The sequence below is a fragment of the Taudactylus pleione genome, unplaced genomic scaffold (assembly GCF_031769625.1).
Source record: "Taudactylus pleione unplaced genomic scaffold, aTauple2 ptg000627l, whole genome shotgun sequence".
NCBI classification, from domain to species: Eukaryota; Metazoa; Chordata; class Amphibia; order Anura; family Myobatrachidae; genus Taudactylus; species Taudactylus pleione.
This window is the reverse complement of record NW_028285029.1, coordinates 4,280,528-4,352,616: the sequence shown is the minus strand read 5'-3', so window position 1 is coordinate 4,352,616 and position 72,089 is coordinate 4,280,528. Positions and strand designations below refer to the sequence as shown.

The 72,089-nt window shown below is 39.9% G+C and overlaps 1 protein-coding gene across 1 annotated transcript; it reads left to right on the top strand.

Annotated features, from left to right (window-relative positions):
- Window positions 1-31,319: 31,319 nt before the first annotated feature.
- On the top strand, window positions 31,320-66,049 carry LOC148479273 (vomeronasal type-2 receptor 26-like). Its single transcript, XM_088454689.1, has 3 exons — window positions 31,320-31,328; window positions 32,560-32,683; window positions 65,169-66,049. Exons 1-3 carry the CDS (start codon window positions 31,320-31,322, stop codon window positions 66,047-66,049), a joined length of 1,014 nt encoding a protein of 337 aa, XP_088310815.1.
- Window positions 66,050-72,089: the final 6,040 nt, after the last annotated feature.

Sequence of the window (72,089 nt, the reverse complement as noted above, 5' to 3'; positions counted from 1 at the left end):
GATACTAGGTGATATCTAGTAGCACCTGCAATACAGTGATGCAGACAGGCTGATGTATATGTTTGTTAAAGTGGATAAACTGTTGTTTTTAACAAGGATATCTATCTACACTGCAGTATATATAATAAATAGTCATTTATGTACGAGGGCAGAGACAGTGTGAGTTCAAGATTATTTGTCCAATAAATGTGCTGGTACTAAGTAGATGCATAATTTAGGTTTTTTTGGAGCCCAGGACAAAATGAAAAATTGTGCCCCCCAATAAAAAAAATCTATAAAAGATCTATATAAATTGTATATAGACACATATAGGTAGAAGAAATAGGGAGGATATTATTTTATTTCTCTTTTTAATATGTATTTCTTGTATAGCACTTACACTATTGCAAACCACTGTTTATTAATTTCTTCATGCAAACAAAACAGGAATAGAGTGAAAACATTGCATAATAACAATCAAGATGCATTCTTGGTAAAATAATTGACATATATGTAAATTAGACTTGACTACTGAGTGTCTCAACACAATGATTCGAATCATTCATATGTTTAAGTGATTTGGTGTGTCGAGACACCCACCTCTCTAGCCTCACTATCAGTGGCAGCTCTGGCCCCTACACTGCTGATCCAACCTGATCATACTTCTGCACTGAGTCAGTGTAGAATTGTGATCAAGTCGGATCAGCAGTGTAGAAGGCTGAGCTGTCAACGACTCACTCGGAGTCACGCTGCTACAGCCAGGGATTGAGGGTGTGCTGTGCACTGACTCAGGAGAGTCAGTGCAGAAGCATGAATAATCTGCAGTGCTGGACTGCAGGGAGCGGAGCTGTCAGCATCTTACTCATAGGCACTCCTGCTGCCTACAGCTCTAAAGAGCCTTGTCCCGAGACATTTTCTCGAGATACTCTACTAAGTTGAGCCATGTGGCTCACCTCAGTACACTGAATCGCTCTGCCCATCCCTAATGCAAATTATGCTACCAATAGAGCATTATGCTCTTAACAACTGATTCCATAGTTGCACTCCACCATGTCATTCACTGTCATCACATTTGTGTAATGAGCTTTACAGGGAAGACAGCCCAAAAGGGACATGTACATTCCCCCACATTACAGTGAAGACAGCCCATAAGGAACATGTCCAAAACAACAACACAGAAAATGGGGACTTCAATAACAAACAAAATACATTGGGGGGAAAATGATTTACATATATGTAAATTATGCACCACGTTTTTAACAACTGATGCTATAGTTATATTCCACAATGTCATTGACTGTCATCACATCTGTATAATGATCTTTAGATTGATGACAGCACAAATGGGTCATGTCCAATCTCCCACATTAGAGTGATGACAGCCCAAAAGTGTAATGTCAAATCACCACATTGGGGAAAAGATAAAAACACCAATCTTACACTGGGGGTAGTTTAATTCATACACCTTTAGATATATGGAGACAATTTTTTAAATTATATTAATATGTATATATTTTTTTCAGTTTTAACACTTACTATATGCAAAGCACTGTTTATTAATTTCTGTATGTCAACAATACAGGAAACAACATGCAAATTGCCTTGTGAATAGTGCATTGTGATTGATGTGGTGCTTGCACTCTTTTCCTGCATGGTTGACATATGGGAATCAGTGGTTGGTGATTGGTATGTGGTGGGTATTGTGGGGGAAGAGATATATTAGAAAAAAATATATATTCAATCTCTCTAATTTGAAATGTTTCTAATATAAAGGGACATATAAGAAGCCTGATATGAATTAGCAAATTATTGGAGTAGGCTGGTAAGAGCAGAGGAGAGATAAGGAGATGAGAGATAATTTGCTATTGATGGTCAGAGCAGGAGGCTAGGAAATAGAAGCAAATTGTACAGCAGCGGTGGCTGATGGCGCCTCCCTCTATTGGTCCTGTAATGGTGCTCAAGACACGTGCCTTGCTCAACCCCCCTACAGAAGTATATGCCACTGTTCCTAAGTGAACCTGCATTATAAAGACTTCTTCTACTGTAATAAAATAATAACAATTAAAAAAAATTTCTGGTGTCTAAAAAAAAATACTTTTTTATAATTAAATTAAAATTGTATTTTTTATGAATTTTTTGTGTTGAATCATGATGGCTATGTTAGTATTAGATCTGCATCCAATAACTGCCTGCAATGCATATGGTTTTAGATGATTAAATGAGGTCACGTGTCAACACTACAACATTTTATATCAATTATATTTTACCAGAACAGCTAATTCTCATCTATACCAGGACATTAAACAAAAAAATATATTTTTCCTACAAAGGCCATTGTACTGACTACCCTCTATACTACAGATAATTTATGCAAATGATTCTGTTCATACTAAAGATTACTTGACTATGACAGACAACTGGGTGAAGTATCACCTTTTGCAACTGCAATATCTAACACACAATGCCAGCTCATTCATATGCAGGCTACTCTCAGTATCACTAGCTTCACTAAGAGGCATATCAAAACTCAGGGATGTGATATCAAAATGGCTACCCCACTAAGACCATTCTTTGGATTTGTAATTTCTGATAACAAATAACATTGTTTGAGCCTTACAAATGAGTGAATATCAACACAAGCCATGTTTTACACACACAATGAACTTAATGTTTGAGATGTTCTTCAAAAGTGACAAGTTCATGCAGTAGATGTTGCTTGTGGCCCATAAAATTCGGAGCATTTTTGCCATTCAAAAAGTTAATTTAAGAGATTGCTGCAGCTACAAAAACAGTTCAATTTGCCATGCCACCAACTGAAGCAAGAGGTAGTAACCAGGTGGAATTCCACCCTTTATATGCTTCAGTGACTTGAAGAACTGCAATAAGCCATCCAAATGTACACATCAAGCTAGGAGATATGGAGGAGTGGGACATATTATCTTACTGCAGTGCACTGGAGAATAGGCTAGGTTTTATGCAAGTAATAGAAACCATATAAAATTGTAACTAATGAAGTTAGTTCAGACACTGCCAGTAAGCTCCAGGTCGTACCCTTAATTAAATACTGGAAAAGAAGCTAGAGATGCTAAAGGTGGATATAAAAATAAGTGATTCCAATAAGTATTTTGCACTATTAGACTAACAATTTATTGGCTTTACAAGGACCTAAGGGCTTTATTCAGACCTGGTCACTAGATGCAGACGCTCGCTCGCAGCATATGCAAACTTAGCCAAGTGACGTCAAAGCAGGTGATCCCATGGCAAGGCATAAGCATGCCCATTATGTCTTGGCATGCATTCACTTTGTGTATGCAGACGCCCACCAGCCTGTCTTTAGCCACCAACTAGTGCACATCATCTCCAGGAAGTGTATGCAACCATCAGTACATCGGGTTACATCAGAAGTGATGCAGTGGTTGACTGCACCCTACCACAAGCACAGCGAGCACTTTGGTATATAATTCAACCAGGTAACATGTAGTATGATGCTGCCTGTTAATTATGGATGCCTCTGAAATGGCATTAAGATGCTCAGGCATGACTGCATTCACACTTCCACTCCCCCATTTCCAGTGGCCTGCCCCTGTTACCACCCACAAATGGCTTGTCCTGTCACTCATTCAGCTGGGCTGTCTCTGCTGGCCGAGTGATTACTTTCTGATTGCTCAGACTAATTCGCACACGTGCACTGTGATGCATATGCATGCGCACTTTGCAAAACATAGCTCGCTCCAAGCAATCGCTTGCTAGCGAATGGGTCTGACTAAAGCCCTAAGTGTTGCATTTTAATAATTTTATCTTGGCAACTATGCTAGATTCTAGGTTTAAGTAACTTGTAATGTATTTATTTTAAATTTACATAGATTAAGAGATACAAAAAGCTACTTGTGAGCAAGTTGTCAGCTTATGTGGCACATGACATGATCTCTCCTGCTTTAACTTCTCCTGCAAATACTGTTGCAAGGAAACAAAATTACTTTTTCAAGAGATGCACTGGTGAAGATGATGAGTCAACTCAGTGCACTAGGGTGAACCATTATGACATCTGGTCAGGCTTACAAGATTTCCCTGAAATATTCACACTTCTACCGTTACTCAATCTGATACAGTAAACATTAATAGAATGGTGAAGGATTGCTTTAATAATAATGTACAAATTAGGATCTCACATAGTGCCTTTGAATTCTGTAAGGAAAACTATGTAGAGTTACATGTACAAACTAGCTATGGTTTACTTAATCTGCTAACTACCAAGTGTGTAATGGAAAGCCTGTTTAGCACAACTGGAAACCTTCTGAGCAATTTCATAGGAGCCTACTTTAATTTTTTTTTTTAAACTGATGTTCATTAAAATGAACCTCAAATTCTTTGAAGACCTTTGCCACCAATTAAACAAATATATAATTATGTAACTGTGAATTCCATTGGGGATGAGCCAATTTAGTTTGAAGATCATATTAACAAATTATAATCATGATGTTGTTGACATCTTCCACACTTAGTGACCACCTCCAATCACTTGTATTGGGCCGAGATTTGTGATTTGCTGTTTGGAGAAGTTGTTCTACTTATCCTTAACTATCAATTTCTACTATGTATTTTCATACTTCTACTTTCTAAAATTATCTATTTCAATTTTCTCTTGACTTGAGGCCTCTGAATTTGCTGTTTGGAGAACAGTATTAGTAATACATTATATTTTCTACTAGACTTTTACTTTTAGGCTATTAACTCTTCATTAATGAAATTATATTATAGGGTCATATAGTTTATTAAACTTCCAACTTGTCTGCCACTGCTATTCCAACTATGTTTTATAGATGTGCTATACCCTTTTAAACTGCCATGTGTATGTGCCGCTGCTCTGTCACTTAGTTTAGTTTATTGAAGAAAACTTTATTGTAAGCTGTGGTGTGATCAAAATTGATGAGGAATGACTGGAAATTAGTGTTGTTGATGTTAATGATATTGTAGGGACAACAACAGGTACAAATTACAAAGATTTTAGCTATTTAACAAATAAATAAATAAATTCAACACCAAAACCAAGCAATATAGGATGATTTTACCAAAAACAAACCAATGTTATTGATATTAAAACTAATGTTCTTGATGTTAATAATATTGTAGGACAAACACAGGACCAAATGGCAAGATTATAGTTGTGCTTTATTAATTTTTAAATAATTTCAAGACCAAAACAAAACAATAGAGAATGATTTTGCCAAAACACAGAGATATTTTTTAAACCAAAAACAAAACATGGTGGTCTTTGAACATCTCTACATCTTAAACACTGAAAGGGAAACTAAGAGATATTTGCTTTCAACATTATTAAATTATTAATTTTCTGCATATATATATATATATATATATATGCTTGTGTGTATCATATTACAAACTACATTATTATTATTAAGCTCCATACTGTCATTTAATTCTAGTGTTATTGTTATCTGTATTTGAAAAATCAAATATTTCTTTCATTTACAGAGGTGGTGAAATGTGTCCCCTATCCTAATAGTAATTTTGACCTATTCCCCTTTTTGACAATCAAAAACATATCTTCACATGAGCATCATGTCTGGGCTGGCATGCTGGGACCTATAATCCAACTGTAAAAAGCAATATTATATTAAATTTATTGATACTTCTACTTCTTCACCAAATGTCCTGGGGTGAGGAGAAGATTTCAAACCAGGGATGTTTTTTTCTGGGGAGAGGGATTTAACTTTTGTGGGTTTCCCACTTTCCAAGGATATTTCCAGTCCTGGGTTGACTATCAAGGGCTGGTTGTCATTATGGCAATGGGACCCTACATTGTGTGCACAACCATAACTAGACCTCTTGGTGCCCTGGGCCAAAAAGGGCATTGTTGCCCACTGACCCTAATTTTCAAATTAATACATAAAATGCACACCTGGAAAAAAGATGTGGCCTAATTAAGAAGGGAATGACATATCTGATTTGTGCTGTCTGATGATGAAGGGGTATCAATCCCTTTCTACCACTGTTATCCAGGTGTCACTGCCAAATACAGTGTACATCCAAAAGCTGCAGTGATGATGCACATTAATTATGCAGTATGATTCACCAGCTCTAGATGTAGGAGACTGGGGACACCTGCAGTAAAATTTATCAAATAGAACTGCCATGCACAAGCCTGGAGTCAGCAGTGTAGATCACCAACTGAAGGTATAGAGAGAGTACTATGTGTAGTGTATATGCAGCAAATATCAACGGTGGTGTGGATATCCATGGAAGTAACTTTCATCAGCAGCTGTACTCATGGACAGAATTTGTGGGACAGATATCTCCATTTGTAGGGTGTCTGACTGCTATACAAGAGGTGATAGGTTTGAATCCCGGGTATGACAGTATTTTAAAATGTGAGTGTTAAATAAAAAAGGACATGACTGAAGGCGTTTGGGGAGTGATCAAGTTAAGAAATAGTCATGCAGTCAGTATATGCTGGGAAAAAAAGTGGAAGATACAATTGAAAATATTTACAAACAGAAAATTAACAGGCCTGAACAACACCCACCCCATGCGGTTCCCTGTGCCATGGCACATATTGCACCTAGTAATCACCCTAGTTTAGGCCATAGTTGTGTATCCTACTGCTATAGCATCAGCTGTCTTGGCTGGTTTAGCCTAGAGCTGTTTGTTGGAAAATAGAAGGGACCCCAGGCAGTTTCTTCAAATCTTTTTTCAATATCAGCATAGGCCTAGAGGCTGGTAGCTTGTTAATGATTTTTGGGGACCTCAATCCAGTTTTAAAAAAATATATTTTTACTGTTACATTTTTCAAGCAAACACAGTTCATAGTAATCTTTGAAATACCTTAAATTGAATGCAAGTTGATGGTAGATTGTTGTCATATTTGCAGGGGAATAGAGGGTTGAAATTTGATAGGTATTGACAGCTGGTGAAAATTAACTGTCAAAAATCAATGTGTAGTAAATGCATTCGGCTTGATTTACTGCCGGCCGCAGCCCGAAAGAGGATGAAATCCCAATCGCCCTAAAGGTAAATGTAAACTAACCTAATTTTACCCCCTAACCCCCCTTAGGGTACCTAACCCTAACCTTCCCCCCTATGCCTAACCCTAATCTTCCCTTCCCCGCAGCCTAAACCTAAGTCCCACTAGGGGGTGCCTAACCCTAAGTCCTCCCCCTCTGCCGCTGTCTATGCCCGGCATCCTTCAATCAGGATGCCGGGTGCATGTCTCTTGGCATCAGTAAAATGACAGGTGTCTAGATTTAGACACCTGTCATTTAACCCTCACCAGGATAAAGCAGTCTGGAAGCCGGCGGTCGGCATTGCACCCGCCGGCTTCATAAACGTATACCGTAGTAAATATTGGTTTTTAGACTACAATCCACCTTTGATACCTGTCTGTTTCAAATTGAAACCAAAAATGATACTTAGTAAATTTACTCCGAGTGTGAGATAAGGACATTCTTGAATTATGTCAATCTGTTTTTTTACAAAAGTTAAAATAACTTGGATATCATCATGAGTCAAAGTGGAAGGATATTTAGCTGCAGCCACAGAAAAGTTGGAATCCTACTATAACAGTACTTGGGAGGAAGGAGTTGCTTCAGTATCTGAGCCAGGGGTCACAGAAGAACCCATGTATGGCTGTGGTTTAGGAGCATTCATTGTGGTGTACTCCAATTTTGACATGTGATTTTTATGCAAGAAACTATCTATAGCCTAAAGAAGTTTTAAGCAACCAGGAAAAAAGCATCAGCATTAATATTGATCATTATTAACTATAGTTGTTTGAACTTAACAAAATTTACATTAAATGTTTATTTATTCTCCTTATATATAAAAGCTAACTACTCTTTGAAGTGGAAGATTAAGCATACTACAAACTAGAATACTGCAAACACCATTGATCACATAATTTCAATTATTGGACTAAGTATCACTATATTATATTTACTGCATTTCATATATTTGTGTGGTACTAAACTGAGCGCCAACACCTCTTATGTTTTTGTTGTATTGGTATTTATAGAGAATTAGGTGATTCTCTTCTTACAGTTGGCTGCATAAGGAATTGTTGCACCTTGGGACATTTGCTTCGTTCTTTTGTTAGCATGGCAATGGGTGTTTGTAGAAAAACCTGAGTCCACAGCGTGCTGCAGTGCAACACCTTCCAGACCCCTGAGAATGGGTACAATGAAATTGTGGTACAGTTCTTAAAAAGGAGGGACTGCCCCACCAAATGTGGGATAGTTGGGATACCTGTGTTAGAAGATAGAAGATTAACATATTTTTCAAAAAAAGAATAAGAATACCTAGCTTCTTTCATTTGTTTTATATTGTGCTATAATAGCTGATGAGTAATAAAATACTTTTCAGCATAAATAAGATGTATATAAGGCTGCCCCAACACTGATGCATCTACAGTATGTTTACAATTGTTTTTTATGTTAGTCAGCTCAACTCTGAATTTGTGAATATATTATATCCATGCATTCTTTTCAAAATACACCAAGTGCTTGCATTTGCCTGATTAAATACACATTTTCACATGGCCACGTAAGTATGGCAGTATGCCACATTTATATTCAGTTTTACCATGCAAAAGATGCATTCTATTTTTTGTGCAGCTCTGAATAGTTGGAGGGCTGATCTAATCTAGCATAAAGTGTGATCTAAATCTGGGTACACACTAAATAGATATATCTGCAGATGATGGTTGTTCATACACACTAAACAACCATCATCTGTGTTCTACGTGTTGGAGAGGGGGGGTACTGCTGGCCGAAGGGGTGTCACACCCCCCTCCCCATGGCTGCCACTGCACATGTACAAGCGGGGGGCTGACCACCCGTACACACAGCATGATGCCCCAATATATCTGAAGATATATTGGGCATCGTCTGTGCAGCACAGCCAACACGATATGTCTGTGAACAATGTAATTCACAGACGTGAGGTAGTTATGAGACCACTAGCCTCATTCCCGACAGCGGTATCCTGCGAACGAATTTAACATAGGCATCGAAATACCAATGCCTATGTTAATCCCAATGCTGGAATGCAGAGGATGCCAGCCCATACGAAGGTAAATCCGGGGCGCCCTTAGTGTTAGCAGCGGGGGAGAAGAGTTAAGATTAGGGAGTATAGTGGGGTTAGGGTTAGGATTGGGGGGATAAGATGTAGGCCCCCCTAGGGGGCAGGTTTTGGATCAGGCACCCCCAGGGAGATATTATATGTCTTCCCTCAGGGAGACACCCCCCCGGGAGATTTAGGTTTAGGTAGCGGTAAGAGGGAGTTAGGGTTAGGCACCCCTAGGGGGACTTCATCCATCAAGCATATGCTGATAGACTTTCAATCCTTTTCCTTCATAGACATATGACTGGTACACATTGGCTGACAGGCACCCAAAATATTGGCTTATCAGTTGATCGGCCAATATATCTGCCAGTGTGTACCCAGTTTAAGACAATCTTTGACTGTTATTAATCTGCACTGAACTGGAAAATGGCTCTGAGGTGACAGAAGAGTTTAGGTACATCTGCAAACATTGTTGATTTTTCCCTGTATTGTAAAGTTTTCATTTTATGAAATGTATCCAAATATTTCAGTATTTCACAGTTCAAGTCATGATTCCTGAATAGTAAATATCTAATGAAACTGAATTAAAGTTGAATCTTTATGCTAATATGTATTTAGTGTTTTTCTACAAAGCTTTGACCTTGCTGTGTCTTAAAACTAACAGTAAAATTTCATTACAAATGTAAAATAAATACAAGATGGGCAGACAAATAGATATAACATCACCCAAATTCTATATATTTGTCTAGTTTTTTTCACACTTGTTTTTTCTTGGAAAGCTTCACAGATACATACAAAAGGTTCATTATAGAGATGCATATGGTAAGGAAATATTTTATAATGAAAATGGTGAATTCACTTCTCCGTTACACCTTACAAATTGGATATATGGTAATTCAGGAGAAAGAAGTTTTTTTCAATATAACTATGTGGGATCATTTGATGAATCAGTTCAAGCAGCTAAGCAGCTGCAAATTGAGCAAATGAAAATACGTTGGCTGGATGGAAGGGTATGTTATTTGCTGATTTCTATATATCAATTGAAACATAGCTTTAACATTTACCTTCAATGTAATGATACTGTGAAGATATTTACTGTAATCAAGCAATACATTGACCCTGAAATGGTTTATTTACTGTGTGTCTATTATCCTTCACTGCGTTGTTAGTCTGGCCATGAACTGAGGTACAATGTACAATATTCCTCATGTGCTAAATGTTATAATAACCTAGAGGTTGCAATCAGTATTATTAATGAGTAAAGAAACATTCCATTGTAAACCATTTATTAAGATGTGATTAAGATTTTGACACATTGGAATGACAAATCATTTAAAAATATATCCAAATTGTGGGTGTCCTCTCATGATCATGATGCAGATGCGCATACCCATGTGTTGTTAATTCCATCTTCAGATCTTGCTTACAGCAGGCAAGATTTGTCACTCTTATACTTGAAGATTATTTGTATTTTGGCACAAACGATCTATCGAACGATATATCATCTAATCCGCGATACTTGACTGACATATCCCTGGACACACCCAGTCTACATATTGTGCAGCATTGTACCTTGAAGGAGATAGACACAATTGCAGCAGCTGGCACACCTGAATGCACGGTCCCTATGTTTTGGTAAGTATAACGATAGTGTTGCTGAGTACCAATGTATTCACTGACCACCAATGTAGTGCAAACCCTATCAAAATTTTTTTTTTTTAAATGCATGACGCACTGTCCACCAATGTGCATTAAATGCATCACCACCTGTCCACCAATGTGCATTAAATGCATGACCCAATGACCAGTAATGTTGATTAAATTCTTCACCCTCCCACTGACCATCACTGTGTCCCCTCCCCTATCACTAATGTGTATTCAATGCATGACCCAACCACTGACCACCAATGTGTATAAATGCATGACCCACTGATGACCAATGTTGATTAATTGCATGACCCACCCACTGACCACCAATGTGTCCCTTCCCCTGTCCACCAATGTGTATTAAATACATTACACACCCACTGACCATCAATGTTGATTACAAGCATGACCCACCCACTGACCACCACAGTGTCCCTTTTTCTGTCCACCAGTGTGTATTAAATGCATGACCTACCCACTGACCTCCAATGTGTATAAATGCATGACCCGCTGTCCACAATTCTGTGCCTAGCCCTACTGTATGTATATTATATATATATAACAGTATAATTAAAATTATGAACATAATAAAATAATAATAATTAAATTATTCTAAGTAAAACTTAATTGAAAAATGCAAAAATTAAAAAATAATTACAACACTAAAACATTGTAACAGTAAAACAACATAACAAAACTAGAGATGTGCATTTTTGGTTATGCTTAGATTTACTCGGATATGTCCCGATCTGAAAACGGCATCTTATTGGCTATTGGCTATCATGTGTTTTGGATAGCCTATAAAATAAATCAGAACTAATCTGAACTTGCGATAAGTTTAGCTAAAAGAACCAAGTAAAATTGAACCCACACATCTCTACTTAAAACATTAAACATTTTATAACTATAAACAATATTAAAGACAATATATGGCAACATTAAAATCATGTAAAAATTCAAACTATATAAAATCAGTAAAAAAAAAAATTGTCAAATGTCCATCTCATTTATTTTTTTGTTCGTTTTCCTATAGAAATATCTTTGGAATAAAGAATGCAAATTTACAAATGTATTCCTGGAGATTTTAGAAGCCAAAGAGTGTTTCTGGAGCATCACTTGTTGTGACTATGCCAAAAACTCCAAAAACTTTTGGCATTGGAGGAGTTGGTCCAATATTGCAGTCAATACTACAGTGATTCAACAGTTTCATGGGTGAGGAGGATGATCCTGAATCACAGGACAGTTTTTGTGTAAGAGCATAAGAAGGTGGAAGAGTCCAAAAGTTCTGGAGCCTTTACTGATGATGTGTACCACTCCACCTTGTGGTATTACAAATTAATCTCCTTTCTTCTGGAGCAAGAACCTCAGCGAGTGTTGGTTGTACTGATGGCCGATTGAGACAGAGAAGAGGAGGTGGACAAAGTAGTCAGCATGGCATCTGAGGAAGGTTTAATAAGTAGAGACACAGTGCTTACATGCCATATTTTTTTATTACTTTCTTTCCTTTCCCAAAATATCCACTCCATTTTTTTGATCTGAGACAGACCTCCTGCCATGGCACTGCCCCATTCCATTAAAATAGGCCATGTATTCCTCCCTTATTTGTTTTGCCCATGCTGTTTCCGTGTATTGCAGTCCATGTGTTGCCATAGTTGACAATCTCCTCAGGCTGGTCAGGGTTCTCTGGCATAGCTGTGGCTGATGCCCTTTGTTGGGTTGTTTTGCACAGTAGAAAGTTATGCAGGACACAACATGCCAAGATGACCCAGTCAATTTTGTCCACATGCAGGTTTATTGAGGTGTGGAAAATGCGTAAGTGGTTGCTGAGAAATCTAAATGCATTTTCAACAATTCTGCATGCCCTGGAATGCCTGAAATTGTAGATCTGCTTCTCGCTGGTCAGACCCCTTTGTGTATATGACTTCATGGTATTCTCAAGTAGTTTGAAAGCCTTGTCAGCTACAAAGACAAAGTTTAGGCCATGCTTTGTTTCTTCCACTTTTGGAAAGTTGAGGGTCTTGGAGTTGAGCGTCTGGTAGAATGTCATCTGTTTGAAGGACCCACCATCTAAAGCATGGCCATTGTCACCAACATCTACAAATATGAATACATAATTGGCATTCACCACCATTATGAGAACAATATTGAAGTACCCCTTATAATTATAATTGAAGGATCCACTGTTGGGGGATGCATTCTGGAAGCTGATGGTCAAAATGCTGGCTTCCCGGCTGTCTAATTCCAGCAGGGGTCTAATGGCAGGCATCAAAATCCTAACACCTATCATTATTCCTATGCGAGGAGCCCAATGCCCGGCATACTGAATGAAGGAAAGCCGGGTGTTGGGCATGGACAGCTATGGAGGGAGGGTTAGGTTAGGGGCTCCCAGGGGGGACTTAGGGTTAGGCACCCCCCTGGAGGGTTAGTGTTAGGCTAGGGTAAGGGTGGGTTAGGATTAGGCACCCTCGTGGACAGGTTAGGGTTAGGCACCCCCCTGGAGATGTAGGTTTAGGCAGCGGGGAAGGGGGGCTAGGTTTAGGCACTTACAGGAGGGTTAGACACTTGGGGGGATGATTAGAGTTAGGCACCCCTAAGGGAGGGAAAGGGTTAGAGGGGGTTGGATTAGTAATAGTGAAAATACTTACCTGTTGGGATCTTCTAATGCCAGTCTTCCAGTGTCGGGATTTAAACCAGTGGACATACATCCGGCGGTATTTCATACCAATCCCACTATTGGTATGTGGGGTGATACAGATATGTTTCCCATTCAATGTCTTTCACACAGATAGGGAAATTCCAATGCCTTCCAAATTCTTCAGCGATGGTTTTCCACTCATCCACAGTTGTAGGAAACTAGAAAAAATCAAAATATTGGTTAAAACATGAATATTGGCCCTCATTCAGACCCACTCGCGAGTGGCTGTCCGCTCGCAAGTGGGTTGATGGTCTGCACTGCGCATGCACACAACGGAGGGAGCTCCGTCATGTGCATGCGCGAGACACGATGAGTGAAGGACTTTCCTTCGCTCTGAGTGTCTCATCAAAGGGGGCGTGCTGTCGATGTTGACTGAGAGCACGTCCCCTTTGGTGGGCGTGCCGGGGGCATGCTGCCAGACGGAGGCGTTCCCAATGGAATGCCTCAACTCAACCGAAGGATTAGGCTCACAGTTCCGATGGTCGCGATGGTCTAGACCATCGCGACCATCATCCTGCACACTCATATATGCTGTGGGTGGTGACCCACAGCTGTACGAGCATCCAGGAGGACGCTCCATTTTAATGGAGGTGGGCCCTGATTCAGAGCGAGCGCTCTGGTCAGAGCATCCGGTTCTGAATCAGGGCCATTATTTTTTTAGGATGTTCTCTCTATAGACTACCACCCAAGAAATGGATGTATGACTTTCTCCATGCTCACCAGCAACTGCTAGCAAGAAAAGAAGATGTCTGCAGGGAAGAAAGAAGCTGCAGACCATGCAGCCAGCAGTTGACTTCTTGAGACAGGCTAAACAGGTCTTAAAACAGCTCCCTGACCACTTTGATCATCTTCATACTCACAAAAGTAGCTCCATGAGGCCAATGAGGCCTGACATGCAGCTTGAATTTCAGTGTCTGCTGTATGATTTGGTGATCAGGGCACTTAGAAATAAATTGTCTCCTCACACCAACATATCTTACCCTCATCCCTACCCATCTGCACCTCCCGCTTCTATGATGCCTCACACCCAGTCACAGCCTACTCCTGACCCACTAACCCATCTACCTCAAGCCAGGCTATTTATAGTGCCCTTTTGTAATCTGAGGAGGAGATTCCTTGGTTTTACAAACTTTAAAAGTTTTTTTTTTTTTTTGTACAATTACTAACAAATTTTATCTCTCACAATAGCTACTCTATGGTATATGGTGGAGATAATGCTGATTGGATATGGTCACTAAACAAATGGCATAAGGACAGATTGTTGTTAGCCAGGGCCACAATCTGTACTTTTGCCATGTGTTTCTTGACCTATTAAAATCAGTGTCAGACCCACCATATATCATATTTTTGATAATTACCTTTTTCAATTATATACAGTCAGGTGCATAAATATTGGGCCTCCATTCACCACCACAATGGCTTTGAAATGAAACAAACAAGATGTGCATTAACTGCAGACTTTCAGATTTAATTTGAGGGTAATTGCATCCAAATCAGGTGAACGGTGTAGGAATTACAACGGATTCTATATCTGCCTCCCACTTTTTAAGGGGCCAAAAGTAATGGGACTATCAACTCAAAAACTATATCATGGACAGGTGTGGGCTATTTCCTCATTATTTCATTATCAATTAAGCAGGTAAAATGTCTGGAGTTGATTCTAGGTGTGACATTTGCATTTGGAATCAGTTGCTGTCGACTCTCAATATGAGATCCAAAGAGCTGTCACTATCAGTGAAGCAAGCCATCATTAGGCTGAAAAATCAAAACAAACCCATCAGAGAGATAGCAAAAACATTAGGTGTGGCCAAATCAACTGTTTGGAACATTCTTAAAAAGAAAGAATGCACCGGAGAGCTCAGCAACACCAAAAGACCCGGAAGACCACGGAAAACAACTGTGGTGGATGACAGAAGAATTATTTCCCTGGTGAAGAAAAACCCCTTCACAACAGTTGGCCAAATCAAGAACACTCTCCATGAGGTAGGTGTATATGTGTCAAAGTCAACAATCAAGAGAAGACTTCACAAGAGTGAATATAGAGGGTTCACCACAAGATGTAAACCATTGGTGAGCCACCAAAACAGGAAGACCAGATTAGAGTTTGCCAAACAACATCTAAAAAAGCCATTACAGTTCTGGAACAACATCCTATGGACAGATGAGACAAAGATCAACTTGTACCAGAGTGATGGGAAGAGCAGAGTATGGAGAAGGAAAGGAACTGCTCATGATCCAAAGCATACAACCTCATCAGTGTAGCATGGTGGTGGTAGTGTCATGGAGTGAGCATGTATGGCTGCCAATGGAACTGGTTCCCTTGTATTTATTGATGATGTGACTGCTGACAAAAGCATCAGAATGAATTCTGAAGTGTTTCGGGCAATATTATATGCTCATATTCAGTCAAATGCTTCAGAACTCACTGGACGGCGCTTCACAGTGCAGATGGACAATGACCAAAAGCATACTGCAAAAGCAACCATAGAGTTTTTTTAAGGCTAAAAAGTGGAATGTTATGCAATGGCCAAGTCAATCCCCTGACCTGAATCCGATTGAGCATACATTTCACTTTATGAAGACAAAACTGAAGGGAAAATGCCCCAAGAACAAGCAGGAACTGAAGACATTTGCAGTAGAGGCCTGGCAGAGCATCACCAGGGATGAAACCCAGCATCTGGTGATGTCTATGCGTTCCAGACTTCAGGCTGTAATTGCCTGCAAAGAATTTGCAACAAAGTATTAAAAAGTGAAAGTTAGATTTAGGATTGTTTAGTTTGTCCCATTACTTTTGACTCCTTAAAAAGTGGGAGGCACATATAGAAACCGTTGTAATTCCTACACCAAAATATGAAAATTCTGTCAATGTCCCAATATTTATGGACCTGACTGTGTATATATATATATATTATCCATTTCTGACATATTTAATATTTTGACATTGCCTGAACCAAATTTTATGTTGTAAATAAAGGTTTATTTCTAAGCAGGGGGAGACCCCCAGCTGTTTGCTGTTGACACCTTGTCTGGTAGCTTGTGACAGGCCCCTCTCCACTTAATTATAGTATAGGTGTCAGTTCCTATGAACCAAAACAACACCGAACAAAAAGGTATACAATTGTTAATGATCTGCAGGTTCCTGACAATGATTCCCAACTTTGCATTTAGAACCCTTCTCTGATCATATCACTATCTACGTTACATTTGAATTATTTTTTACAGGCATATTGTATGCAGAGTTTCTCAAAACATATGCAAACACTCACAGACATACACATTAAACCTGTTTTCCACACTCTGACTAAACCTTGTACTAATATAAATATATATTTGTGCATATCGGAATTGCGCTGATGCAGAGTAGCGTCTAAGCCATTCATCATCAGACCATAGATGACTAAATCGTCAGATAATAATTGCAAGTAATCATATCCAATTATCTGACTTCGACACACCAGATGCAGTGAATCCTGGAAGATGGCATCATCCATGCTCAGGAAGTTGCAGTTGTCATCCAGATTGTTCTCTGGATTCTCTATCAGTAGAGACATGTGAGAGCGAGTATCCCTCTGCAGCAGCCACTGCTTTGTCCAGCATTCTCTCCTTCTTTGCTGGGCCCTCTACCTCATCAATTTATCTCTAGCATAGGCTCACAGAACAGTAAAGCAATAGTGAACTATCACCACAGAATACAGGATACAATGCAGCAAAAACACACTTTTTTAAGCCAGGCAAAACAAAGCACAGCACAATAGCAATATACAGCATTCAGCAGATACAATCCAAGAATCACTAGTCACAGAGCAGAAGTGCACAGACCTAAAATGGTGCCTGCTTCATATACCCCCTAGATAGGCCTGCCATTATTTAAATTTTGCTGAAATCTTGAAGATCATCGTCGGGTGTTTGGTATGCTAATGATGTATAGTGTATGATCTAACTGTTAATTGTTAATGACACATGAAATATAGTTAGATCATTGGTCAGATTGGACACTTTTTAGCACCATATCATGTCCTGGAGTGCAAGGGAGCTGCCAGGGAGAGTTCAAGGGAAATTGCTTATTATATCGCATCGTGAGCACATCATCTATTGTGTACTGTGGGCCTTATTCAGACCCGGTCACAAGTGCTGAGTGCTTGCAACCGGATTGATGGTGGCCCACAGCGCATGTGCACGACAGAGCCAGCTCCATCGTGTGCATGCGCGAGACCTGGCTAGTGACAGGCAATCCATCGCTCTGGGTCTCGCACCAAAGGGGGCGAGCTGTCTATGTTGAGTGACAGCTCACCCCCTTTGGTGGGCAGGCCAGGGGGTTGCTGCCCAAATGGAGGCATTCCCATGAGAACACCTGCCATTTGGGGGCGGCCCCACTGACATCACTTGTGATGTCAGTGGAGAGCTTCCGGCTGTTTGAGCCAAAAGCTCTCTGGGGCTTACGAAAAATGAGACCCTACCACATAGGTCTCATCGCAAGCCCGATGGTCACGATGGTCTTGACCATCGCGACCATCATCATGGCTGCTCGCTATAGCTGTGGGTGTTCACCCATAGCTATGCGAGCAGCCAATAGGCAACTCCAAAAATAAAAAAGCCAGGCTCTGATTCAGAGCGAGTGCTCTGTCAAAGCGAGCAGCTCTGAATCAGGCCCTGTATACACCTTAAGTTTTGAATAGTAAAAATTAAAACTGCAAGAAAATTGTCAAGATATATTGTCATGGTATATAGCATGTTTGAGAAATATACAAGGAAATACACCCAGCCTATAATAATTACCTTACTATGATTATTTTAAAGTAATTTAAAAATTTACAGAAATCTTATTAATGAATCATCATTTTGGCTTTAGTTTTTCTATGTTAAGTTTTTTCTTTAAATACAGTTTCCCCTTTTTACAATTTATTACGAACATTTATATACATAATTCCTGCATTTCAAGAAGAGATTAACAATTGGGATCTAACGCAGTAATAAAACAAGACTGAATAGACAACATGGTGTTAATAGAACCTTGCTTGCAAAATTTAAATCTATATGAAAATAAAAGTTTTGAAAAATACTGTAGGGAGTATTCATGAAAGCTTAGACAGAGATAAAATTGTGTCAGATAAAGTACCAACCAATTGGCTCCTAACTGTAATTTCTCAAAAACAGCCTGTAAAGTGACAGGAACAGATTGGTTGGTACTTTATCTCTCACGAATGTATCTCTATCCAAGCTTTCATGAATACTCCCTTAATCTTAAATGTCACATAGTGCATTGTGATAGTCTTGTTTCTATAAGGGTGTGAACACTTGTTGTACAAGGGAGGAAATCCCAAAGAATGGATACAGATTGAAAACAACACTATAACCAGGAATGGCAGTAGACAGATTTTTTTTTAAGGGAAATACTTTATATCTTGGTAAGATATGTATGTTGTATGTGAGAAGGTTTGTTAAGGAACTTGAAATATACAGAAGTAAAGATTTTTTTCATTTAAATTAATAAAAAATATTCAACCAATGTAGGATGAGACAAAGCAGATTAGCAAAAGAAATTAAGAGGAAACATAAAATAACTGTAGCAATAAAAATAAACTGTAGCAGTAAGAATCAAGCAGACAGTAAATAGATAATTTCAATAGTCTGTGCAACATGAATATATGAATTAAAGTTTTTAGATTTTTATTTTTATGTATTGTATAAGTATGTAGCATATTTAATTTAAAAATAAATGTGGATAATTAATTTCCTGATTGAAATATGACATCTATGCAGCGAGATTCAGCTGTAGTGTTATTATAATCTTGTTATATATTAAAATCAAATTTTGTTGGCTAGACAAAATATCATTAGCTCATCTTTTAAGATATTTGGAACTGATGAAAGGAAATCCAATAGGAGATGGCAGAAAAACATTCCATAATTTAAAGCAAAAAAAATATTTGGTAGAGGGACTAGGAGGAAAATTTACCAAGAATCGAGTCTGGGAGAGTTTGCTTTTTTTTCAACTCGATTAGCTTCACCTAAACTCGGGTGATTTAAAGCTCCTGAGACCCGCAAATTTACAAAGAAGTGAGTTTAGCTGAGATTGAGATGGCCAATGGTGAAGCAGAACAAGATTATTCTCCCAAGCAGCAGGTTTTGCAGGAGATTTCACCCCCGAGTAGCAGGTTTTGCAGGAGATGACTCACCCGAGATTGCAGCATCACATATCAGTGAAATATGTAAAGGCTGCCTGTATTGTACGTGTAAAAAAACAGGTTAAAAGTTTTTTTTTTAAATGACATAGGGCCCCCCCCTAAAGCTCAACCATCCCTGGACTTGCCAGTCTGTCCAGGTTTCTAAAATTATGGGGAACAATTTGTGTAGGGTTCCACTGTAATTTTGAAACCAACACCAGGCTGCAGGGCCAGTCCTAACTTTAAATATAGGGGGGGGAAATTGCAAAGGGTCCCCCCTAAATTTAAAACCAGAACCAGACCCAAAATGGATGGGCTGTAATGCCACAGCCCGGAGACCCTTTTACAAGGGCTCCGGGGCCAAAGCATTATTAGCTCAAGCCAGTCAGGCCAAGACGGGGATCTCAGGGGAGATGGGGACCACCCAAAAAGGGGTCCCCCCTCTCCCTTAACCCACAGGCTTGGTCTGAAGCCTGGGGCTCTTCCCCGCACCCCTGGAGCATTGGGTACGGTGGTAATAAAGTAGGGAAATATAAGTAAACTATTGTATTTTACTGTGGGACTACAGGTACCAGCATGCCTGTCCTTTGGCACTTGAGGAACTGCAAGAGCCAGCAGATGGGCGGCACCTGTACCCCCACTGTAAAATAAATAGTTAAATAAAGACAAAACACACCATGATTAGTAAAGCTTTATTACATACACCTACCCATTCACACATACCAACCAATCTGCACCTAACTATAATTTTTCAAACACAGCCTGTAACAGGGCAGTTAGGATCTGATTGGTCGGTAGTTTATCAATCTCCAATTTATCACTTTCCAGAACTTAGTACATCTTCCTTAATAGTAGTCCAAAACAAATTTTCATTTCTACATTCACTACTAGTTCAAAACAGATTTTAAATTCAACATTTACCACTTGCCTTATTATCACCTCTTTGTGATTATGTTTTTTATATTTGGTACACTAATCAATATTTATTCTAAACAATAGTTTTCCACCAACCACATAAAGTCAAATGAATAATAACAACAGGTGTGAAGAACACTTATGGAGCTTCTACATGTATTTTCTTCAATTTACTATCCAGTTGATTTCTCCAGAGGATAAAAAAAGTAATTGTGAATCAGTTATAAGTCAAAAACTATTTTCTCATCAGTGTTTCCAGACATTCATGAGTATAATCCAAAATAGATAAAAATATAAAACAATAGTGCAGTATGTCCACAAATATTTTAATATTAAAAAAAATATTGTGTAACTATAATCAAGAATAGGCAACTATTAAAACTATTATACCCCAGGGCCTAAATAAGGAGTTTGAACTAAAATGGTTATTATAAAAATTATATGTTTTATGAATACCATTAGGAGATTGTGACAACCCGGGTTTCGCAATGTGGAGGTTTGTGGTCCTTACCGATGAAGGCGCTGTGGCGTGGTCTTTTTGGCGGGGGAGCTGGCATGTGGACACTGGTGTTTACACAGAGGTCTGCCAGCATTGGGCCATCCTGGCAAGGGTAAGTCTAGTGGTGTCTACATGTCACGGCTGTCTGGGCACCACCATGTTGTCTTTGGCCATGTGACATAGAAGGCCAATCATCTGTGGGTCAGCTGCTCTCTCTGGCCTTTCAAGTTCTGTTACTGGGTACTTAAGGGTGTTCAGAGTGCCCTGTAGTTGCCAGTGCAATGTGTTCACAGTGTCAACTGTGAGAGAGAGTTCTCTGCACTCACGAACCTTAACATTGTGCTTCGGTGCTTGCCATATCTTCTTGTCAGCCTCTGGCTTCCTGATAGCCTGCACTGTTCTGCCTTGCCTTGCACTCTGCTGGTGATCAGCCCTACACCTTCCACCAAACCCACTCCTGCCTGAACCTGTCTCCTCAGTTAACCCACTCCTGTGCAGCCATCTTCCCAGCATTACCGGTTTCTCCTTTCAGCTATCATCACAGCATTACCAGATTCTCCTTTCAGCCATCATCACAGCGTTACCGGATTTCCCATCCAGCCATCATCACAGCATTACCGGATATTCCTTTCAGCCACTATTCAGTGTACCAGGATTTCCACTTCACTCTGACAGTCTATCTGGATTCACCTCATTCATCTTTGTCACTGATCTGGACATTCATTTATTCCCACTCATTACAGTTCCCTTCTGCCACTTATATTAGTTTGTTTATTACTGGACTTTAGTTTATATTATTGTTCATGTCTACCAACATGCACATTAAACAACCCACCTTTCAGTTTAAACCTGTTCCGGTATTTTCTCCTGTTACCACCCTGGAAACACAGAATGTTTCAGTTTGCACTGCCCAAATGTATTCAGCTACTGGACAGGAGTCCAGAACAGATTTTTTTCATGGCATGGCTTCCTGTCTGGACGGATTGGAGACCATGCAACAGCAAAAAGCACAGTATGTTCAAAAAATGGCATCCTGTCAGGATACCTTACAAGCTACACTAACTATTCAAAGTTTGCCTGCAGTTACTTCTGTCTCCACTTCTGTGGTATCTGCCTCTGGAGTATTTACCTACACCTAGCAAGTGTGATGGCAATCCAAAACTGTGTCATGGATCTCTCAACCAGTGTGATGTACATTTTACTTTACAACCCTCCAATTTCCCTTCTCTTAAAACTAAAGTGGCCTATATTGTGTTTTTGTTGTCCGGCTCAGCATAAGATTGAGTTTCCCTGCTCTGGGAGAGATCAGTTCCGCTACTGGATAATTACTCAGAATTTTTAACATCATTCAGGAGGATTTTTGATGAGCCTGGAAGAATTATTCTGCTTTATTCAGTATTATGAAATTGAAACAAGGTGTCCATCCTGTCAGTCAGTACATCATTCCGTTCAATATATTGGCATCAGAGCTCAGATGGAACAAAGAAGCCCTAACATCAGCCTTCTGGCATGGACTATCAGATCGTATAAAGGATGATGTAGCCACTCGTGATTTACCCTCAAGTCTTAATGATCTCTTTTCCTTCTGCAACAAAGTTGATATATGCTTTAGAGAGCGCCAAGCTGAGAAGCACAAAGCTGATCATTTTAGGCCTCATCCTCAACCTCCTCCTACAGTACCTGTTCTCCACCCTCTCTTACAGATGAAGACCCCATGCAGGTTAATCTTACCCATCTTTCAAAAGAAGAATGATAGAGACGCATTCAAAATAAACTTTGTCTATACTGTGGAGACAAGGGTCACCTGGTGACTTCCTGTACCCGCAAGCCAGGAAACACCCTTACCTAACTAGTCCCAGGGACACTCAGTTAGGAGTAATAGTTCAGTCCCCAAAGCAGAATGACCCTGTTTTGTCCATAGCTCTGGACATTAAGTCTAGTCCTGTATTTGTGTCTGCCCTCCTGGATTCTGGGGCAGCAGAAAATTTAATGTCCTCTCGTTTAGAAAATAAATTACAAATTCCTTGCATCACCTTGCAACAAGCTATCTCCTTGACCTCTATCAATGGTAAACCTATGTATAATGGAACTCAACCTGTTCTGGTTTATATTGTAGCCTTTCATGGTGAACATAGCTCATATGGTGTAATGGTTAGCCTCACAGCACTGAGGTCCTGGGTTCGATTGCCAATACGGCCCTAACTGTGTGGAGTTTGTATATTCTCCCTGTGCTTGTATGTTTTTCCTCCAGGTACTCCGGTTTACTCCGACACTCCAAAATATACTGGTATGTTAATTGGCTTCCCACAAAAAAATGACCATAGTGTGTATGTGTTTGAGAATGTGGTAGGGAATATAGAGTGTAAGCTACACTGGGGCAGGGACAAGATGTGAATGGTAAGATATTCTCTGTAAAGCACTGTGGAATATGTGTGTGCTATATAAATGACTGGTAATAAATAAATAAATAAATAAAAAAAACATAGCTTCTTAATCATACACAAAGCTTCCCATGAGATTATACTCAGATACCCGTGGCTGTGTAAGCTCAACCCCAGAATTGATTGGAACACTATGCAGGTTCAGTCATGGAGTGAGGAATGCCATGAGTCTTGTCTTCAAAGATCCCACCAGTGAGAAAAACTCAGACATTAGATGTTCCATCTATACCTAAATAATGTCAGTTATTTACTAATGTTATTTCTGAAAGATAAACTAATGTCTTACCCCCTCAAAGAGAATGGGATTGTCCTATCGACTTGTAACCTGGGAAGATCCCTCCCCATGGTTAGACCTATCCAATTTCCCTACCAGAAACCAACTCCATGTCGGAATACATCCAAGAGAACTTAAAAAAGGGATTTATCCAACCATCTACATCACCTGCTAGAATGGGGTTTTCTTTGTTTCTAAAAAGATGGAGGCCTGAGACTGTGTATAGAGTATAGTGGCCTGAATGAAATTACAGTAAAGAACAGATACCCTCTACCATTGATTGTCAAATTATTTGACAGAGTCAAGGGATCCACTATATTCTCAAAGTTAGATCTCCGAGGTGCATACAACCTCATCCATATCTGAGCAGGTGACAAGTGGAAAACAACATTCAACACAAGGGATGGTCATTTTGAATACCTGGTCATGCCGTTTGGGCTGTGTAATGCACCCGCCATTATTCAATGTTTTTAATGAGATATTTAGGGATCTCTTATATGTCTTTTGATTTTTTGCTCTTCTCCTGCGGAACATCATAATCATGTCAAAGAAGTATTGTCTTGTCTGAGGAAGAATCAACTGTATTGTGAATTGGAGAAATGTGTGTTTAGTGTACCAAGTGTTCCATTTCTTGGATATATCATTTCAGGATCAGGTTTAAAATGAACCCCAAGAAAGTCCAAGCAATATTGGACTGGTCCCATCCCACATCTTTAAAAGCCAACCAGAGACTTCTTGGTTTCTCCAATTATTATAAGAGTTTTATTAAAAGATTATCCTCCTTGATGGCTCCCATCACAGTCCTAACTCGTAATAGGTGCCAACCCTGCTCTATAGCCTCCTGAGGTGGAGACAGACTTTCAACATCTCAAGCAAGCCTTTATAACAGCTCCAGTTTTGAGACAACTGGATGTCAACAGGCCTTTTTTACTAGAAGTGGATGCTTCATCTGAGGCGGTGGGAGCTGTCTTGTCCCAGCACTGTACAATAACCAGATTTACCCGTATGGTCTGTTCTCAAAAAAATTATCAACTGCTGAAAGAAATTATGCCATAGGCGAACAGGAGCTACTAGCTGTCAAACTGGCCTTAGAGTAAAGGCAGTACCTCCTAGAGGGTGCTAAGTTCCCTTTCACCATTTTTACAGACCATAGGAATCTTATTTTCCTAAAAAATATTCAATGTGCAAGTCCTCATCTGGCTCGACGGGCAATATTTTTTGCCCAATTCTGTTTTACCCTGTTATAACCCTGTCATAACCGGATTCACCGATGTGGTTTCTTCTCAAATAAATTCTCCCCTGCTGAAAAAAATTATGCCATAGGTGAAAAGGAGCTATTTGGCCCTTGAGGAATGGTGGTACCTCCTAGAGGGTACTAAGTTCCCTTTCACCATTTTTACAGACCACAGGAATCTTCTTTTCCTAAAAAATATTCAATGTGTAAGTCCTCATCTGGCCCGATGGGCAATATTTTTTCCCTGTTTTCATTTTACCCTGTCGTATAGCTCTGGGGCTCTCAATCTGAAGGTCAACACATTGTCATGGTCACTGTCCACTGATAGTGGTCCAGAAACAATGATGAGTACTCCTGTGCTGGAGTCAAAGGTTTTCGCTACTATACAACTGCAACCACCTGTTGGAAAGACCTTTGTGGCCCCGGAGTTGAGGAAAAATTTGATGACATAGGTCCACTCTTCTCGTTTTGCCAGTCATTCAGGCATTTGTGAGACCTTAGAGTTCCTGAAGAGATCCTACTGGTGGCCATAGATAAAAACCAAGGTATCCAAATTTATCTCGTCTTGTACCCAGTGTGCCCAGCATAAATCTCCTAGAAAGTCTCAAGCCAGTGAATTGGTGCCTCTTCCCATACCATCTCATCCGTGGACACATCTGTCCATGGATTTTGTGAAAGATCTGACAAATTCTAATGGCTATACCACCATTTGGGTGGTAGTGGATCGTTTCTCAAAGATGGTCCATTCTAGAGAAGTTACAATCAGCATCTGATTTGGCTAACCTATTTGTTAACCATATATTTCACCTTCATGGACTTCCTTCAGAAATCATCTCAGACCGAGGAGTCCAATTTGTGGCAAAATTCTGTATAGCCCTCTGCTCTATTCTGTAAGTGAAATTTAACTTTTCCATATCCTATCACCCTCAAAGTAATGGATCCACCAAGAGGGTGAACCAGGACCTTGAGACTTTCATGAGAATTTTTATGTCCTCATCCCAGGACAACTGGTACAGTTAATTTCACGAATTTGTGCACAAAGCATCATACCACTCTTCTACTAACCAAACTCCTTTCTACATTGTGTATGGTCTTCATACTAGGGTCCCTGAGTTCCGAAGTTTACCCGGATTTGATGTACCAGCTGTGGATACCACTTTATTTCAGTTTGGGCTAAAGTGCAGGCTGCTCTTTTTAAAACCTCCCTGTGGTACAAGGATCAGGCTGATAGGAAGTGAAGAAAAGTTCCTCAGATGTCGGTCGGGGATCGAGTATGGCTTTCTACCTGCAATCTTTGCCTCAGGGAACCAACTATGAAGTTTGCTCCCTGGTTTATTGGACCATACTTCATTACTGAGATAATCAATCCAGTATCCTATCATCTTCAGCTCACATCTCATTTCAAAATTCCTAATTATTTTCATGTGTCTCTACTCAAGCCATTAGTTATCAATGCATTCCTCAGTGAACGCCCTGTTCCCCCCAGGATCCAAATTGAAAAGGGGGTGGAATTAGAGGTGTCTCAAATTGTGGATTCTTATATCCATCATAGTAATTTTCAATAACTGCTCGATTGGAGTGGTAATTGTCCAGAATAGCGTTGTTGGATCAGAGCATAGAAAGTCCAAACTCCCAAACTCATCAGCAAATTCCACTTGGCGTATCCCGAAAAGCCTAGAGGGTGTCCTGAGGCCACCCGTAAGGAAGGGGGTACTGTCATGACCCAGGTTTTGCAGCATCTAGGTTTGTGGTCCTTAATGGTAAGGGTTCTGTGGTACATTCCTTCTGGAGAGGGAGCTGGCATGTGGACACTGGCATTACATGTATGCAGAGGTATGCCAGCATTGGGCCATTCTGGCAAGGGTAAGTCTAGTGGTGTCTACATGTCACGGCTGTCTGGGCACCACTATATTGTCTTTGGCCATGTTACAAAACAGGCCAATTGTCTGTGGGTCACCTGCTCTCTCTGGCCTATCGTGTTCTGTTAAAGGGTACTTTAGAGTGTTCACAGTGCCCTGTAATTGCCAGTGCAATGTGTTCACAGCATCAGCTGTGAGAGAGAGTTATCTGCGCTCCTGATCCATAGTCTTGTGCTCCAGTGCTTGCCCTAGTTCCTTGTCAAACTCTGGGTCCCTGCATAGCCTGCACCACTCTGCCTTGCCTTGCACTCCGCTGGTGATCAGCCCTACACCTTCCACCAGACCCACTCCTGCCTGAACCTGTCTCCTCAGTTAACTGCACAGCCATCTTCCCAGCAGTACCAGATTCTCCTTTCAGCTATCATCACATCATTACAGGATTCTCCTTTCAGCCATCATCACAGCATTACCAGATTTCCCTTCCAGCCATCATCACAGTATTACCAGATATCCCTCTCAGCCACTATTCAGCATACCAGGATTTCCACTTCACTCTGACAGTCTATCTGGATTCACCTCATTCATCTGTGTCACTGATCTGGACATTGATTTAATCTCACTTACTATAGTTCCCTCTTGCCACATATATTAGTTTGTTTATTACTGGACTTTAGTTTATCTTATTGTTCATGTCTACCAACTTTCACAATAAACAACCCACCTTTCAGTTTAAACCTGTTGCAGTGTTTTCTCCTGTTACCACCCATTGTCCACAACAAACACAGACTCTAACAGAGATCCATTTAACATCAGAGTTAATGTTAAGCATGATTTAGGTCCCTACTGTGTATTTTTGTGTCTTATCATGTTTCCTTGATATGTTTTCATTTATTTATGTTTTTAGATGTTCTTATAGATCAAATATTTATTATTTTAATAATGTGTTTTATATGTTTTGGTCTTATATTCATGATCTTATTACGATGTTTTTTTATTCATGATATTTGGATGTTTACATTCCTACATTTCAGGTGTTGCATGTCACAAAGCTATCGGATATTCCGGATAGTCTTCTAACACAACCGGAAGTGATATGGTGCATTATATCAAAAATTTAATTTTAGATTATTCTCGGGCCATTAAATGTTATCTGAACATTGCCTTATAAATTATCCTCCTCATTAATAGGAACAATGTTCAGGATATGCCCTGTCACCTCTGATAAACCAGAAGTAACATTTGCGCTTCTCTGCTGATAAATTTGCCCTTATACAGTATATAGAATGGAAAACACTTATTCAGTGGGGAATATTAGTCTAGTCTCTTTTGCGAGGGATACTTTTCAGAGGACCCACTGACGCATTCGTAAAACCAGAAGTGGGGCAATGATTTACCTGTCCCCGAAAACCGGAAGTGATGTAACATCATATACATTGATACTTTCTGGCCAGTTCTTTTAGACATGGAATGATCCGGAAGTGGTATATTTTAGGATTTTTAGAAGAATACTATGTATATTCTGCATGCGTTTAAGACATATTTTTAGGATATCAATATGTGCATTGTATGTGTATTTAAGTGTTTTATTATATATGTTATTTTAATCATTACCTTAAACAATATCAGAAGTGCTGATTGAGTACACTTCCAGGTCAGGACACACTTAAATAGTGGTACCCTACCAAGTAAGTCTTTACAACCTTGAGGAAGAATCAATAGTACTCGAAATGCATTGGTGGAGTTATATGGACTTACGTGCACTTACCTGATAAAAGACATTGTGCTTCAGCCCAGTAGCACCTTGCTTTGAAGGGAGAGGGAAAGGGATTCCAGAACCTCCCATTTCATACTAACTTTAAAGCACCTAGTTAGGTGCTGAAAATGGTATGGTTTTAATTCTACCATTTAAGGATTTTTTTGCATTTTTGTGATTGTACTTATATAATGTATTTTTTTTAAACTAAAATATTTGTGGACATACTGCTGTAATGTTTTCTGTTTTTATCTTTTATGGGTTATATTGATGAATGGACGGAAGCACTGATGAGAAAATTGTTTTTGGCTGATAACTGATTGACATTACCTTTTTCATCCTCTGGAGAAAACAACTGGATAGGAAATTGAAGAAAATACATATAGCAGCACCACAAGTGTTCTATACACCTGTTGTTATTATTCATTTGACTTTATGTGGTTGGTGGAAAACTATTGTTTAGAATACTGTGGCAGCTATAGACTACCTGGGCCATTTGCTTGTTCTACCTTGATTTATACTAATCAATATTTATTTAACACAGCACACTTCACTCACATTTTTATTCATGAAAAGTCATAGTACATGGTAAGCTAATCACTTTCTAATTTATTACTCACTTGCTTTTGACAGTGGTCATTACACAACAATTTACTTATTATTTACAAATATTAAAATTTTAAAATTCAAATGTACTTAAAAGGCAGACACAGGGTGAGATGTAATAATAGAGTCTGAGTTTTTTGTATGAGACAAACTTGGACCTTTTAGCACATATAAACAAATGTAATAGCATGCAAACTTGTGATTCTAGGCTATTGCATTATTGAAGTCCTGGTGAGTTTTCTCCTATGAAAACTCTAACCTTTTAATGCACATAGCATTAAAAGGTCTGTTATACAAAAGCCTTCGTAGATGAGTGAGATCCATGAAGGCTTCTCTGTTTTAAAATAAGTAAACAATAAATAAAAAAATGACCTGCCCTCCCCCCACCACAAGAATAACCAGCCCAGGGCTATGTGGACCTTGTCTTGGTTCTTAAAATATATGGGGAAATATTTGTACCGGTCCCCTGTATTTTATGAACCAGCATTGGGCTATGATAAGCCTTTCTTGGTTCTTAAAATATAGGGGAAAAATGTGTAGGGGTCCCCTATATTTTTATAACCATCACTGGACTCTTTCTAGCAGAGGTGTTATGCCACAGCCAGGGAAACCTTTCACCTGGTCCCCTGGCCAAAGCATTATACCTGACCATTAGTTAGCCTAAGATGGGGATACCTGGGGAGGTAGGGACCCCCAAAAAGGAGTTTCCATCTGCAAGGGCACCCAAGGCCATGGCTATCTCCGGCACCAGCCCCAGTTTTCCATTGGTTAATACAATGTAATATCAGATGTCATACTAGGTGACTCTCCTTATAAAGATGAATGACTAAATTTGGACAACTAAAACATTTGACTGAATTGATACATATGTTTAGCACTTATAACCAATATTTAGCACAAGATCTAGACAATCAATTAAGCCTTCAAAAAGTTGTCCACAGTGAATTGTAAGTTGGCAAATTTCCTGCTATGTATCACTCTACTATATAATTGATATAAATGTATGTGTGAGACTGGCAAATAGTTAGAATAGGTAGAAAGTGAGAATACTCATGAGCTCCAGAACAGAAAGTGTGTGACTGCTATGCTGCATAATCATAAGATCAATTAGTTGTGTTGATACTTATATTCTAATTGTTTTCTAGTATTAAGGATCGTATAACACTTGATTTCTATACTATATAACATAATAAAACAAGCCTATCTGGTTATTTATTCATCTGACTATTCATTTTAATGGCTAATTTCAAGGGAAAAATGAAGCATTTATACTTATTATTGTTTGTATATATTTGATCCGGACCTGTGGAACTAGTCCAAATATTATGTTTTGACTAAAACTTATATACATATGTGTTATGTTACGAAACAAACACTCTACACTTACTTTAACTTGACAAAACTAAGAATGAATATTCCTACCCTATTGAATAACCTCACTCAATTTTGTTATGTATTGAAAGCACTACCATCTCTTCTAGTCCACAAGTTTTCTGTCTTGGATTTATCATTGTCTCATCCCTCTCCTTTAAATCACACATTTAGTACCTTTCAAAGTCCTTCCACTTCCTTCTCAGAAATATATCCAGGACTAGACCCTTTCTCACCCTGGAGGCAACCAAGATCCTCATCCACTCACTGGTCATCTCTAAAATTAATTACTGGAACATCTACTTTATTGACTTTCTGTCTCCCACCTCTCTCCACTCCAATCTGTTCTCATTGCTGCTGCCCAGCTCATCTTCTACATACTACATCTGCATCCTTGCTCCTTTAATCCCTATACTGGCTTCACCTCCCCTTCAGAACCCAATACTAACTTACAAAGTCATCATGCAATCCTCTCCTATTTACAATACATGTCTTACCTCATCTTCCTTCATATTAATTTCACCCACTTTACTCTAGAATTTAATGCTGCCTCTCCTCCCTAATGATTACTTTCTTACATTCCTTCTGAGTTTGCCCAAACTGCTCCCTCCTATTGGAAATCTCTTCCTCTCCCTATCAAACTCTCCACCTCTTTACAAAACTTTAAACATGTGCTTAAGACCTACTTCTTTATCAAAGCTTTGCAGCTGTCATACTAACTCAATTCTTCATGCTTCCTGCTCACTGTCTCTCCCTTCTGTGTGAACCTTGTCTGTCCCACTCCCATTTTGATTGTAAGCTCTCATGAGCAGGGCCCTCTTTTCTTTAGTGTTTTCCTTCCCTCACTCATACCATCATCTCCTCACTACCTACAACTGCACCAAACCTTTTGGTTTGGCTGTCCTTTTGCTAATTTGGATATTATTACTGCTGATGCAGCAATGTTTATAAACCTTGTCCTTGTTCTGAAATATTTTGTACTGTAAGTCACTTTGTTGTGTTTTTACAGTTTGTATGCTCCTGTAGCCCATTTGTCATACAAACACAAAAACAATAATAATAATAATAATAATAATAATAATAATAATAATAATAATAATAATAACAATAATAATAATAATTAAGAACAATCTATTAATTCATATCTGGCTACTTTAAAAAAAATAAGTATTCAACTTTATCATTTATCTACTTACTACTTCAAAATAGAATATATTTATAACTTGAATCTGACCATTATTAGTTTTCCTATTAGAAAGAATTCAGAAAAATACATCCTTTCCCATTGAATGTATAATAATAGTACGAAATACCTAATGGGACAATTGTTCTTGTTTTCAATCACATATCTTTCTTTATATACATAATTATTCATATACATCTATGTATAATTGTAATTAATATTTAACTGCAGCTACCAATTTTTTTTTAACAAAACCAACATTTTTTTTTATTGAATACCTTTTGTGCTCCAGCCAAAGACAACTTTTTTCTATTTTGCTTATAATTCATCTAATCTAGCATCCCAAAATAATAACTAATTATAATTTACAAGTACATACATAATACGGAGCATTCTCATTTAAAATGACAGAATCTACCTAATCATCTCTCCATTTTTCTAAATTAAACAAATCTACATGAACCTCACAAGTAATGTTAATAAGTTTTAATTACTAATGTTAACTTATTTATCTCAAATATGATAAAAGTAAGAAACATCAATTTATAGTACACACTGTTTAGCATAGCTGCCTATTTCACGTCTCATAGATTACTGTAATTTTCTGCCAGACATTGGTTTTGAGTGTCTAAATTTCCTAAGGAAATAGTTGCAAAAAATGTCATCTATGTTTTGTGTTCTGTGTCAATAGCAGCTAAATACATTTTTCATAAATATTCACCTATGGAATATATTAATGCTTACAAATAATCCTAAATATTTGATTTACTTTTCCAAAGTTATTAGCATTTGAAAATAGTTGTTTATGATGGAAGGCACAGTTACAGGAAACCTCCAAAGCCAATATTGTTTTTTTAATAGATGCCAATAAGTCAATGTTCTGAAAAATGTCTCAATGGATTCAGAAAAGCACCAAGGGAAGGATACCATGCATGTTGCTATGACTGTGTGCCATGTTCAGAAGGAGAAATATCTAACAAGTCGGGTATATATTACAATTTTGGTTTGTTCTTGAATGGCATTGTAATTGTATTCACAGAAAACTTAATTTATGCATCAACATACAGCAACATTTTACTGTTTATTTTGAATGGTTATGACATTTTTTAGCAAATATTAATAAATATTAATTTGCAGAGTTATAGTATGAAACACAGGAACTTGATGTATCGAACTGAGATCAGTGTAATGCTTGCAAGACAGTTTACTGTAGCTAGGACCTGATTCATTATGGATCACAACAGAGATTTCAGTAGCAATTAGTATGCTAATTCATTACAATCGCTATGCCACTGCAGTACAATATAAGTATACCCACTTTACCTTACACACATTCGGAATCTTTGGAAAGACTGTAAAGCCATAGGTAACACTGAGTACAATTGCAGCCACTTGCACAAGCTCTGACATTACTCAGAAATTGCTAACCTCAGCGCACGCTATGAGTACTAAGGCTGTGTAAGACATAGCAGCTGATAATTTATGCATGCCAATGCGATGCTGACCACCTCCCCATCAACACCCAGAAACAACACTTCCTGTCAATCACTCTGCGATGGGTCTGTGTAGTCACTGCACTCACAGTCCCGATCACAGTGGCTGGTTTGTGCATGTGCACGGCAATGCATAGGCATGCACATTATGCAACAATTGGCCAATTGCACGCGTAATCACAGTTGTGATCAGTAATGAATCAGGCCCCTAGAGTATGCACAAACTAAAGGGAAAATATTTAGTACTTAGTAATTAGTACTATAAAAGTTGGATTGGATCACAATAGGTCACTTCCAATTTTAGCTCACACAATACGTTGATTTTTATTTATTTTTTATTTATTTTTTAGTCAATTATTTTTAGCAGGTCCTAATTGGGAAAAGAGTTAGTGTTAATAAAAAAACACCTAATTTGAAATAACATGAACAGAAGAACTAGACTATTGTGAGGATTCAACAAAATTTTACAACTCCCCTTTTATTGGGGTGTTTATCAAAGCAGGGAGAGAGATAAAATTGTAAAAAAAAACATACCAACCAATCAACTACTCTCTATCATTTTTTAAACACAGCCTGCAAAATGTAAATTGGAAGCTGATAGTTTAGGAATTTACCTCTCACAATTTTATCTCTCTCCCTGGTTTGATAATTACCCCCCTTAATCTAATAATATTTACGCATGAAATCCTTAGAATTTTTTAATTAACACCAAAATCTTACTAAAAATATGTCATTGATTGCTTTGAATTGAAAAGAAAAGCAAAACACCAGATTAGTTCCAGTTTTCTCTATAACCTTCAAAAAACAATTAAAATATATACAGTAGAGCTATATGTTTGCATCTTTTGCATATTATAATATAGCACAAGGAGGTGGTGGATTCTAAGATGGTTTACTCATGTTTGGTTCTGCTGACCAGAGTCTAACAGGGCACTGGTCTTCACCAGGTTCTGCCACATGTGATTTAGGGCTCGAACTGCAGTACTGCACAGGTCAAGCCCCCCAGGGTTATATCTAGGTAGGACTAATATGAAGTTGATATAGGATGACAGAGAACAGCTAACTGATACAGTATGTACTGTATGTGTGTATATATAGAGAGTAATTAGTCAGAATATTAACATGAGGAAAAACTGGAAGTTAAAGACTGTTGATGAGAGAACTGCAGCAAAAGCATAAGTTGGAGAGTGTAAGGAGTTATGAGGCATGAAGGATGATATGTAAACAAATGTAATGCTTTAGTACTGAGAAACCAGAGCACAACTGGACTGGAGTTTGAGTCACAGAGATCTGCTTCTAGGTAGAATGAATTTCTGATAGTAAACAAATATAATAGACAGGTTGAAATAGCCCACATACTGTACTATGAAGATCAAAACTGTTAGTTAAGCCAGGCCACTTACAACAAGCATTTGGCCAAAAGGAAGATATCCAATATGAGGTTTCTTGTAAAAATTATATTGAAACTATTTGACCAAATAGAGGATGGACATTACAGCAACAATCCAAGATCTTTAAATCAGACCATATCCTTCACATTCATTTAAATATTGAAGCTTTCCTAGATACATTTGAGTCAAATGTTGGATTCAGTGTTGAATGGGTTTATAATAAATGGCTTGAGAAAATAAATTTTAAAGATTTAAGTACTGTATACATAAAGAATATGGCAGTTGGAGCTTGCAAGAACATAGCAAAAAACAACAGTGCTTGTAATACAGCAATCTTTTAATAAGCACAATTACAACTACATTGGCCAATATGAAAATACATAATAATCATTTAGCAGCTAAAGTCTAGTTCATGCCAAATCAATCATGGCAACACCGTATTGTATACTTTCCTCGTGCCAAAGTTTTTATGAATAATATAGAGTGGATCTGGATTAATGTAAGTTAAAAAAAGTAAAATGGTTAATTAAACATTTTACATTGTACCTTGATACCACTGCTTTCTGCCTACCAATGTGTACAAATCTGAAACAATAAAATATACAGTATCTGGAAAATAATATGGTCATTTTTATGTTTTCCCCACACAATTATTAGTATAAAATCATTAGAGTTTTAATAGCTTCTCAGATACAATAAAATAATATCAAACCTATCACATAATCAGATAAATCAGAACCCAAAATTAAGGACCCAAAGGTGGCAGGAAGCATGGACAGCAGAAAGACTTGTGTTGAAATAAATCTTGTGGTATTTCCATAACTCCCCTCCTCCCAGCAAGACTCATCTGGAGGTGACCCCAGATCCCTTTACCACTCCCACTCATTGCTGCCCTGAGAGTCAAAGGTAACATCAATCAACAGATTATAGATAGAAGAAATCATACCCTTACCGAGTGGAGAACTGAGTCAGAACCTTTTGAACTGGGGTGAGGGATTCTATGATGTCTGCCTGGGGGAGGGACAGGATAAAATGATGGACCTAAAAAATCAAAATAGACAGGGATTAGGGAGGAACATATTTGCTGGATATCAGATATTTAAGCACAGGTATTATGAACATTAAGGTCATGAGCCAGTCTAATCTCCACCTGTATCCACTGCTTGAAGTGGGGAGAGGAAACTCCAGGCAGGAAATCTGAGTTGTTCCTTAACAAAACTAGTGGGAAAATAGGAGCAATCAAGCCATATCAGGTGCAACAGAAGTCCCACACCAACATGCATAATTCAAGAGAAGTGAAAGTAGCTGTTATTTGGCTGAAGTGGCTTGATAGGTAGTACAATTACATTTCTGGGAACCATCTGCATCCTCTACATCTAGGATGCCTAAGAATGGTCAAGGAGTTTATAAGGGCATTGTCATTCCAAATATCTCTCAAAAAGAGGACTGAAGGTCTTTCAACAACATCCTTAGGACTTTAATAGGAAGGATTTGGTAAAGAAATGGAAGAATAGAAATCAGATTCAATTTAATAGCAATCACCAGACACAAGATGATATATCATCTCCAAGTAGCAAGGTCACACTTAATGATAGTGAGAAGCCAAGGAACTTTTCTTGATATAAAAAAAATCATAGTGGGAAGTGACATAGACCTCTATACATTGTATCCTATGATTGTGCCATCTGAAAGTGTAAGTTGACATCAAGCGGGCCTTTGACAATTGGGGAACATGTAGAAGCATAGCTTTACACTTGGAGAAGTTAATTTTATAGCCTAAAAGGAAGCCATATTCATCCATTAGCCGGAAAAAGAAAGCTAAATAAAATTGGGGGTGGGTAAGGGACAGAATAACATCATCTGCAGACAAGTATAGTTTAAATTTCCTTGATCTCACCTCCATCCCATGAATGGAAGCAGAATGTCTGATCATAGCAGCCAGAGGTTCAATTACAAAGGCAAAAACCAGGGGCAATAATGGACATCCCTCTAGTTATTAAACAAAACAAACTTATTGGTTCAAAGAGTGAGCCACTGGTATGAACTCTAGCAGTTGGGATTCAAGGAAAGTTTAAGAAATTGAACACATGTGAGGAAATCATTGACAAAATCCTGTGAGGTTCTGGGTCCATATCTAAGACTGTTCAGGTTATACAATCAAGAATAAAATTAATGTAATTATTTGACAATGACAGCAGGACCAAAGAGTTACTCTCAAGGTGTTTTAAGTGCCAGGATGTTATTTTGAGAAGTAAATGCTCTCAACCTGGAGGCCAAATGTCTAACTGCCTTATTATGGTTCTCATAGATTGTCTAATTTAGATGTTTAACAATCTTAGCAGTATGTTCAGAGAGAATAAGAGCAAAGCCAGGTCTAACCTTTTTATGTAGGTCTAAACTTTCTAGGTGGAGGAGAGTTTATGTTGTCAATCAAGGTCCTGAGGGTATATTTACTAAAGTGTGGGTTTTTAGAATTGGAGCTGTGGTCAAGGCAACCAATCAGAGTCTAGCCATTTTATTTTAGAAAGTGCTAGATAAATGTTAAGTATAATCTGATTGATTGCTATGGGCAACATTTCCACATCTAAAAACCAGCAGTTTAGTAAATATAAATTTTGGAGTTTAATGGCTCAAGATAAGTGCCAAGAAGAACTTGTCTTTTTGTGTCATGCAACCATGCTGATAGAATTAAATATTCTGTATGACCACCTCATGGGCCACCCACAGGGTCATGAGGTCATGGAGGAGATTTCAGGATGGTCATTAAGGGGGAAACACTGAGTCAGAAGAGCCTGTAGCTGTAGATAGCCAGGGCCATGTGATAACGTGATGTGTTCTAGATTTATTTATAAACCTTACTTGTTATAAGAAGAAATGAAATAATTCACACCATTACAGATTCAAAAACAAATGACAATGCTTTTACTTAAAGACAGCGTAATTATACATGTATTTTGCCAATGAAGAGTTACAACAAAAGGTTATATTAGCAGCAGTAGGGAATGTTTAAAAAATAAATTTGTGACACCCAGTGCAGCGTACCAGTCAGCCAATTTCATACATATGTATGGCAACTGCACCCAGCACCCTTGTGGTGTGCTCCCTCCTCCTTCCTCTGAATTCTCCCTGAATTCTCCCTCTTTCTCTCATGAGCTTTACACTATACTTTTTGGCTATACCTCTAGTTAATGTGAAAATGAATTTGTTTAATATTCATATGTACTAGACCCTAATTGTTTATATATCCTTACCAAAATATTGACAATATAATATATGTTCTCTTTCTGTTCTCATTTAGCCTTTAGCTCCTGCTTCTTGTAGACCAAGGCTATCTGATTTAACTATTTTTATTTATAAAATCAGAGATTTGCTGCCCCTTATCTGTACATGCTAAATACTTAAATTTTAAAGCTACAATTCTTATTGCTAACCACTAGACAAGATGGCTGCTGCATCAGACACAGGATTTGCTTACTTTAAAGGGGATAGACAAGGCCATATCTGCTCTAGGCTGAAGCCATTCAACAAATACGGTCTTCTTCAACTCACACAACTAATTTATATATTCTCAATTATTTCCATACATTCTTATTTGCAATAAAAGTAATAGTGATATACATAAGCATGCATATATTCTTGAATTGCTGATGAGACGTGTACAGTCCACATGTTCCTGTGTTATCAGATTCTAGCCATTTTATTCTAGAAGGTGCTAGATAAATGTTAAGTAGAATCTGATTGGATGATATGGGCAACATCTCCACTTCTAAAAACCTTCAGTTTAGTAAATATAAATATAGGAGTTTAATGGCTCAAGATAGGTGCCAAGAATTAGTATTCTTTGTGTGTTATGCAACCATTCAGATAAACTGAAATATTCTGTATGACCACCTCATAGGTCATGGAGGAGATTTCAGGGCGGTCATTAAGGGGGAACACTGAGTCAGTAGAGCCTGTACCTGTAGATAGCCAGGGTCATGTAAGAATGTAATTGATTCTCCAAATAGAGACATAAGGGCAAAAATCAATATGTGAGAGATCAGTGTTAATCTGAGAATGATCCGGCCAGACCATCAGATGGATACAGGCCAAGTGGACTCAAAGGGCTTGATCCTGGCAGTAGAAAACCATGTCTATCCTAGAATAAGTGTTATGAATAGATCTATAGAATGTGTAATGTTTTGCAGTAGGGTCTATAACCAACCAAGAAATAAAAAAGAGATGGTGCATAGAGGGGGTCAGCAAAGAGGCAGATTTATGTAAATCATCCCCACTAGTAGAAGGAGCAGGGGAGCATCTATCCAAAATACTGTTGGCCACTACATTAAAGTTGTCAGCCATAATTAGTTCCCCTTTATAAAATTACACTGATTTTGGTATAGATTACAGAGGGTGTTTTTAAGAAAGGATATTAGAATTGCAACCCCCATTTTTTTCTGTCTTGAAAGCATGGAAATTAAGAGGGTATATACTTCAGACCTGGATGAAGGCTGTGTGCAATATTGGATTCTTGTAGTACAACTTCATCACTATTTGGTAACTCAATTTATTTAAAAAAAATTCTGACTGATATGTGGGATGATACTGGGTATTTTTGTGCAATAGTTTCAACTTTTTTCCCTCACTACCTTGAGAAAGGTAGTATTTAAAGCTTTTGTATTGTACCCTAGTTCCTTTATGGATTTGGGGATCACATAGTAAGCAAACAATTGCAAGGTACAAGAGAACCTTTATTACATACACACTATTTATACATGTACAAAACAACCACAATATGTACAATGTATACATGTATCATTAATATTGAATTTTACAGGTAGAATTAATATCAAACTCCATTATAAAAACCAAACAAAGGAACCCTATCCCCTAGATAGTAAATTGTTACCTCAGGGGATATGTGAACATGGACAGCTGTATGGCTGTGAGACTCCAGAGGGCAATTTGCCACTGGGAGAGGTACCACTAAACAAGATGCTAGTCATGGCCATTTGGTCTGCTTGGCTCAAACACCCGGCTCCAGCCATTACACTAAACATGCACCTGGGACGGCTCCTGAGGAAACATACACATTTGTTGCATATTTTTTGCAGGGCTTCCTTCAGTGAAATCCATTGCTGACAAGCTTGAAGGTTACAATATATATAAACAAACACTCCAAGCGCCTGCAAAAATAAAGGGTTAATACCTCCTATGCTGCTCACAATGGCTGCTTGCCCCCAGAGATATCTTGTCAGCTCTATCACAAACAATAAGGAAACCAAAGTTTTGTATCTGTTCAATGTAAATGCACACACAGCAAGCACATATGTACAAATATACAAAGAGGGCAGCACTTGTAGTAAACAACACAAGAGTGCTAATTATAAATTTATTACCATAAAAATCATAACAATATCAAAATCGACTTTCACGAGGGCTGGATAATAGGGAGGGCGACAGGGTCAGGCGTCCCAGGGACCCCACATATAAGGGGCCCCTCATACTGTCCCATCTGGCCAACCCCTTCCCCAAGATGAACTGTTTTTATTCTTTTATCGGAGCTGCCTGCCATTTCTTGTAATTAAGCTCCACCCCTCCTGACATTTGGACCTGCCCTCTTCTGCTGCTGCTGGCCTGCTGCCTCTGAAGTAATCAATAATAGTTATATGGATATATGTATCTGTGTATATGTCTGCGCGTCTCTATGTATATAAATATATATATATATATATATATTAATCCATTCAATGGGCACTAAATCCTACAGCAGTCCAACAGGGGCCAGTGCCTTCTTCAAGTTATTTAGCTCAGAGTATCAAGGTTTCAGGTGGCACTCAGACAGTTAATAATAAATGAAGACATGAAGATCCCGCAAGTCAGTCAGTGTTTCAATTCTTTGAACAGAATTTTCATCAGGACATACAAAAGAAGTAAAACAAACACTTACCTATATATCCTACACCGAACACCCAATTGTGCAGCATAGTCCCCTCTCTCACACTGAAGCCTGCCAGCGCCATCCCAGAGCCCCATCACAGCCACCTGAAATCATCAGTGGGAGATTGGTTGCAAAGTGACACAGATACATTAGTATAAAAATGCATTGAGAACATATGAAAATACAAACACATCACCAGCAGACATAAGCATATCAATGTTGCAATGCAGCAAAAAGCATCAGGTACAATAATAATGAGATTGAAGCATGACTAGTATTACCATTATATGGCTGTCATAACACACAGAGTGAGCCTCCCGATAGCAACGAGCACCGCAACTACCTCAAAGAAGTTAAACACCAAAGATAGCATAAAATATGTGTATAAGAGTATAACAGACTCAAATAGTGGGCACCTAGCAGGTAACACCCCTATAGATCAATGTCAGCAATGCTGAAAGATAGTCCTAACCTATATATGGGAATAGATGTAATATCGCTATGAATCGAGCCATTAAAAATGGGGAAAACACAAACTGCAAAAAAGAGGTACAATACATGGTTAAAGACTCATCAATAGTATACAATGTTTCATAAGAAACAATTCAAGAGCCATTGTTCGTTTAACCCCTTGGGGCACAGTGTGCCCAACTCATGGATCCACCGTGCCTCCTTCTGGAGTAGCAACTTAGAGCGCTGACCCCACACCATGATGTTCAGGGATGTGATCGATCATTTTATATTTTAATGAGCATAAACTATGTTTGGCATCCCGGAAGTGTTTGGCTATGGTTGGTCTGAAGTTTTTCCTTCAATCGCCAGGTGTATTGCACTCCTGTGCAGCGCCATCCTCTCCTTAAATTGTTGCATAGTATTTCAAATGTAAAGATATCCGCAGGGGCAACGGATAAAATATATCACATATTTGCTGGTACAAGTAAACCCATGATGTATGCAAATTTCCCTTCCTGTTTGAGGATGTGGGAACATGTCACCAACTTCCAGAGAGCTACATGTCATGCAACCAAGGCACCAGTAATGTCCTGTTTTTTTTTAAAAGGAAGTGTAGTTGCTTAGTTCCTTTGGAATCCCAACCCTTGCTTCTCGGACGTGAACCCCTTAATGTTAGGGATGCCAGTATAGAGGAGCCTTGATGTTGGCCTGGCACTTAGTTATATATTTGCAAATGTATGTAACTAATACCTCTGAATCTCTACTATCATGTAGGATTTAAGTATTTTTTGTTGATATTGCTGCAGTAAGCTGGAGGGAATCTTTTTTTGTCTTCTCTGGTTCAGTGTAAACCCCGCCCTTTACAAGCACCTGTGCTATGTCATTAAGCTGATATGAGCGACGTTTCTGGACCACGCAGGGTCCTGTCCTCAGGCTGTCAAATAGAATAATGATATGAAAAAGAACCAAAAATGGGTCCTACTGTACCTTATATCCCCACCGCTGTGAAAGCGCACCATCCCGGAGATCAGCATGGTCCTGGTACACGTCGATGTGCCTCTCGATGACGTCACTCTGTGGCCCGGACTTTGCGCGTCACATGGTTGCTAATCAACCAGATGCCGTCTAATACTCCGGGATGTGGCTGTAAAAAAATAACAATATAACTGCAAAGGATACATACGTAATCACTATATCCCATAAGTGTACAGTGATACCTGCACACCCATAACAGTCAATGTGGCAAAAAATACAAATGGAAATAAAAAAAACGATGCATATAAAAATAAAAAATATAAAAAACTGATGGCTACTTGATCAACAAATATAACATTACCTATGAAAAAATATTCTAAAAGTGCATAATGATCAAAAACGTATATAAATTTATAAATGAATGAAAAAATAGAAAAAATGAATAAACCAAGAAAAAAGGAAAATGTGCTACAGATGGACACACAAAAGGGCTAAATGGCTCCCAATAACTGGGGTCTACCACTGGAATGTATAAAGCAGGATCTTCTGTTAACGGAAAGCACTCCAATTAACACGTTTGTTAAGTCCTTTTGGATGTATGGTGTCCAATTTGAAAATCCAGCGAGACTGCAACCTGAGTAATGCTGCATTCTGGTCACCTCCTTGTGCTGATTCTGGTACATTGTCAATTATTTGATATTTAAGCAATGCCAATGGATGTTGTTTAAGCTTAAAATGGCGAGCCACGGGCTGATCACTATCCTTCCCAGTTAATGCTAGTCTAACAGCAGACCTATGTAATGCCATGCGTTCTTTGAACATGAGGCTAGTCATCCCAATGTAGTACAAGCCGCATGGACAAACAATGCAGTAAATGACAAATCTGGAGGAACAAGTCAATACATGTTTGATGTCAAATGTAATATCTCTATGAGGATTTCTAAATTCTGATCCTGTAAGTAAATAATTACACGTGATGCATGAAGGGCACCAATAGCAGCCAGGCTTCTTCTTTTGTCCAAAAATGCCCAATGGGGTTTTATAATCCGTGACTTCTGCTCTCACCATGTAGTCACGTAAGTTCCTCCCTCTTTTATAACAAGTCAAAGGTCTAACGTCATTGAAAGATGGTAAGCTCTGATCGGTGGATATTATAGGCCATAATGCCTTAGTGGACCATGGAATTATCGGAATAGATGTAGAAAATTTTGTAGTCCAAATGAATCTGTCATTTTTTGTAATTTTTTCTTTTGATAATAATAGGTTAGTTCTATCCAGACTCTGGAGTTTATTTGTATCCATGATTGAGGAAATTAACCAGCGACCCACACCTATCAAATTTACATACAATTGCGGCAAAGAGACTATTTATTATCTGGATGTTACAATACAATTGAAAGAAGGACAATTAAGTACATCTATGTTCCATAAAAACATAGATCGTAATTCTCTATTAGATGCAAGTAGCCATCATCCGAAAGCTCTAAAAGAGGCATTACCATATTCACAAATGCTACGTGCAGCAAGAATCATCAGTGACCGAGATACACTCCCAGGAGCTCTAGATGAGGTAGCTATCAAGTTTGTACAAAGGGGACATAGTTATCGCTCTTTGATGGAGACAAAGAACAAAGGGCCTGATTCAGACCCACTCGCAAGCGGGCGAACGTACGTTAGGCGTACGTACAAAAATATTTAAATTCAAGGGCTCGCTCGTATTTTTGAACGCATCTAAAAATCCTCCCCAAACTCAGACGACCCCTCCACTAACTAACGAGCGTGCGAAATAGCGAGCGTACATCCCCGAAATGGCTTGAAGGGAATGCATGCACCAGTATAAACCAGAAGTGGCCTTGTCAGATGTCGATTACCTGCTCCTTTATTCTGCCTACCTCCATCAATCGTATCATGCCAATCAATGTATCAATTAGCTTAATTGTTGTTTTTTTTTCAACACAATGCAAGAAACTTTACTCTTGTCCGTGTTTGTGTTTTCCCGCAGAATACGTACGGCTTAAACATTCGCTTTTATTGCTTAAAAAACATGTTACCCACAATTAAACAATTGTTCTATTGCTTTGGATCCCCGCATATTTCCTGGGGTTCATTTCTTTATTTAAATTTGCTTACGCATGTCACTAAATCAAGCCTATCATAACTCTCCAGAGATTTCTGGCCCTGTCGAACACATGACTCATACACTAACCAATAGAATTGCTCCTGTTAATTTCCCAAATACATTAGCCAAGCAGAAATTTTTTGGCCACTTTATCAAAAATGATTTTTAAGAAAAACACCATTGCCATCATGAGAGCCTCCGCATTCACCAGGCGCGAGCTGCTGGTGCTAACGGAGGTGATGGATAGGCGTATCACCAGCCAGCCTCCACCCATCACCAACCGGCAGAAGCGTTCCGCATATGCGGAGGCACGGGCCCGCCTGTGCTCCTTCGGCTCACGCCGCAACATCGGCCAGCTGGAGCGCAGGTGATCGGACCTGCAACGGCGAACGCCCCGCTTGCTGGCATGCTTTCGCATGCAGATCTCAGAAAGTAAGTTTTATGTATTGTGGTTTTCATGTTTGTCTTTGTGGCCCAAACTGCGTGTGCATGTTTTCATGTCTGTCCTATTTATTCATTCTACTCATATTTGAATGGCCATGTTTTCCCTCTATTTCATATTTTTTCATTCTCCTCATATTTGCATGTTTTTTGTTGGTGGGGGGTGTTTTTAATTTGTTTTTTGGCCAGGATTTGTGCTGAAACTAACCACAATTTGTTTTACATCTTTTAGGGGGACAGCCAAGACTACGCCATCACCGTCCGGCCAGACGGCGGTCACGCCTACTCTCCCCAACCCCCAGCCAACACTCCACCCCCAATAATTCCCCTATTCCCCACTCCTCCCCAGCCTTCCAAGACCCTCTCCCAGAAATTTCGGGCCTCCTTCCCCTCCGTCCCACTTCCCCCTCTGCTCCAACCACCCCTCTTCCAATTACCCCCTCCCCGGAGTCCGTAATAACCCCGCCCCGATCTTTGGGGAATGGAGGCTCCTCCGAGGAGGATGATGGTGGGACTTCCGGAGCTGCCGTTTTGTCTACCGGTATGTTTTTCTTTAGCCTTTTTTTAAACCACAAACTGTTAGTATGTAATCATGTGTCGTTCCTTTTTTCGGGGTTTTTGGCTAGACTTTTGGTGATTTAGCAGATTGCCTTTACCTGTTCCTGCTGATTTCAAAATACACATATCACACCTGTGGGAATTTGTACATAGGCCTTGTATTTTTTGCAGCCCCCATTTCCGTATTTTTTTTTTTTTTTAATGTTTTTTTTTTTTTGAGTGATTTCGTTGTGTTTATGAAATTTTAATGTGGTTTCCCTATTGTTGTATTAATCCACACACTTTTCTCACCCACAGAGGAACAGAGGCGTCGGCATGAAGTCCAAGACTGTGTGGGCCAGATGCGCCAACATATAATTGGGGTGCTCGTGGCCCTTGACCGTCTGTCTGGCATCCTTCATCAGTAGTTTTATTTTTGGTTTTTATTTTTCCAAATAAATTGTTTTTTTCGAACATACCTTCTGGCTCATTAGTTTTTTCAAAACCAAAGATTGTTTACCCTGACATAAGTAGACTGTTCCTGCAAGGATTTCCATTTTTTTAAAGTAAGATTGTGTTTTGTATTTGTATGTAAAACAGCCACAAGAAACACATAACAGTCACAATGTCATTTCCCTTTTTGGGTGTAGTGTCAATTAGATATTTCTACATTTTACAGGTTCGTAGTTGGTGTGCAAGCTGCTTAGGCCAATCTTACAAAGCCAAATGATTGTACAGGCTTCCTTTTGGTGTGGGTTTGGAACCTGAAAACATATTTCATTTTAGCTCAACTGGCATCAGTACTGGATTACCCCTTAGTCAAATGTAACGTGTGTGAACCTGGTTACACTTGCTGGTAACGTCCATAAAAAGGAAGAACATTTCACTCTACAAACATTTATTCACAACATAACTGATAAATCAAAGTGGTCACTCACAAAAAAAACACACAGTGATAATCTCAAATACAACACATACCAAACAAAAACAAACCAAAAACAACAAATCAAGAACTGGTTGACGAAGGACCATGCCAACATGATTCCACATATATGGCGTTGCGATATGGGTTCCAGAATATATTCCCAAAATGTCCAGATCCAGGTTTGGTAAGGGTAGCAGGAAGTAGTGAGCGTTGGAGTGCCAAATATTATGTGAACAAACAGAAGATGGTGCAAAAAACAAAATAAAATTAGATGTTCGCCAACAAACCCAAACATATTAGGTATAAACACTGTTGTTTTGTGAAAACTTACCTAAAAAATCTGGCCACCACATCATCGCGTATAGGCCCCCCACATACTGACCTCCGACCAACCTCGGGGGGGCCATCCTCAGGTAAGGCATCCTCTGGCTGCATTGGGACACCACTCCTTATGGCGATGTTGTGAAATATCCCACACAGGACAACAATTTTCGACACCATATCCGGCAAATACATGAGCTCGCCACCAGAGCGGTGGAGGCATCGGAATCGGCCTTTTAAAAGGCCGATACAGCGCTCCACCACTTGCCTGGTGGCTGCAAGTGCGGAATTATACGCACTTTGTGGGCCTGGTGTGGGAGCCAAATAAGGAGTGAGCAGCCAGGACATGCAAGGATATCCACTGTCTCCTGTGAAAAAGAATAGACAACATCAGGACCACTGTGTATCAAGCTTAACATTGTTATGTACTAAAGGTCTCCACTTACCCAGAAGCCACGCATCACCAGCTTGTAGGTTGTTTCATTTGTGCCATATCCCTGATTGCCGGATGACGTAGGAGTCATGTGCACTTCCTGGTAATTTAGCATTCAGGGACAGGATCTGGAGGGAGGCATCACATACCACCATTACATTCAGGGAGTGATAGTGTTTCCTGTTTTGAAATATGGCCTCCAGCCGTGCTGGAGGCTGAAGTGGTATGTGAGTACCATCCACAACCCCTATGATGTGTGGGAAGCCAGCTATTGGGTAAAAATTGGCCTTGGCCACACTAAGGGCACCCATATCCAAAGGCATTTGAATAAAATGATGGAGGTGCTTGAAAAGTGCCTCCATCACTGCCCTCAGGATCCGGGAAAAGGAGGATTGGGAGATGCCCGCCACTATTGCCACCGTTGTTTGAAATGATCCTGAGGCACAGAAATGTAACACCGCCATAAATTGCGTAAGTGGTGGTATTGCTGTTGGACTGTCAATTTGCCGCTCAAGATCACTTTCTATTAATGAGAGAGTGTCTATGATGAATTTGGGAGGTAGACGGTAGCGTCTTAAAACCTCATCATCGGGCATTCCAAAAAGGGTGACACGTGCTCGAAATATCTGGGGCCTTGCATGCCTACGATGCCTACGCCTGGGACGAGATTGAGGTTGGTCGGCTTCCAGGAGCATGGCCAGGACAATCCGCCCCAGATCTACCTGAAATTCAAAGATTTCAATGTAAGGCTTTTGACCCACCCCAAAAGTAAATTAAAACAACTTAGCTTGATGATACCATCCATTGCTGCTTACATGCCGGGGTATTGTCATGATATGTCCAAACTGAAATTAATCACAAAAATTATTTGCCAAATTTCCCTCTGTGCATTTTTGTTTCTAAATTTTGTGCTAGACCAAACTTAAAATATGTGAAACACACATTTGGCAAAGCAGCAAAACGACATTGCACACAGTACATCAAAATGGGTTGAAATGTTTGCACAAAAAGCGAAAGGGCAACCTCAAAAAACTTAAAATGATTAATAAGCATTTTAAAATGCACTAATTAGTTCGCAAATACAAGTCACAATAGTAAGTAGTAAAAATGCGCTAATTAGTTCGCAAATACAAGTCACAATAGTAAGTAGTAAAAATGCGCTAATTAGTTTGCAAATACAAGTCACAATAGTAAGTAGTAAAAATGCACTAATTAGTTCGCAAATACAAGTCACAATAGTAAGTAGTAAAAATGTGCTAATTAGTTCGCAAATACAAGTCACAATAGTAAGTAGTAAAAATGCGCTAATTAGTTTGCAAATACAAGATAAAAAATGGACTTACCAAGAGCAAATATATAAGAGTCCAAATCAAAAGGTCTTTTGGTCCGAAATTAATCAAAAACTAAAATAGATGAAATTATGGATCCAAAATTAAAAAAAAATAAGACACACAATGAAACAATTGATCAAAAGTTAGACTTCACAAAACTTACCAAATCAAGAAACGAGGTCAAAAAAATATAAACCATCAAAGAGAACGGAAAATAAAAACGCAAATCTACCAAAAAAAAAAATCTACAACCGCCAACTCCTTTATACGCAATCAATAAACTCCAGCCAAGATAACTTTCAACAATCCAAAAACGCCACCTCGACTCGAGACACACCAAGCCATAAATAGTGTTTCGTTTCCCGCACAAATTAAGGAGGGATCATAGGAACGCACAATCAATGATGCGGCCGCAAAATAAGGACGCATGTATAAATACGTCACGAAAACACATTTAAATTCTGGTGTATTTCTTGTTTGGACCTCAGACATGGCGACAGACCAGGGAAACAATGCCCAAGAGTCAGGCGGTAAGTCTTTCATGCATTTTGTATCAATGATTAATTTGAAACATAAGATTGGGCAAGTTGTGATTTTGTGAAATCTGAATATTTACACAAATAGGTGAGGAGGATGACATGGAAGAGGCTGCTGGGCCCAGTATTCCGGCCAAAGCTGCCAAAAAAAAAAGGCAGCCACATTTCACAAGAAAGGAGATGGAGGTTTTGATACAGAAGTGTGTGGACATCCTGCCACAGGCAGACAGGAATATGAGTCTAAGCCAGAAGGGGAGAATGTGGGAAGTGGTAGCCGTTGCTGTCAATAGGGTGGGTGATTATGTCCGTCTAGCCCGGGATGTCAAACGGCGGTAGGTAAACACTTGCCCCCCTAAAAACAAACACCATTTTAAACCAAAGGATAATGGCTTCCATTTTTTCCCACAGATGGGGCGACTTCAAATATTGCCTAAAGCAAAAACTCGCGGACAGGGCTAGGCATGCAAGGGGGACAGGTGGGGGTCCCACCCCTGTGTCATTGGAGTTGACCGATTTAGAAGAGCTGGCACAGGGGTGTGTGCAGCCTGTGGAGGTGTTTGGCATGTCCAACATGGATACGGACATGCCAGACTTTGCGGCTCCTCATGTTGTCCCAGGTAAATCTTTTGATGTCATCAACTCAGAAATGTTATTGTGCCAATATGTAGATTCTAATGTGAGGCTTTTCTCTTTTTTCCTAACAGAGACACAGGCGGATGAGTCTGCTCCAGAGGGGAGCTTTGGCCGCCGAATTTCTGCTGGCTCGGCAGGGGAGGAACCAGTACATCCGGCTGAGGACCCAGCAGAAGCCAGTCCAGGGCAATCCCCCTCGCAGGCAGTGTCCCTCCTCACAGAACTCAATTTCAAATCGGATTTCCATATGGAGATATTGCAGAGGATGGACGCCAGTCTGGTACGGGTGGCTGAGGCCCTGGAGCAAAATGCTATGGCCAACGTGACCATTGGTCAGGCCCTGGCGGAAAATACCAGGGCCAACATCCGCATCGCCAATGCCCTGGAGCAGCTCATTCGCCAGCACATGGTGGAGCCGACCTCCCATCCTGCCAGAACATCAGGATCCTCCACCTCGGGCACAACATCAGCCAATCCTCCAAATGTGCCTAGCCCTGTGCCTAGTCCAGAGGCCACAACATCTGCCTCTGGACAGGCCAGCCCGATGACATCCCAGACCCGGTCTGGCACCCTCCCTCCCCCATCCAAACGGGTGAAAAAACAGTGACAGCAATGGTGACTTTTCCCACAATCCTTCTGTGCTTGGCTCATATTCCTTTCTTGTCAAAACTTCCCTCTCCTTTCTTGTGAAATGTTTTTATTTTTTTGTTGTATGTTTATGTCAACAGTTATGTTGGGCCAATTTGTTTGATTTTGGAACATATCTTTGGCCAAAAAAGATGTCCCCAATATTTAATATTTTATTTTTTTTGTTTGAGCAATAAATTGAAACAAAAAATCTGACATTGGATTGTGAAATTATTGTACAAATGGGTTACATTTAATCCTGGACCAAAAGGCAAAAACTGGCCCAAAAAAAAATAAAAATGGGCTCTTTAAGGAACGTTTAAAAATTCATATAACGAGGCAAATTCAAGAGGCACAAATAAAATGGTGCGAAAATTAAAACATGATGACATTATTGTTACAATAGGCCCTAACCACCAAATTGAGGGCAAAATAAACCCCCACAAATGTACGCAAATTGATTGTGTCATCCTGACATTAGCAGCTCTGAGTTCCACCTGCGTACGGTTTTGTGCTATACCAAAAAACTGATTTCAAAACACATACCAAGCTGGTTCTCAATCCAACACTAATTGCTTTTCTGCCCTCCCGCGATTAATCGCAACAACATCATGGAGTCCCAGGATGGAGGAGAAGGCCATCGCCAATGTGGTCGAGTAATCCAGACCCTAAGCTGTGCGAGCATTTTGAAGTGAAAGAGGATCATCCAGTGACGTATGAGTCGGTCCGAACACATTTTACGCTCGCATCTGCTAATGTATGTACGCCCCAAAAACACCTCGCCACGCCTGCGTTTTTTCATCTCCACCCCCGTCAACACCCTAAAACGCCCCTGTTCTGTCAATCACATTTGACATGTCACTTCCTGTACGCTATTTTAGGAACGAGAAAAAAAAAGCTCGCTATCTGCCGTACGCACATGCGCAGTGTAACTCCGACGCATGCGCGGTTAGTCAACATCGGAAAGCAACAAGCGTACTGCTGTTAACGAGCGGCTCTGAATGAGGGCCAAAGTCCTGAATCTGGATAGAACTAACCTATTATTATCAAAAGAAAAAATTACAAAAGATGACAGATTCATTTGGATTACAACATTTTCTACATCTAGTCCGATACTTCCACAGGCCACTAAGACATTATGGCCTATAATATCCACCGATCAGAGCTAACCATCTTTCAAGGACGTTAGATCTATGACTTGTTATAAAAGAGGGAGGAACTTATGTGACTTCTTTGTGAGAGCAGATGTCATGGATTATAAAACCCCATTGGGCATTTTCAGACAAAAGAAGAAGCCTGGCAGCTATCGGTGCCCTTTGAGCACCACGTGCAATTAATTAATTACAGGATCGGAATTTAGACATCCTCATAGAGATATTACATTTGACATCAAACATGTATTGACTTGTTACTCCAGATTTGTCATTTACTGCATTGTTTGTCCATGCGGCTTGTACTACATTGGGATGACTAGCCGCATGTTCAAAGAATGCATGGCATTACATAGGTCTGCTGTTTGACTAGCAATAACTGGGAAGGATAGTGATCAGCCAGTGGCTCACCATTCTAAGCTTAAACAACATCCATTGGCATCGCTTAAATATCAAATAATTGACCATGTACCAGAATAACCACGAGGAGGGGACCGGAATGCAGCATTACTCATATTGTAGTCTCGCTGGATTTTCAAATTGGACACCATACATCCAAAAGGACTTAGCGAATATTATAATTGGAAAGCTTTCCATTAACAGAAGTTCCTGCTTTATACATTCCACTGGTAGACCCCAGTTATGGGGAGCCATTTAGCCCTTTTGTGTGTCTATCTGTAGCACATTTTCCTTTTTTCTTGGTTTATTAATTTTTTCGATTTTTTCATTCATTTATAAATATATATACGTTTTTGATCATTATGCACTTTTAGAATATTTTTTCATAGGTAATGTTATATTTGTTGATCAAGTAGTCATCAGTTTTTTTATTTTTTTTTATTTTTATATGCATCATTTTTTTGATTTCCATTTGTATTTTTTGTCACATTGACTGTTATGGGTGTGCAGGCATCACTGTACACTTATGGGACATAGTGATTATGTATGTATCCATTGCAGTTATTTTGTTGTTTTTTTACAGCTGCATCACGGAGAATCAGACGGCGTCTGGTTGCTTAGCAACCACGTGATGCGCGAAATCCGGGCCAAAGAGAGACATCATCGAGAGGCGCCCCAACGTGTACCAGGACCATGCTGATCTCTGGGATGGCGCGCTTTCACAGTGGTGAGGATATAAGGTAAGACCCATTTTTGGTTCCTTTTCATATAATTATTGTATTTGACAGCCTGAGGACAGGACCCTGCACGGTCCAGAAACGTTGCTGCCTGTTGTCTGCATGACTTATACATTACACAACTTTTTTTGAAATATACTGCAGTGCTGAGCATTGTGTGTTTGGCTCTAATACACCTATCAGGATATTTATTTATATGTATATATATATATATATATATAAACAGTATGTATATATATATATATATATATATTTATATATATATTAGGGGTGTGCACCAGCCACTTTTCATGTTTTGTGTTTTGGTTTTGGATCTGGATTGGTTTTGCCAAAACCACCCTTCCGTGTTTTGGGTTCTGGGTTTTGTGTTTTGGATCTGTATTTTTTTTAAAAAAAGCATAAAAACAGCTAAAATAACAGAATGTGTTGGTTTTTCTGCTCCTATGCTATTATTAACCTCAATAACCTTAATTTCCACTAATTTCTAGTCTATTATGAACACCTCACACCTCACAATAGTGTTTTATGTCCAATAGGTTGCACCGAGGTAGCTGGATGACTATGCTAAGCGACACGAGTGGGCGGCACAAACACGTGACCCATCTAGGAGTAATACTGCAGACAGGATGGCAGTTTGAAAAACTAGGCCCCAAACTGTACATAATGCAAAGAAAAAAAAAGGTGCAAGATGGAATTGTCCTTCGGCCCTCCCATCCACCCTTATGTTGTATAAACAGGACTTGCACACTTTAACAAAGCAATCATTTCAGCGCCAGGGTCTGCCACACAACTGTGGCTGAAATGATTGGTTCGTTTGGGCCCCCACAAAACAAGCTGGCAATTAATCTGTCCCTGCACAAACTGGCTCTACGGAGGCAAGATGTCATCCTCATCCTCCTCATCCACCAATTCCTCACCCTCTTCAGTGTTGTGTACATCCTCATCCTCACAGAGTATTAACTCGTCCCCGCTGGAATCCACCACCACAGGTCCCTCTGTACGTTCTGGAGGCTGGTCTCCCTTGAAGAGTTGATAATTCATTTTTATGAACATCATCTTCTCCACATTTTGTGGAAGCAACCTCCTATGCCTTTTGCTGACAAGGTTCCCAGCTGCACTAAACACTCTTTCGGATTACACACTGGAGGGGGGGGCAACTCAGGTAAAATAGAGCCAGTTTGTACAGGGGCCTCCAAATTGCCTCTTTTTCCTGCCAGTACTGGTATGGACTGTCTGACATGCCTACTTGGATGCTGTCACCGATGTAATCCTCCACCATTCTGTCAATGGTGACAGTATCATATGTAGTGACAGTAGACATGTCAGAAATTGTTGCCAGGTCCTTCAGTCCAGACCAGATGTCCAAACATGGTCCTGCCTGCCTTGCATCACCGCCAGCAGGTTGCTTAGGATACCTAAGTTTTTTCCTGGCAGCCCCAGTTGCAGGAGAAAATGAAGAAGGAGCTGTTGACGTGTCACGTTCCGCTTCAGCTGACAGTGTTTTCACCAGCAGGTCTTTGCACCTCTGCAGGGTTGTGTTGGCCGGAAAGAGAGACACCACATAGGCTTTAAACCTAGGATCAAGCACGGTGGCCAAAATGTAGTGGTCTGATTTCAACAGATTGACCACCCTGGAATCCTGGCAAAGTGAATGAAGGGCTTCATCCACAAGTCCCACATGCTGAGCGTAATCGCTCCATCTTAGCTCCTCCTTCACTTTCTCCAGCTGCTTCTGCAAAAGCCTGATGAGGGGAATGACCTGACTCAAGCTGGCAGTGTCTGAACTGACTTCATGTGTGGCAAGTTCGAAGGGCTGGAGAACCTTGCACAACATGGAAATCATTCTCCACTGCACTTGAGTCAGGTACATACCCCCTCCTTTGCCTATGTCAAAGGTGGATGTATAGGCTTGAATGGCCTTTTGCTGCTCCTCCATCCTCTGAAGCATATAGAGGGTTGAGTTCCACCGCGTCACAACCTCTTGCTTCAGGTGATGGCGGGGCAGGTTCAAGAGTGTTTGCTGGTGCTCCAGTCTTCACCACGCAGTCGCTGAATGGCGAAAGTGGCCAGAATTTTTTTGGGCCACCCAAAGCATCTCCTGCACGCCCCTGTCGCTTTTCAGAAAATTCTGCACCACCAAGTTTATTGTGAGAGCAAAACATGGGACGTGCTGGAATTTGCTCAGATGTAATGCCCGCACAATATTGGTGGTGTTGTCAGATATCACAAATCGCCAGGAGAGTCTAAGTGGGGTAAGCCACTGGGCGATGATTTCCCTCAGTTTCTCTAAGAGGTTGTCAGCAGTGTGCCTCTTACTAAAACCGGAGATACACAGCGTAGCCTGCCTTGGAATGAGCTGGCGTTTCTCAGATGCTGCTACTGGTGACACTGCTGCTGTTGCTGCATAAGGTGATACATCTACCCAGTGGGCTGTCACAGTCATATAGTCCTTAGTCTGCCCTGTTCCACTTGCCCACATGTCCATGGTTAAGTGGACATTGGGTACAACAGCATTTTTCAGGACACTGAAGACACTTTTTCTGACGTTTCTGTACAGTCTCGGTATCACCTGCCCAGTGAAGTGGAATCTAGACGGGATTTGGAACTGGGGACACACTACCTCCATCAATTGTCTAAATCCCACTGCACTAATGGCAGATACCGGATGCACATCTAGCACCAACATAGCAGTCAAGTCCTCAGTTATACGTTTTGCTTCAGGATGACTGCTGTCGTACTTCATCCTCCTCGCTAAGGACTGTTGGAGGGTCAATTGTTTATTAAAAGTAGTGGTGTTCCTTCTTCCTCTCTGGTATGATGAACGACTCCCAGCAGCAGCAACAGCAACAGTGGCAGCAGGAGGCATAGCAATGCAGGATCCTCCGGAGGAATCCCGGATAGGAAAGTCAGTCATGCCAGTGACATGGCCTGCAGGACTACTTCTGATCCTGACTAAGGAGGAAATTGACAAGGAGGGAGTTGATGGTATGGTTTGTAGGCGCTTGGATACAACAGGACAATGGGATTTAGGTGTCCCTGGACTGCTTACTGTCTTAGCCAAAGTTTCTGAACTTGACAGTAACTTTTTATGAACTCGCTGCAGGTGCCGTATAAGGGAGGATGTTCCTAGGTGATAAACGTCACTACCCCTACTAATTTCACCTTTACATATGAATACATAAGGCAAGACAGTTGTTGTCCGGATTTGGATAGAAATATTGCCAGACCAAAGAGGTGGAATGTTTGGTCTTCTGCCCAGGCATGACTGTGATGGGCTTTTTCATCCCACAGACAACAACTGTCTCCCCTGGAGCCTGATTTAAACAAACCACATCACCATCAGAAACCTCCTCGCCAACTTCCTCCTCAGCGACAGCTACACCAGTATCCTCATCTTGTTGTAATTCAACAGTGACATCTTCAATTTGCATATCAGCAAGTGGACTGTGGGTGCTCCTTTCAGCACTTGCAGAGGGGGAGCAAATGGTGGAAAGAGCCGCCTCTTCCCATCTAGTGCTGGGAAGGTCAGGCATAGCAACCGCCACCACATTTGGACACTCCTTGGGGATTTGTGATATCTCCTTAGAATGCACAGTTCTTCACTGTGCTTTTGCCAGCTTAACTTGTTTGATTCTTTTAGTGGGAGGAGGGCTTCCATCATCATGTGAAGCTGAACCGCTAGTCATGAACATAGGGAAAGACCTTAGCCACTCCTTGCCACTCCGTGTCGTAAATGGCATATTGGCAAGTTTATGTTTCTCTTCAGATGATTTAAATGTTTTTCTCAAGGTAATTTTCCTGAACTTTGTCATTTGGGATTGTATGTGCCCTCTACTATGACATTGGGCATCGGCCTTGGCAGACGACGTTGATGGCAAATTATCGTCTATGTCATGACTAGTGGCAGCAGCTTCAGCACTAGGAGGAAGTGGTTCTTGATCTTTTATTGTTATCGGATAAAGGCCCTCATTCAGAGCCGTTCGCTATTTGCGGTCGTTCGTTTAAAAACAAGGGGTGGCTATTCAAATGATCCGTACGCACATTGCTGTCTGTTCACACCTCTAAGTCTGAACGAGCGTGCAAAACATATGCTCGTTTATTTCTTAAAAACGCCCCCTGGCCGCTCGCATCCTACGTCATGTCCGCTATTTATTAGATTAATCGAGTACATCGACCAGCGTATGAACTGCTCGCTATTCTTGTGGTTGGTGTTTGCTACCACAAATTTGCGTGCAGTTCTGGCTATAAAATAACCCAGTGACGTGGTCAATGACGCTGCTGTTTTAAATATACACACCCATAAAACGCCCGTTTTGACCTTTAAGCACGCCTGCGTTCGGATCTCCACTCCCCATTTTCAAGCACCTTCCCCTGTTACCACCCACATACGCCTCATTCTGTCACTCAAAATAGCAGGCACTCGCTATATAGCGTACAAAGGATTTTCGGCCGCACTGACTGGTTCGCGCATGCGTACTAAAACGCGTACGCATGCGCAGATGTGCTAACATCGCTCGGAACGAGCGTACTGCCGCTAAAGAGCGGCTCTGAATGAGGGCCAAAGATTGGTCCTCCATTTAAGTTATATTGATATATACGTGCGGCTAAGATGCACACAAACACAGAAAATAATTTTTTATTTTTGTTGGAGACTAGTGCCTTTGTGGGTTACACCACTCTTTAAGAAATGAGACAGCCGGCCCTTTACTTATGGGAAACATGTGCACGCTTGGCGCTGCTTCTTTGTTGATGCATGTGCAGCCACAGTGCACACAATTCACAAACACAGAAAATATTTTTTTTATTTTGTTTGGAGTGTACTTTGGGGGCTACAGCACCCTTTAATTGTCAAGCCAGCTGGCCTTCTACTTATGGGACACAGGCGCACGCTTGGCGCTGCTCCTTTGTTGATGCATGTGCAGCCAGAGTGCACACAATTCACAAACACAGAAAATATTTTTTTTATTTTGTTTAGAGTGTACTTTGGAGGCTACAGCACCCTTTAATTGTCAAGCCAGCTGGCCCTTTACTTATGACACAGGCGCACGCTTGGCACTACTTTGTTGATGCACGTGCGGCCACTGCGCACACAGTTCACAAACAGAAAATATTTTTTTATTTTGTTTGGAGTGTACTGTGGGGGTTACAGCACCCTTTAATGGAATGAGCCAGCTGGCACTTTACTTATGGGACAAAGGCGCACGCTTGGCACTGCTCCTTTGTTGATGCACGTGCAGCCACAGTGCACACAATTCACAAACACAGAAAATATTTTTTTATTTTGTTTAGAGTGTACTTTGGGGGTTACAGCACCCTTTAACGGTAAAGACAGCTGGCCCTTTACTTATGGGAAACAGGCGCACGCTTGGCGTTGCTCTTTTGTTGATGCACGTGCAGCCACAGTGCACACAAATCACAAACACAGAAAATATTTTTTTTATTTTGTTTGGAGTGTACTTTGGGGGCTACAGCACCCTTTAATGGTAAAGACAGCTGGCCCTTTACTTATGGGACACAGGCGCACGCTTGGCGCTGCTCTTTTGTTTATGCACATGCAGCCACAGTACACACAATTCAAAAACACAGAAAATATATATTTTTTGTTTTGGAGTGTACTTTGGGGGTTACAGCACCCTTTAACAGACAGGCCAGCTGGCCCTTTACTTATGGGACACAGGCGCATGCTTGGCGCTGCTCCTTTGTTGCTGCACGTGCAGCCACAGTACACACAATTCACAAACACAGAAAATATTTTTTTTTTGTTTGGAGTGTACTTTGGGGGTTAAAGCACCCTTTAACGGACAAGCCATCTGGCCCTTTACTAATGGGACACAGTCGCTCGCTTGGCGCTGCTGCTTTGTTGATGCACGTGCAGCCACAGTGCACACAATTCACAAACACAGAAAAAATATATATTTTGTTTGCACTTGGGGGGAGCACTCCTGATGGACAGAGCACCCCTTGGACAACACTACAGCACCCCTTTAGGACTGGGGCACTGCACAGGACTTTGGGGTGGACACAGCCCCTATGGACAACTGACTGCACAACACAGTCCAGCCAGCCCCTATGGACTTTGAAGAAGTGGACACAGCCCCAATGGACAACAGCAGCACAGCGCAGCACAGCACAACACTACACTGCACTACACTACACTATGCTACACTACACAGCCCAGCCAGCCCTAACTCCCACCCTCCCTCTTCACTGTCCACAGCCGAGTGAGAAAATGGCGCCGACGCGGGTACCTTATATAGGATCCAAAACCCTGCTCAACCCGGAAGGCGGGATGATGACGTTTTGCCTCGATTTCAGATCCAAGTCAGGCGGAAAAGTCGAGCCTGACTCGGATCGGCCTCGGATCAGGAGGGCCCGGGGGGTTCGGATTTCAGAAATCCGAACCCGCTCATCCCTAATATATATATATATCTTTTATTGATAGAAGCCCCAACACATTTTTTGCACAGGGGCCCCCACAAACCTTAATCCAGCCCTGACTTTCACAAATATACACTCCCTGGAGTGGGTATAATGAAAAGTTGAGAGTACACATATACAGTATTACCAAAATGTTAAAAATATATAATGATAATAAAACATATTATGCATAAATAAAAAAAAAATCAAATAAAACAGCTTGTGACCAATATTTAAATCATATGGCTCTTAATGCCTAACTGGATCACTGTCCCATATGGCCTCAATGTAATTCACTATAGTCAATGCATGGTTAATCCATATAGTCCATGAAAGAGTTTTACTGGCAACACTTGTATTCACAAAAGTTCACATTAATCACTTAGTGTCCAATAGTGATAAAGTCAATAGCACGTTTGAAGCAGCATGTAATCATGAGTGAGATATAATAGCAGCCAAAGCTCCAGACTCCGTGCTGATGTCCACACTCACAGTATTAGTTGTATACGCTGCAGCCAAAACTTCACAGAGACCAGGTATCCATGTGCATATATTCAGCCCACTGTGGGGGATGTACTGCTGGAGCCTTGATGATCTGTGCTCACTAATAGCAATGCAGTATTGTCCAAATGAGTCAGGGCACTGCAAATGCTTATGCGTTAAAAGGTCTGGAGCAAGCCACCCACCGTGTTCACTTTTTATGATCCACACTCCCTGGAGTCTATATATGTGAAAGTTGATTTTGATATTTTTATGATTTTTATGGTAATAAATGTATAATTAGTACTCTGAGTGCCTAACCCTAAGCTCCCCACATTAGTACCTAAACCTAACCCCCCTTCCCCACACCCTAAATCTAACCCTCCTGGTGGTGTGCCTAACCCTAACCCCCCTAATGGAGCCCAACCTTAACCCCTCCTTTTCCTACCCTAACCCTCCTGGGGGTTGCCTAACCCTAAGTCCCCCAGTGGTCCATAAAGCTAACCCTCCCTCTGTGGCTACATGTTAAGACACCCAGCTTAACTTCATTTTGGTAAGCCGGTTGTCGGGATTTAGTTGTTAGGCTAATTATAGGTGTCCGAATTTTGATTCCTATCTTTAGTCCCTTGTCAGGATGTGACTTTCAGGATATCCTGCCTTCCGGTATCCTCACTACATCCCATGTACATCCATGCATCTGAATGTGCAAGAAGTATATGTGCCTGGGTTACACCAGGAGATAACAGTAGTATATGTGCCTGGGTTACACCAGGAGAGAACAGTAGTTTATGTGCCTGATTTACACCAGGAGAGAACAGTAGTATATGTGCCTGGGTTACACTGGGAGAGAACAGTAGTATATATGGCTGGGTTATACAAGGGGAGAACATTAGTATATTTCCATGGGTTACACCAGGAAAGAACAGTAGTTTATGTGCCTTGGTCACACAAGGAAAGAACAGTAGTATAAGTGCTTGGGTTACACCAGGAGAGAACAGTAGTAGTATATGTCCATGGATTACCTCCAGGAGGGGACAGCCAGTTCAACTCCAACTCTGCCTGTTCACCCGTCCATCTCTACCAATCCATCCCTCTCTCTCTCTACCTCCCTGTACATCCCTCTCTCTATCAATGCTGCAGCACATGACAATCATAAATACAAACCTGCATGGAGAAGCCCTCAGACGACCATTTAAAAAATCTAAATAATTGCATTCCCAAAAAATACTTTTTTTAGATTTTGAAGTGGGCAGTAAGAAAGTTTTTATTTTATAAAAGTATGAGGGTTGTCCAAAAAATAATACCTAAATGCTCATAACTCTAAAATAATATGCAACATGAATTTGAAACTTTGTCAGTTTGTAGTTTAATATGTCTGCTAGCTATATATGTATTTTTGTTTAGGTAGTCCAAGAAATACCATGGAATCAAAGATGAAACAAAGAGCCATAATTGAATATATAGAAAAAAATGCTGCAGTGCTACAGAAATCCACAGAAGATTGAAAAAAGTGTATGGTGAGCATACAATTGACTATAGCAATGACAGAAGGTGGATGAAGTTTTTTCAATTGGGAGAATCGTCCATGTGTGACAAACCTCATGGTGGCAGACCATCAACTGCAGTGACAGCAGAGAACCAACACAAAGTCAATGCCATGATTCAGAAAGACCATCGTGTGGCCATCAGACCATCAGAGATATCAGTGATGAACTTGTATGTAAAAGAAAGATAAAGCAACCACAGATTCTGTTAGTATAATTAAAAATCACTCAAACCAGTAGCAACAATGTATATAATAAATGAATTATATCTTTATTAAGACAAAGCAGCCAATGCTTATAAATTCAATAAGAGCAATAAAACACACATGTAAATAATGAAATTGCATGTAAATAATGGTTCCTAAAATGTATGAATATAGAGTCCCGGACTTTTGAACAACATTTGGTGAAACCCTCTGAAGAATTCCTCCATACACAAATATATTTTTTGAACTGATGTTGATTAGTTCATCATCCGGTATAAAAGTTACAAAGTAATAAATGGGTGTCGATATTACCTTCCGTATAGTTGGATCAGACCCAGATCTGGGTATATGAATACAATGTGGATGATGGTTACCGTGGCTGAAGATGGCAGACCTCCCGATCTCGACCCAGCTGACGATGGAGATGCAGAGGGGAGTGGGTGGTCGCTCTAGTGCTCCAGGTCCGGCACAGGAGGGGCAAAACAATGTACTCCGTGCTCTATGAGTGAATGGGTCGTCTGACCAAGATGCACGTGCTCTACCCGACCAGCGGGGAGACTTGGGAAGAATTGAATGACGCCGCTCTGAGGCTCCGTGTCAGGGGGAAAGGAACAGAGGGCTCTGCGTCCCAGATGGGTATGGAGGATATTCCACTGCAAGCTGATAGAATGGCTTAAAGCTTGCCAGGCACGGTGTGTAGACGTGCAGAGAGAGCCAGTGATGAGACTCCAGGAATCAAAAACCGGGTAGATGTAGCAAAATCAAGCACCAACGCGATTCAACGTCCTTCTGACGCCTTTTTGGCCATTGCCAAAATGGAGTAGGCAATAATGCCACATCCACCATAGAGTCCTGATTTGGCCCCTTCTGACTTTCATCTGTTTCGCCCTCTCATATACTGACTCCGGGTCAACATTTTGAGGACATAGAGGTTGTTAAAATCATCAAACATTCCTCGGTCAAACACCAACCACTGGAATTTTTCAAAGTGGATTCACAGCTTGGGTTGAGCGGTGGAGAAAATGTTTGAGGGCAGATGGTGAATATTTTAAGTAGAGTCATTCTGTTACTAAGATTTCAAAGTATTTTACTGCAAATTTTCAAATCTGTATCTATAATACAATTTTAGTTGTGAGCATTTAGGCATTACCTGTTGAACAACCATCGTATACTAATGTCCAGTCTCTGTAATATAAATTTTTTAAAATGTCCAACTAAGGGCTTCTCAACCTAGGCATGGGTGTGTCCAAATTATATATATATATATATACATATATATATGCTGGTTGAGGCTGCCACTGACAGTGCCTCACAATGGTCATATCTCCCCCACCCACAGGTCACAGATCTGGCTGGCAGGGGTACCTTATTAACCCCCCACATCCCCCCTACTCCCTCACAAACAGGGTTTGACTCCTGCTTTCTGGGCTTCCCCCTATCATCTCCACCATATCATAGTCTCATCATCCCCTCCCCAGGTCACAGTTTCAGCACCCGCACACCTCCTCCTCCTTTCCCCAAGTCACAACTCAGACTGACAGTGGCTTCTGTGTGATCATTACACCTTTCCCTTCCTTTTTTCGTAGCACCTGCTGGCAGATGACAGGACACTACTGGTGGCTCCAGTATGCTACTCACTGCTTCCACAGGTTGGGGATCCCATGGTTGTCTTCCTCTGACCATGCCTCCCAAAGATTATATTCCCCCCATCACCAACCCATAGGTCACAGTTCATGGCTCCTTCTGGCCGGGGCTACCGCTGACAGCTACCTCTTCCCAACACTTGCCTTACCTCCAACAGTGTCCCTGGCCCCAGTGGATGTAAACTGCTCACCTGACAAATCTTTGATGGTGGCTGGATCCTGTCTGCATGCATATACTCCTGTCCCACCCAATGCATAATGCACTGCAGAAGCTGCTGCTACTGCACTATGTCCCTGATTGTAATGTCACCATTCACAATGTCAACATGGTTAAAATGTCTACATCATTAACATCACCATAATTAATGTAGACAACTTCAAAATGTCAACATCGGTAGTACTGTCAACATAAGGAATTTGGACACTGTCATAAGTTTGACATTTCTATATGGAATACAACAAATGAAAATACAGCACTGTGAATTTTATGTGTGCAATAATAATAATGAATAAACAAAAAAAATAAATGTTTATAGCTCTTTTGTGAGAATTGCATGGATCTGGTGTTCAGTTTATAAGGATGGATTCCTGTGAAAGCTGGGGTAAATAGATACATCCAAGGTACACTGTGCTAACTATCCTTAAACTCCTACCTCAAGATGTGGTGTTATAGCACTTAGTCCCTCACAGTTGGTTTCCTCCTTGCCTGCTGGTAAGATCTTCAGTCAGCACCCTCCGAACTTCCGGTTCCTGTTCAGCATGATGACGTAATCCAACATGTTTTGTGCATGCACGATTTGTCAAGGATAAGGATGTGTCTCCTGGTCACTTTATTTATACTGTAGCAAAAACTTTTCAAAAAACTTTATTATTTATTTCTTAAAAACGAAAAATAATAACTCCAGGAAGTTGTCATGAAACTCCAGGAAGTTGCCATTAAAAGAGCAGTAAGCACATGGCTTCTAGTTATTGCACTTAAGGTTAATATGTATCTGGAAAATAATTTATGTTAAAGGTATAAATTAGCTAAAATGTTTATAAAATCAACCTATTTAAATATAAATATGTAAAATGTATATAAAAATAAATTCCATTAAAAAATGTATAAAAATGATTTAATATCTACATCAATATTTAATCCATGGGGTTTTAGGGTTTTTAAGTGGTAAATCCATTTGTTTAAGTTTTTAGTACTTCATTTATTTTACTTCCACCTCTCCAATCCTGATTAACTTTTTGTAATCCCATGAATCTTATTGATGAGGGATCCTTTTTGTGACATTTAAGATAATGTTGGGAAACACTATGTGTCATTAATCCCTTTTTCATATTATTTAGGTGATCTGCTATCCTAATTTTTAGTAAGGATTTTTAATAGGGATTAATGACACATAGCATTTCCCAACATTATCTTGAATGTCACAAAAAAGGATCCCTCATCAATAAGATTCATGGGAATACAAAAAGTTAATCAGGATTAAAGAGGTGGCAATAAAATAGAGGACCTAATAAAAAATGAAACAAAATGAATTTACCACTTAAAACTCCTAGAACCCCATGGAAGTAGATATTAAATTATTTTTATAATTTTTTTATGGAATTTATATATATATATATATATATATATATATATATATATATATATAAATAAGGTGATATTATAAATATTTTAGTTAATTAATACATTTAACAAATTATTTTCCAGATACATATTAACCTTAAGTGCAATAACTAGGACCCATGTTCTTACCACCATTATGTGTAATAACTAGAAGCCTTGTGCTTACCACTCTTTTAATGACAACTTCCTGGAGTTAATGACAACTTCCTGGAGTTTCATTCTTGTTTTTAAGAAGTAAACAATAAAGTTTTTTGAATTTTTTTTTGCTAGAAATAAAGTGACCGGGGGACACATCCTCATCCTTGACAAAGTGCGCATGCACGAAACGTGTTGGATTACGTCATCATGCTGAACAGGAACTGGAAGTTCGGTGGGTGCCGACTGAAGATCTTACCAGCGGGAAGGAGGAAACCACCCGTGAGGGACTAAGTACTGTCACACCGCATCCTGAGGTAGAAGTTTAGGGATAGTTAGCACAGTGTACCTTGGTTGTATCATATACCCCTTTCACAGGAATCAATCCTTATAAACTGAACACCGGATACACGCAATTCTTACAAAAGAGCAATAAACATTTATTTTTCTGTTTATTCATTATTATTATTATTGCACACATAATATTCACAGCACTTTAATTTGTTGTATTCCATATATAATAGAGCTGCTCCACACAAACAAGTGCAACAATATTATATATTTATTGACATTTCTATATGGTTAGAGTAAGGATTAGAGGTTAGGGTTACCATTAGGTTTATCGCTAGGGTTAGTGTGTGCATTATGGTTATAAGTAGGGTTAGAATTATACCAAAAGACATTGTAGACATTTTAACAATGATTATTGACATTGTGAATGTCAACATAAAATTATACAGGCACATAGAGATAATAATGTTGCTAATAACAGTAGATATATAGGAGCAAATGCTTATGCAATTTTCAGAATTGAACAAAGTGGGGTTTAATTGGGTTTGTTACAAGAGGGGTAGAAAAAAAATCTAAAAAATGTGAGAAAGGGAATGAAGAAAGGATAGAGCAATAGCATGAGAGAGAAAACAGGCAACAAAGACAGTGAGAGAGAATATTTTATCACACCATTACTAATTACATATTGTATTTGTTATTTTTTTCCCATAGACAATGAACATTGTGTGAGATGCAGCAACACTGAATGGCCAAATGATGCAAGAAACCAATGTATTGCCAAAGCTCAAGACTTTCTCTCATATGAAGTAGACACTATAACTTCAGTTTTTGCTGTCACAGCCATATTATTTTCTGCTGTAATTGTTTTCATATTTTGTGTATTTATTTCCTTCTACAAAAGCCAAATTGTCAGAGCTAATAACCGGAACCTCAGCTTTATTCTCCTCATCTCTCTAAAGTTGAGTTTACTTTCTGTATTTCTCTTCTTTGATCGCCCAATGAATATAACCTGCATGCTGAGGCAGATCTGCTTTGGAGTCATATTTACTATTGCTGTGTCCTCTGTCCTGGCCAAGACTATCACAGTTTGCATCGCTTTTCGGGCCACAAGACCTGGAAGCTACTGGAGAAAATGGGTGGGTGTCAAACTACCATATTCTTTAGTGTTGATCTGCTCATCTGTCCAGGTCCTGATTGGTGTTATCTGGTTGTCAGTTTCTCCTCCATTACAAGAGTTTAACATGGACACTACTCCTGGGACTATCATCATCCAATGTAATGAGGGTTCTATACTGGCCTTTTATTTCATGTTGGGTTACATGGGATTCCTGGCAGCTGTGAGCTTTGTTCTGGCTTTCATGGTGAGGACATTACCGGACATCTATAATGAGGCCAAATACATCACATTCAGCATGCTGGTGTTCTGCAGTGTTTGGGTCTGTGCCATCCCAGCCTATCTGAGTAGTACAGGGAAGCAAATGGTCATTGTAGAGGTGTTTGCTATATTAACTTCATGTATTGGAATATTAGGCTGCATATTCTTCCCTAAATGTTACTATATACTGTTAAGACCTGAAATTAAAAGAATATAATAAACTTGCTTTCCATGGGAAAATCATCCTTTTAATATTATCTGATCTACCATAACTTAAAACACCTGAAGACAATTGGTCTGATGCTTAGTTGTTCTCACTATTAAAGGAATGTATACTTAAAAGAAGGACATGCTAAAATAACATATATTGTTTATATGCAGATCTATGTACATTGTGAGTTGCATACAGTTCGTTCCACGTCAGCAGCAGATGTGTTAGAATTATTCCAAATGCAAAAATGGTACATTTATGTCCAGATGCAGAGTTGGAAATATGTGCATGATTTTGCAGTAGATGCTTGTGGCTTATTTACATCAGATTTGTTTACATCCAAGCAAACACAGTACCAAAATATTCTCATAACATCAATCAAGTTCATTAGTGAATATACACTACTCTTAAATGGTAATTAACTACTTTTACATTAATATTCTATTTATATTGCACTGCCTTATTTACCTTATTATGTATTAGTATCAGGTCAGATTGGTAAGGTGAGAAAAATAACAAATGCCTTTAAAGCACCATCACTGCTCTCATAAGAAAATTAGTTATTGTCTGTAACCCTCACATGTGCACTATGTTATATAACCAGGATCTATTAGTTTAATCCATATTATTCAGTGCTATGTAAGTTCTATGCTCAAGTATCACCATATTAGTAGAAGCTATAGAATGATAATATAATTGGTATTTGTTAATGTACCTTCATATTTAAATATGAAAGTTATTAAATATGTTTATTTGCAAAGGCCTAAGTGATGCATTTATTTTCTCTTTCTATGTAATACCCATTCCCAATGTTATGTAATTTTCCCATTTTCAACCAAAAAATACATAGATGATTCACTATTAAGTATTAATACCTTAATAACTGCATGTAGTTTTTTTTAATATAGGGAATTTTTAAGTTCAGTTGGAAACTATAAATTGATGACTTATGGACATATAATAGTTATTAATTTACATTCTTTTTCAATATTATACTAATGTATAATAGTGTCTTCTCTATGTTATGTGAACTGGAGTGAATCATCTTCACAGAGGGGCATCGGAACAGAGGGGGCAAGAGGGAGGTTCACCCATACAGTACCAAACATTTGAGAGGGGTAAAATAAAAATGAATTGTGTGGGCACCTGGAGGGAGAACACCTTCTTGCTGGAAAGTAGCAAAACACTACTATGGAGGAATGCAGAATCTTAGGTGGGGTGGGTAGATAGGCAGCATAGGGGAAGGACCAGATGAAGTACCTTACACCTTCCCTAGTACTGGTCATGCAGCCTGCTGTTACAATGCATGGCCCCTGGCTCTTCCCCTGTGGTCAGTCCCTCTCAGAGGCACTGCTGGCATGAATCTGGAATGACTCATACACAGAGCTGTACCATGTAGACTCTCATAGCAACCCTCCTCAGGTGCCTGGGGGTTAGGTGGGATTAGTCTGCATCAGCAGGATCAACCAATGATGACAGGGCAATGACATGCTGCTACCTCACTTAAATACTAAATGGAGAGGTCCTGGCAAGCAGTCACAGAGGCAGCTTATCAAATCAGGGAAGGTAGAGGAAGAGAGTCAGTTCTTCTGCCCTCTCTTTCTGATCTGCCTGTACAGGATCTGGCAACATCAAGGTAAGGAGGTGGAGGAGAGCTCAGTTGTGGTAAAAGATAAATTGGGGATACTGAAGCTATGTAAATTTGGGATATTCTAATGGGCATATAAGAGGCATGTGGAGTACAACTGACAGGTATATATGTGGCATGGGGGAATCTGATGGGCATTGAAAGGGGGGCATGTGGGACATCTCACAGGCATAAAAGGGAATAGGACACATCTGACAGATATATATAATTGGCATGTGGGGAACATCTGACTGGCATGGGGGACATCTGTTGGGCATGTTGACCATGGGGACAAATTGGTGGGAAAATAAGTGGCATGGGGGACATCTGACAGGCAAAGATTGGGCATATGGGGACATCTGATGGGCATATAAGGGGCGTGGGGGACATCTGATGGGAATAGAAGGGGCATGGGGGACATCTGACATACATATATGGGGGATGGACAACATCTGATGGGCATGGGTGACATCTGATGGGCATGTGGGAAATATGATGGGCAAATAAGGGGCAAGGGGGACATCTGTTGGGCATATAAGTAACATGGGGACATCTGTTAGGCATCTGTTGGGCATATTAGTGGCATGGGGGACATCTGATTGGTAGACAAGGGGCATGCTGGGGACATCTGATGGGAATATAAAAGGCATTGGGGACATCTAATGGATATTTAATGGGCATGGTAGTGACATATGACAGGTATATTAGTGGCATGCGGTGAACACCTGTTAGCATAATAAGATTCAAATTACATTTATTATGTTGGTGAAGGGTTTAATTCTTAAATAAGTTAATAAAGTTAAAGAGGTAAATACTTTTCTTTGGTTTAATTAAGGGGAAGGGTTCTTTTGTTTAGGCTGAAGGAGGTCATGTGTGGTTAAATAATTTAATAAATTAGAAAATAATCTACGTGAAATAATTTATCAATACGTTTGCGATACAGCAGAAAAGACATCAGTTGGTTTCAAATATATATATTTTTTAAAAAGTGCATTTAATTACATAAAACATATCATAGACAATATAAATTAATTCTCTTTAAAATTATTTAGCACATCCACATTTATACAACAGGATTACATTCAAATATTCTTAATGTATGAGGTGGCTCTATCCAGTGTCCAATCACTTAATACAGCAATAGTTTGCAGTTTTTTACTGCTATAATTGATCTCTTTCACCTCTAATTTCCGGTTTATTATTTGTCCTTAAACTGTCAGTTGAAAATTATGAAAATTGTTCACCTAATTGAAATGTTGCAGCTACAGCTAGTTATGCAAACAATTCAATCAGCATATACAATTGTCTGAAGATGTTCCAGATATTTAGCTGATCCTATTAGAAGATCTGCTTTCCAAGGAGGGTGCCACCACAATGTTGGATTAGCTGACCCTGCTGCCTTTAGATTCCAGGATAAGTGTGGCAGATCCTAATGTGAGATCCCCATTGTTACATTACCATTCTGGCTGTCAATTTCTGTGCTTATTACACAGTTCATTATTTAATTGATGTAGAGGTAATTGGTATCGACAAATTCAAACATTACTATATTTGACCATTTTATGTTTTTATGTGTTTTGTTTTTGTATTTTAATCTTTTTTGCAGTTGCATTTATTAAACAGATATTTTATCTGATTTCACTCCCAGTTGTTCTTTCTCTTGTTTTACAATTTTAGGGGTTAGCCACCACTTATAGGTGAGCAGCTTTCAAATGTAACCACTAATCAGACTGAAAACTTAAGCACCTGGCATTTTCTTGTTTCCAAATCTAAAAACCCCAATGTCTATTGTAGTTAGCGGATAAACCATCTTCGTGTCATTGCATAGAAATGAAGGCTGAGGGATGGTGTGGAGTTACAGTATGCAGTGATTGATGCAGCAGTACCTTACAAGTGGTTAACATGAATACCAATACTTTTAATGAAAGCAATAGCACATCTTTACACCATCACAGTTAGTAATTAACATGATGTTGAACAAGATGCTAGTTGCAATGTCTATTGTGGTTAGCGGCAAAGCCATCTTTGTGTCATTGCATACCCACCTCTGTGGCATTGAATACTGTAGAAATGAACGGTGGGGTTGGCGGGTGTTGATGGCTTGGTCAAAAAAGATAGGGTGGAAGGGTGAGGAGAGGTGCAGAGCTGTAGTGTTTTGCAGTGAGTTAAACAGCAGCACCCTGCCAATGGTCAACATGAATTCCTCTCCACTTACCAAAAACCACAACAGCTATGTGTACTGATTAGCATCACGTTGAGCAAGCTGCTGGAGCCAATGTCTATAGTGGTTATTGGCAAAAGCCATCTCTATGGCATTGTATACCCATCTCTTTGGCATTGCATACTGTAGAAATAAACAGTGGAATTGGAGGGTGTTGATGTATTGGTCAAAAAATATAACTGTATTTAGAGAATTATTATTTCATGACCCTGGCCTTAATAGGATTAGAATCCCAGTTGACTGGTAGGTTAAGCATTAAACATACCAATAACCCACTGAAGCTATTGACTGAGATGCTACAGAGGCTATACAGTATTCCCGTATTCACAGCAACTTGACTCTGTAGAGCACCAGATGCATATTTGTATCATTCCCCACGAGTATGCTTTATGTTCACATATTATACAGTTTGTTCTTTTCAGACCCTGCTGGTGGTGGGTGTAAGGTTGGTATTATCCGTTACAGTACAGTTGGACTACAGGACATGGCAAGCCATCTCGGCATCTTGGCACCGAAATGTGTCAATATGTCCGGACAGAAATTGGCGGCTGGCACCTGTACTACCATTGTAAACAATACATTTATAACAAATACAGGGATTCACACACTGGATGATTTAGGGTCTGATTCAGAGATTTACGTTAATGCAATCGCAGCTGCAATTTTTTATGGAACACAGGGCCTGATTCAGCAAGGATCACTAATACGCATGCAATTGGCTGGTTGTTTTGCAATGTGCATGTGTATGAATCACAGTGCTCATGTGCAATACAGCCACTGCAATCGGAAATGTGATCGCAGTGGCTACGCAGACCCATTGCAGAGTGATTGACAGGAAGTGCCACGGGATAGTGGTCGGACGAACGCATGTGTGCCAGTGCATTTCAATGGTGTTGCAGGGGTGTGCATAAATTAGCCACTGCGATACCATATGCAGCCTGAGGCCTCATAGCGTGAACTGAAGTAAGCAATTCCTGACTGAGGTCCAGGGGCGGATTGGCTGTTACCTACAGCGGGAAGATTCCCGGTGGGCTGATTGGGTTGTGGGGCCGCTTGTCACATGTGGCTCCGCCCCCTATACATGTCACCTGCCCAAAGTTTAGCAGCCTCTTTCTTGACAGGCAGCCCGCCAGCTGCCTGTCACAACTAGCAGTGCCGAGGCCCGGGCCGCTGATAGTGTAAGAAGTGGAGAGGCCCCAGGACCGGCAGGAAAGGTAAGTTAAGCAGCACAGGTTTGGTACATCGGCCCACCCTCCTCCTCTCCTCGTGCATTGTGTAATCATAAGTCCAGCAGATGCAGCAAGATGTTGGGAGGCTGCTCAAGTGCCACTGTGTGTCCCCCCCTCTCTCTCTGAAGGACCCCCCAGTCTTTGATCACAGCTACAGCAGCTGCGATCTGAAATTAATTGAGAAGAATGGTGGAGGCGGAGTAGGAGTAGGGGGCGGAGGTACACAGCACTCTCTGAAGTCAGGGCCAGGAGCAGCATGGATGGGAGCACTGAGAGGAGGAGGAGGAGGACCTGCAGAGTGTAAGGTAAGTGGGTCACTATAGTATTGTCAAAGTGTATTTTTGACTTGTGTGTGACAGACAGTATGTATTGTATATGTGTGTGACAGTATGTATGTGTATGTGTGTCTGTATATATGTATGTATTGTATATGTGTGTGACAGTATGTATGTGTACAATATGTGTGTGACAGTATGTATGTGTACAATATGTGTGTGACAGTATGTATGTGTGACTGCATATGTGGGTGACAGTATGTATGTGGGTCACAGTATGTATGTGTACAGAGTGTGTGACAGTATGTATGTGTGACTGCATATGTGGGTGACAGTATGTATGTGTACAATATGTGTGTGGCAGTATGTATGTGGGTGACAGTATGTGTGTGACAGTATGTATGTGTGTGACTATATAGATGTGTATAAGTGTGACTATGTGTCTGTATATATGTATGAATATATGTGTGACTGCATATTTGTGTGACAGTATCTATGTGTGTGACAGTATGTATGTTTATGTGTGTGACAGTATTTATGTGTGTGACAGTATGTATGTTTATGTTTGTGACAGAATGTATATCTATGTGTGTGACAGTATGTATGTTTTTGTCTGTGACAGCATATATGTTTGTGTGTGACTGCATATGTGTGTGACTGTATCTATGTGTGTGATAGTATGTATGTTTATGTG

Bases quoted from the DNA above. Each gene is read 5' to 3' on its own strand.
- LOC148479273 (XM_088454689.1), top strand. The intron at 32,684-65,168 runs GTATATATTACA...TTTTTCCCATAG, and splicing joins AGAAATATCTAACAAGTCGG to ACAATGAACATTGTGTGAGA.